The sequence below is a fragment of the Coregonus lavaretus genome (genome assembly GCF_964263955.1).
Source record: "Coregonus lavaretus genome assembly, chromosome: 20".
Lineage (NCBI taxonomy): Eukaryota > Metazoa > Chordata > Actinopteri > Salmoniformes > Salmonidae > Coregonus > Coregonus lavaretus.
In genome coordinates, this window is record NC_140007.1 from 8865568 (window position 1) to 8935849 (window position 70282).

Below are 70282 nucleotides of genomic sequence, written 5' to 3' on the forward strand. Positions count from 1 at the left end.
CTATCCCGCTCCGGCACTCGACGTTGCCGGTCTACTAACCATCGCACACCTGGCAACCATCATTGCGCACACCTGCTCCCCATCGTTATGCACACCTAGACAGCATCATCACCCTGATTACTCTCCCTTTATTTAGCCCTCAGTAGCCTCAGTCTTCAGGCAGTATTGGTTTTGTTTATGTTCAGTACACAACTTTTTATCTTAATTTTTCTTATTATTAAACTCACCTTCTTCACCTTCTTCTTGACTCCCTGCGTATAAATGACAGGAATTATATTTTCAAAGCTGAAATGTCTTGAGTCAATAATAATTCAACCCCTTTATTCTGGCAAGCCTAAATAAGTTCAGGCTTAAAAATGTGCCTAACAAGTCACATAATAAGTTGCATGGACTCACTCTATGTGCAATAATAGTGTTTAACATGATTTTTGAATGACTACCTCATATCTGTACCCCACACATACAATGATCTGTATGGTCCCTCAGTCGAGCAGTGAATTTCGAACACAGATTCAACCACAAAGACCAGGGAGGTTTTCCAATGCCTTTCACCCATGGTAGATGGGTAAAAAAAAGCAGACATTGAATATCCCTTTGAGCATGGTAAAGTTATTAATTACACTTTGGATGGTGTATCAATACACCCAGACACTGCAAAGATACAGGTGTCCTTCCTAACTCAGTTGCCTGAGAGGAAGCTCAGGGATTTCACCATGAAAACAATGGTGACGTAAAAACAGTTATGGCTGTGATAGAAGAAAACTGAGGATGGATCAACAACATTGTAGTTACTCCATATTACTAACCTAATTGACAGATTGAAAAGAAGGAAGCCTGTACAGAATAAAAATATTCCAAAACATGCATCTTGTTTGCATCAAGGCACTAAATTAATTCCGCAAAAACGTTCCTGAATACAAAAGTGTTGTATTTGGGGCAACACATTACTGAGTACCACTCCATATTTTCAAGCATAGTGGTGGCTGAATCACGTTATCTGTATGCTTGTAATTGTTAAGGACTGGGGAGTTTTTCAGGATGAAAAATAAATGGAATGTAGCTAAGCACAGGCAAAGCTTTGCTCAGTCTGCTTTCCACCAGACACAGGGAGATTAATTCACCATTCAGCAGGACAATAACCTAAAACACAAGGCCAAATCTACACTGGAGTTGCTTACCAAGAAGACAGTGAATATTCCTGAGTTACAGTTTTGACTTAAATCTGTTTGAAAATCTAAGGCAAGACTTTATAATGGTTGTCTATCAATGATCAACAACCAATTTGGCAGAGCTTGAAGAATTTTTAAAGAATAATGGGCAAATATTGTACAATTCAGGTATGCAAAGCTCTTAGAGACTTACCCAGAATGACACACAGCTGTAATCGCTGCCAAAGGTGATTCTAACATGTATTGACTCAGGGGTGTGAAAACGTATGTAAATTAGATATTTATGGTTTCATTTGCAAACATTTCTAAAAACATGTTTTCACTTTGTCCTTATGGGGTATTGTGTGTAGATGGTTGAGAAAGTCTATTTAATCAATTTTGAATTAAGGCGGTAACACAACAACTAGCATTTCACTGTTAGTCTCCACCTGCTGTTTACAAAGCATGTGACAAATAATTTGATTTTATTTGTGTGTGTGTGTGTGTCAGTGGAGGCTGGTGGGAGGAGCTATAGGAAGATGGGCTCATTGTAATGGCTGGAATGTGTGTGTGTGTGTGTGTGTGTGTGTGTGTGTGTATGTGTGTGTGTGTGTGTGTGTGTGTGTGTGTGTGTGTGTGTGTGTGTGTGTGTGTGTGTGTGTGTGTGTGTGTGTGTGTGTGTGTGTGTGTGTGTGTGTGTGTGTGTGTGTGGACGTGTTTAACTATTCTTGTGGGGACTTCTGGTCCCTTCTGTAACCCTAAACCTAACCCCTAAGCCTAAAATAGCCTTTTTTGAAGTGAGGACCGATTCACTTTTCTGAATTTTTGTTGGTTTAGTATATTTGTGAGGACTTCTGGTACTCACAAGTTTAGTAAAACGTACACACACACACACACACATACACCTTATGGAACAGCGGGGACTGTGAAGAGACACAAACACAGGCACAGACACATACATACACACACACGATAACATACGCACTATACACACACACGTACACATGGATTTTGTGTTATAGATATGTGGTAGTAAAGTAGTGGCCTGACGGCACACACTTAATGTGTTGTGAAATCTGTTGTGAATGTATTGTGATGTTTTTAATTGTATAACTGCCTTAATTTTGCTGGACCCCAGGAAGAGTAACTGCTGCCTTGGTAGCAGCTAATGGGGATCCATAATAAATACAAATACAAATACAAATACAAATACAAATACACATACACACACACACACACGGCAGGTAGGGCAGCAGGTAGCCTAGCTGTTAGAGCGTTGGGGCCAGTAACCGAAAGGTCACTAGCTTGAATCCTCGAGCAGACAAAGTGAAAAAACTGTCGATGTGCCCTTGAGCATGGCACTTGACCATAATTGATCCAGGGTCGCTGTTGATAATGGCTGGCCATGACCCTGCTCTCTTACGGTGTCTCAGGTGGAGTTGGGATATGCGTATAGCACAGTTGAACATGTGTGAAACAGGACAATTATAAGCACACACCAAATTCTTATTATACACATCTTTCTTCCTAAAACCAGGTTTCAGCTTACACCCAGCTACTGCAGGGTTTTTGAATTGTGCAGAAGTGTATGACATCACCCATTTCAGTCTGCCCTCCCGCCCATAAATACTGTAGCCGAAGCCAGGACACGTCTCTTCAGCTGTGTTTTCACCTCAGGTGGACTGTATCTGTACTGTATTTAGGGACAAGACCACACTCTGTGGCATTGGAGTACCAGATCAGCTCACACATCTGGATACAATATGGAGATTAGAACTACCTGTCTGCTCATGACACTGGTAAGGTTTGATGTTTGAGATCAATCTGCTGAATAGAGGGTCCATGGACTGATGGGCAGACACAGTGGCTTATCATGCTCAACCATTCATTTGGATACAGTTTGGAATGGGACTTTCTGTGTTCTTTCAGACCAGGATTTAAATAGCATATTTAAATCTAATTTATCATACTGATTAAGCAACCAGAGTTAAAGCATTTCTTGTTGAATATATAGTGCTTTAGATCTTTGGGTCTGGAAGGTGGGTAAAATCTGGAATCATCAAATTTTTTTGCAGTGTTTAGTACCTTAATAATTCATGTTATTTTCATCAAAACCTGAATTGCAATAACCAGTAGGTCAAGTCAATATACTGTATAAGGAAATGCACTTATATTGATGCTTCAAGGTATGTAATTATCTCATGACAATGTGTGAGGGAAGACCTAAACAACCAAGTAACAGGACCTCACAGGGTCTAATAACTAACACTAAGGCAACCAAAATACTTCATGCTATCATTTGCCTTCTCTCTCATGGTCAAAGTATAGTAAAGTGTACGTTGACACGTTTACATAATGAGAGAATCATGAGACCGGTCCCCTTTACAGGTGTGACCAGTAAGATGGCGATTAAGATTGTGGTGAGATGAGCTCAGCTAAGAGTCTTTATGTTCCCATGGCTTTCAGTCCCACAGACAGAGGGACTCACATTCAGCCCCATTCATTCTTATGTACACTTTAACCGTACATTATTGGGGCACTACTCACAATAGAGACAGGCTCACCTTTCAGGGGAATACCTTTTTTCTAACCAATGTATCTATTCTTGTCTGGTTTGCTCTGTAGTGTCTGGGGATTGTCAGTGTGTCCTGTGAAGAGTTACTGCATCGGCAGAAGAGAGTCTGGATCATAGACTCTTTTAAGATCGAGGAGGAGAGGCCCGGACCTTATCCTCATGTACTGGGGAATGTAAGTAAAGATCACAAACTCTTTTGTCGAGAGGGAAACACCTCCTTTTTCCATGTAATCACATATCACCCAAACACACCCACATGCCCGCACAAACATACATGGTCGGACAGGCGGGCGGACGGACAAGTGTGCACATGCACACAAACAAGGTCATGCACTGAATGGATGTTTTGTTTCAGATTAACGTAGAGAAGAAGTTCCGTGTGGGTTTCCATCTACATGGCCAAGGTGTTGATCTGGACCCCAAAGGAATACTGTCCGTCAATACAAACACCGGAGAGATCTTAGTTCATGGAAAACTAAACTACGAGGATCACAATAAACTTAAGGTGGGAGAGAATGGCACTCATTACCCATAAAATTAAATAAATAAAATTAAAAAAAACATTTAAAAAACATTTCAGGATACATGTGACAAATTTACAATTGGCCAAATATTTTATTTGAAAAAATTATAATTCTATACATTTTAAATACACTGAATTTTTTTTGTCTGAGACCAACCACCCGGACAGCTGATGAAACTGTGGGTTTGCACTACCGAATAATTTCTGCACAAACTGTCAGAAACTGTCTCAGGGAAGCTCATCTGAGTGCTCGTCGTCCTCACCAGGGTCTTGACCTGACTGCAATTCAGCGTCATAACCGACTTCAGTGGGCAAATGCTCGCCTTCAATGGCCACTGGCACACTGGAGAAGTGTGCTCTTCACGGATGAATCCCAGTTTCACCTGTACTGGGCAGATGGCAGACAGTGTGTGTATGGCGTCGTATGGGCAAGCGGTTTGCTGATGTCAACGTTGGGAACAGAGTGCCCCATGGTGGCGGTGGGGTTATGGTATGGGCAGGCATAAGCTACAGGCAATGAACACAATTGCATTTTACCAATGGCAATTTGAATGCACAGAGATACCGTGACGTGATCCTGAGGCCCATTGTTGTGCCATTCATCCGCCACCATCACCTCATGTTTCAGCATGATAATGCACGGCTCCATGTCTGTACACGATTCCTGAAAGCTGAAAATGTCCCAGTTGTTCCATGGCCTGCATACTCATCAGACATGTCACCCATTGAGCATGTTTGGGATGTTCTGAATCGACGTATACGACAGCGTGTTCCAGTTCCCACCAATATCTAGCAACTTCGCACAGCCATTGAAGAGGAGTGGGAAAACATTCAACAGGCCACAATCAACAGCCTGATCAACTCTATGCGAAGTTGATGTGTCACGCTGCATGAGGCAAATGGTGGTCACACCAGATACTGACTGGTTTTCTGATCCACGGCACTACTTTTTTTTTAAGGTACAGTGTCTGTGACCAACAGATGCATATCTGTAAGGGTTGGTGAGAGGTGTGACCCAGGTGTGGTGCAGGATAGACAGTAGGCAGTAGGCAGAGATGGTGAAACAAGGATCTTTACTGGTGGTCCCAAAACCAGGATACAAAATAACGGACTTGTCACAAAAAAATAAAGGAGGGGCAAATTGGTCTCCAAAAAGAGGCTGACAGCAAACATATGTAATACTAACTAAGACTGACAATAACAATGAAAGAGGGAGAACACTTCTCAAGTACCTGTACATACGTCTCGTGATCAGACACTGATTAGTACTGTTTGGCATCGAGAACTAGCAGAGAAAACAGAGCAAGGGAACACAGGGAAGTGAGGGCATAAATACACAGGTGAACAGGTAGACACAGGTGACACCAATAAGATAATGATTAGTCCAGACTGTGAGTGAGGAGGTGCCTAAGGTTGTCGGAGGATGACACCTAGTGGGTCGCTCCGGAACTGCGACCCCCTCCTGTAACACATATCTGTATTCCCAGAAATAGATTAGGGCCTAATGAATTTATTTCAATTGGCTGATTTCCTTATATGAACTGTAACTCAGTAAAATCTTTGAAATTGTTGCATGTTGCGTTTATATTTTTGTTCAGTGTACATTCCAACGTATATTACGGAATGTATTGGCCAGTTTTATTGCTTCTTTAATCAGCACAACAGTTTTCAGCTGTTCTAACATAATTGTAAAAAGGTTTTCTAATGATCAATTAGCCTTTTAAAATGATAAACTTGGATAAGCAAACACAACGTGCCATTGGAACACAGGACTGATGGTTGCTGATAATGGGCCTCTGTACGCCTATGTAGATATTCCATAAAAAATCAGCAGTTTCCAGCTACAATAGCCATTTACAACATTAACAATGTCTACACTAATCAATTTGATGTTATTTAAATGGACAAAATAATTGCGTTTCTTTCGTAAATAAGGACAATTCTAAATGACCCCAAACTTTTGAACGGTAGTGTATATATAAATGTATGTCAAATGTATATCACAATATATGTTAAATGCATTGGAACATTTATTTAATGTATTTCAAAATACATTCTTAGTGATATATTTTACATATATTCCAACATGCATTTAAATGTAGTTGTAAGAAATATATTTTTTTCTTCAAATGTGTAGCAATATATTTTTATTTCTTTTGCCAAATCATATTGTAACAAAATGGTGACTGTCTTCACAATTAAACTTTAGTAGGCTATTATAATTACAGACCACAACATAACACATTAACAGGCATGACAATCCGGACTCATGGGAGGTCAAAAGGCATGAAGACAAAGCCACGCCCCCCCAACCAGCCACACCTCCAAATCTTTTAATAGGTTACCGCCACTACAATATATTTGTTCAAAATGACTACGAAATTATTACAAACATGATACATTATCGGTCATGTAGTGACTCCATATCTTTCATGTGCATATGACAAATAAACAAACAAACTTGACGAGAGCATTGCAACCAACGTCCAACTGGCAGAACTTAACATGTACTGGGTCTTTCTACGAAATGAGTGCCCTTTGCGTCCCTTTAATATGTTACATAGAAATACTGCAACAATATAGAATTTTATGTTATGTTAAATGAAGTGCCCTTTAATATATACCACATGAAGAATTAAATAAATCATATTTTCAATACAAATAAAGACTTGCTAAAGTATAAAAATTCTGAATTTTGACATCCCTCTGCACACCCACTGTGACTTCTAGGAAGAATTTACCCCACTAACCTCCCAAAATACTAAAAGTTTTCACCATCATTGTAAAGCCCTAGTTACTGTGTTGCTTTGACAAAGTTATTTCTGAAGATTATTTCATGTGATTATTTTTATTTTTATTTTTATTTCACCTTTATTTAACCAGGTAAGCCAGTTGAGAACAAGTTCTCATTTACAACTACGACCTGGCCAAGATAAAGCAAAGCAGTGCGATAAAAACAACAACACAGAGTTACATATGGGGTAAAACAAAACAAAGTCAAACATACAACAGAAATAAGTATAAATACAGTGTGTGCAAATGTAGCAAGTTATGGAGGTAAGGCAATAAATAGGCTATAGTGCAAAATAATTACAATTAGTATTAACACTGGAATGATAGATGTGCAAGAGATGATGTGCAAATAGAGATACTGGGGTACAAATGAGCAAAATAAATAACAATATAGGGATGAGGTAGTTGGGCGGGCTAATTTCAGATGGGCTGTACAGGTGCAGTGATCGGTAAGGTGCTCTGACAACTGATGCTTAAAGTTAGTGAGGGAGATAAGTGTCTCCAGCTTCAGAGATTTTTGCAATTTGTTCCAGTCATTGGCAGCAGAGAACTGGAAGGAATGGCGGCCAAAGGAGGTGTTGGCTTTGGGGATGACCAGTGAGATATACCTGCTGGAGCGCATACTACGGGTGGGTGTTGCTATGGTGACCAATGAGCTAAGATAAGGCGGGGATTTGCCTAGCAGTGATTTATAGATGGCCTGGAGCCAGTGGGTTTGGCGACGAATATGTAGTGAGGACCAGCCAACAAGAGCGTACAGGTCACAGTGGTGGGTAGTATATGGGGCTTTGGAGACAAAACGGATGGCACTGTGATAGACTACATCCAATTTGCTGAGTAGAGTGTTGGAGGCTATTTTGTAAATGACATCGCCGAAGTCAAGGATCGGTAGGATAGTCAGTTTTACGAGGGCATGTTTGGCAGCATGAGTGAAGGAGGCTTTGTTGCGAAATAGGAAACCGATTCTAGATTTAACTTTGGATTGGAGATTCTTAATGTGAGTCTGGAAGGAGAGTTTACAGTCTAACCAGACACCTAGGTATTTGTAGTTGTCCACATACTCTAGGTCAGACCCGTCGAGAGTAGTGATTCTAGTCGGGTGGGCGGGTGCAAGCAGCGTTCGGTTGAAGAGCATGCATTTACTAGTGTTTAAGAGCAGTTGGAGGCTACTGAAGGAGTGTTGTATGGCATTGAAGCTCGTTTGGAGGTTTGTTAACACAGTGTCCAATGAAGGGCCAGATGTATACAAAATGGTGTCGTCTGCGTAGAGGTGAATCTGAGAGTCACCAGCAGCAAGAGCGACGTCATTGATATACACAGAGAAAAGAGTCGGCCCAAGAATTGAACCCTGTGGCACCCCCATAGAGACTGCCATAGGTCCAGACAACAGGCCCTCCGATTTGAAACATTGAACTCTATCAGAGAAGTAGTTGGTGAACCAGGCGAGGCAGTCATTTGAGAAACCAATGCTATTTAGTCTGCCAATAAGAATGCGGTGGTTGACAGAGTCGAAAGCCTTGGCCAGGTCAATGAAAACGGCTGCACAGTACTGTCTATTATCGATCGCGGTTATAATATCGTTTAGGACCTTGAGCGTGGCTGAAGTGCACCCATGACCAGCTCGGAAACCGGATTGCATACCGGAGAAGGTACGGTGGGATTCGAAATGGTCGGTGATCTGTTTGTTAACTTGGCTTTCAAAACTTTTGAAAGGCAGGGCAGGATGGATATGGGTCTGTAACAGTTTGGATCTAGAGTGTCACCCGCTTTGAAGAGGGGGATGACCGCGGCAGCTTTCCAATCTCTGGGGATCTCAGACGTTACGAAAGAGAGGTTGAACAGGCTAGTAATAGGGGTTGCGACAATTTTGGCGGCTAGTTTTAGAAAGAAAGGGTCCAGATTGTCTATCCCAGATGATTTGTAGGGGTCCAGATTTTGCAGCTCTTTCAGAACATCAGCTGTCTGGATTTGTGTGAAGGAGAAGCGGGGGGGGCATGGGCAAGTTGCAGCGGAGGGTGCAGAGCTGGTGGCCGGGGTAGTGGTAGCCAGGTGGAAAGCATGGCCAGCCGTATCAAAATGCTTGTTGAAATTCTCGATTATTGTAGATTTATCGGTGGTGATAGTGTTTCCTAGCCTCAGTGCAGTGGGCAGCTGGGAGGAAGTGCTCTTATTTTCCATGGACTTTACAGTGTCCCAAAACGTTTTGAAGTTAGTGCTACAGGATGCAAATTTCTGTTTGAAAAAGTTAGCCTTTGCTTTCCTAACTGCTTGTGTATATTGGTTCCTAACTTCCCTGAAAAGTTGCATATCGCGGGGGCTATTTGATGCTAATGCAGTACGCCACAGGATGTTTTTGTGCTGGTCAAGGGCAGTCAAGTCTGAGGAGAACCAGGGGCTATATCTGTTCTTAGTTCTGTATTTTTTGAATGGGGCATGTTTATTTAAGATTGAGAGGAAATTACTTTTAAAGAACAACCAGGCATCCTCTACTGACGGAATGAGATCTATATCCATCCAGGATACCTGGGCCAGGTCAATTAGGAAGGCCTGCTCGCTGAAGTGTTTTAGGGAGCGTTTGACAGTGATGAGGGGTGGTTGTTTGACCGCGGACCCATTACGGACGCAGGCAATAAGGCAGTGATCGCTGAGATCCTGGTTGAAGACAGCGGAGGTGTATTTAGAGGGTAAGTTAGTCAGGATGATATCTATGAGGGTACCCATGTTTACGGATTTAGGGTTGTACCTGGTAGGTTCTTTGATAATTTGTGTGAGATTGAGGGCATCTAGTTTAGATTGTAGGATGGCCGGGGTGTTAAGCATATCCCAATTTAGGTCACCAAGCAGTACGAACTCTGAGGATAGATGGGGGGCAATCAATTCACATATGGTGTCCAGGGCACAGCTGGGGGCTGAGGGGGGTCTGTAGCAAGCGGCAACAGTGAGAGATTTATTTCTGGAAAGGTGGATTTTTAGAAGTAGAAGCTCAAACTGTTTAGGCACAGATCTGGATAGTATGATAGAGCTCTGCAGGCTATCTCTACAGTAGATTGCAACTCCACCCCCTTTGGCAGTTCTATCTAGACGGAAAATGTTATAGTTGGGGATGGAAATTTCAGAATTTTTGGTGGCCTTCCTAAGCCAGGATTCCGACACTGCTAGAACATCAGGGTTGGCGGAGTGTGCTAATGCAGTGAATAACTCAAACTTAGGAAGGAGGCTTCTGATATTTACGTGCAGAAAACCAAAGCTTTTACGGTTACAGAAGTCAACAAATGATAGCTCCTGGGGAGTAGGAGTGATACTGGGGGCTGCAGGGCCTGGGTTAGCCTCTACATCACCAGAGGAACAGAGGAGGACTAGAATAAGGATACGACTAAAGGCTTTAAGAACTGGTCTTCTAGTGCATTGGGTACATAGAATAAAGGGGGCAGTTCTCCGGGCGTTGTAGAAAAGATTCAGGGCATTATGTACAGAAAAGGATATGGATGGATATGAGTACAGTGGAGGTAAACCTATGCGTTGGGTAACAATGAAAGAGATAGCATCACTGGAGGCACCGATTGAGCCGGTCTCGGCGTGTATGTGGGGTGGAACAAAGGAACTATTTGAGGCAGTTTGAAAGGGACTAGGGGTTCTACAGTGAAATTGTATAATAAGAACTAACCCAAACAGCAATAGGCAAGGCATATTGACAAGGGAGAGAGGCATAAAGCAATCACAGGTGTTATTAGAGAGAGCTAAGACAACAACTGGTAATAGCGATAAAGTTTGGGCTGAGGCTAAACAGAATAAACAGGGTACCGTGTAAAGGAACAGTCCAGCAGGCATCAGCTGTGCAGCTGAGTGATTTCGTCGGCAAACCAGTCATGTTGGATCGGCGGGGCTCAGTGTCAACACTAGGAGGTCCCGTCCAGTTGACAGAGAGGTAGATAGCCGGGAGATGGGCCTGAGGCTAGCTCAAGGCTAACTGGTGCTTGCTATAGGGCAATGGTAATTAGCCAACAACAGGTTGCAGCTAGCTAGCTGGTTGCGATGATCCGGCGCTAGGGTCCAGTGATTCCGGCAGAAAGTCCGATAAGCTCTGGGTCGATAGCACGCTGTGCAGACTGGCCGACGAATTGTCCAGGCTAGAGCTAGAGCTGGCTGGTGGATAGTGTAGGCCACGGACAATGGTGAAGACGCTAACGGTGACTAATAGCAAGTAGCCATTCAGTTGCAGCTACACTAGTTTCAGCTTAAGGTTCTTGATGAAAGTTATAAAGAAATAATAGAATCCTTTCCACGTTGGGTGAGGCGGGTTGCAGGAAAGTATATTTAGTTAAAGAATGAAAAGTAAAAATTGAGAAATATATACAAAATAGACCAAAAAAACAAGAAACGGGATATTTACACTAGGACAATGAATAAAACCGCGACCGCACTGCTACGCCATCTTGGAAGCATTAGTGATTAGTTTACATCTGTCCTTCATTTTAAGGTCAACCTGTTACGTGAACTGATCTATTATTTTAATATGGTGAAACTATTAGTTTTTAAATATGTATTTCAAAAGAGACATTGAACATCTAACAGTCAAACCATAGTGTAAAAGCAGGTGAGCTTTTTTTGTTTGGCCATTTTCTGGTGCTTTGTAGTGAAAAACTGACCGGGTCGAACATAACACGTCAAACCTCTAACCCATAGACAGGCTAAAAATACCAGTTGGAGGGCCGTTCAAGTAGATTTTTCCCACTTGGTTATGAACACACCACACCACAACACCGCTAACAATCCACTGTACAGCTGTATAATAAATTAGCTTTTATTGTTTAAAGAAATTAGGAAAGAGATTGGTGTGTTTTTTCACTATATATAGTCATGACATGGGGTTGTTCTTTCCCCACATAGACAAGAGGAACATCTACGTATGTGAGAATGCTGTTCATTGACTACAGCTCAGCATTCAAAATCTTAGTGCCATCCAAGCTCATCACTAAGCTAAGGACCCTGGGACTAAACACCTCCCTCTACAACTGTATCCTGGACTTCCTGACAGGCCACTCCCAGGTGGTGAGGGTAGGCAACAACACATCTGCCATGCTGAACCTCAACATGGGGGCCCCTCAGGGGTGCGTGCTTAGTCCCCTCCTGTACTCCCTGGTCACTGACGACTGCATGGCTGCACTCGACTCCAATAGTTTGCCGACGACACAAAGGTGGTAGGCCTGATCACCGACAACAATGAGAGCCTATAGGGAGGAGGTCAGAGACCTGGCAGTGTGGTACCAGGACAACAACGTCTCCCTCAACGTCTGTAAGACAAAGGAGCTGATCGTAGACTTCAGGGAACTGAGGGCCGAGCACGCCCCCATTCAAATCGACGGGGCTGTAGTGGAGCGGGTCCTCGATGTCCACATCACTAAGGATCTATCATGGTCCACACACGCCAACACAGTCGTGAAAAGGACACTACAATGCCTCTTCCCCCTCAGCAGGCTGAAAGATTTGGCTCGGGCCCTCAGATCCTCAAAAATTCTACAGCTGCTTCATTGAGAGCATCTTAACTGACTGCATCACTGCTTGGTATGGCAACTGCTTGGCATACGACTGCAAGGCGATACAGAGGGTAGTGTGTACAGCCCAGTAGATCACTGGGGCCGAGCTCACTGCCATCCAGGACCTCTGACACCGCCTGGTAGAGAGGTCCTGGATGGCAGGGAGCTCGGCCTTAAAAAGACTCCAGCCACCCACGTCATAGACTGTTTTCTCTGCTACCGCACAGCAAGTGGTACCAATGCACCAAGTCTGAAACCAACAGGACCCTGAACTGCTTCTACCCCCCAAGCCATAAGACTGCTAAATAGTTAGTTAAATATTTAATCAAATAGCTACCTGGACTATCAGCATTAACCCTTTTTACACTCACTTTTTTGACACATCACATACAATGCTGCTACTGTTTACAATCTGTCACTTTATTCCTGGTACTCCGTGAATATAACCAAGTTAAAGGCGTTGCATGGCCAATCCGACATCTGCATTGGCCATGCAGCATTTACGGTGATAAGGACTCTGCAGAAGTCAGGGCATTCATACTTCTTGCGCTTCGTGGAGCAGCGCAGCGCTGTTGTGATGGAAGTTGTCAAGGAAGTGAGTTTGTGTTCATACAGGACCTCCCGCCCCCACCTACCATCAACCAATCATGTCAATACGAAGCTATACGGAGCCCTCCGCATTGTTAAAACATTTGGGAGGTACACAGTGATGCGGTACGCAGCTAAACTTGGCCTATGCATGCCTCCGGAGGCTCCGCAGTTGCGTCACACCCTCCATACGGAACTTCAGACCACATTTTCGGATGAAACATAAATGGCCCTTATCGTTACTCATTGTGTATTTATCATTACTTTTATTATTCCATGTTTTACTTTTAGTTTTTATTAAATGTGTTGCTTGATTGTTTGATAGTTTGCTTGATTGGTTGATGTATTGATTGGTTGGTTGGTTGGTTGATTGATTGGTGAATTGATTCACATCTTCCTTATCACATGGGACTACAGCTGACATTTGAGGCCAGAGATGCAACCAATAATGTAGTGGACACCCGACTGGGAGTAGAGATTGAGATTCTAGACATCAATGACAACCCACCTGTTTTCGAGAACAACCTCCACATCATCAACCTGAATGAGTCTGCTTCACAAGGTAATATGCTTTATTTGTTTGTATCTTTCTTTATTTTATTCTTACTGTCTTGCTTTCTTACTTTTATTTATTGCAGATCAAGAAAAACCACACGGTGGGTTCACTCAGAATGTTTATGATGTGTTGTTAAAGTAACTGTCAAGTGTTTCCAAATTTCTATAATAGTTATAATAATTATTTATAATATGAGTGAAATAGTTTTCCTTCCAAAAATGTTTAATTAAGTATGTTAAAAAACAGCTGTTCTGTGTTGGAATGGTGTGGGCACACCCCAACAACAGAATGGTGTGGGCGTGTACCGGTCATTAAATATATTAATGTGAGTGATTGGCCAGCTAATCCTCCTCAGGAGGATGACATCATCCTCTATAAGGAAATAGCAAGCATTTTTGAAGCGGTCTGTTTTTAGATGGTTTTTTAAAAAGTGTTTCTTTCTACAATTTATGCTTTGGCCACAAATATAGTATAGAATGAGTCAACAACATTATTTGGGTATGAGTTAACAGAATATACACTTTTAAAAGTGAGATTTTCAATGGACAGTTACTTTAAAATCAACACAAATTGCAGACATTGACAACAGATTTTGCTGTGAAACACACAGAGTAAACATTTTGAGTGAACCTGCGGTGTGGTTGTCCTTTATCTATGATTGGTTGAATTGGGGCCTCTGAAACCATAACTCTCTGTTTCCTCTCAAATCAGGATATTTCCTGGCAACTGTTAATGCAAAAGATAAAGATAAAAAGAACACAAACAATGGCACCTTTGACCTGAAGATTGTCTCCATCACCCCTACACCCCCAGACGACCTGGAATTTTTCCTTCAGCAAACTGGTGAAACTAATGGCATCAAATTCAAAGGGTGTCTGGACCATGAGGTAAGAGGGGCCTCTACTATTGTCTATAATCTTTCTTTCATGAACTGTTAACTATATTGTGACTGTTTCAATCATCCACTTCAGAAATCAGAGAAATACACCATCCTGGTGGAGGCTAAAGACCGTGGAGAAGTGGTTCAGCTCTCCAGCACCTGTACAACCATCATCAATATAAATGATGGAAACAACCATCTGCCTGTCTTCACTGGGCAAACGGTGGGCAACATAATTCTATCCTCTTCTCTTTATCACAAGATGTGGTGGAGGTATTTGTTCAAATATACTAATGAATCTCCGGAACCACAACTATATCCCTCTTATAATGTCCATCCTCCTGGGATATTATGTTATTTCAGGGTGCAGGAAGCATCAAGGAGAGAGACAGCGGTGATGTACCAGTTCTTCGGCTCCAGGTTTCAGACCAAGATACCAAAGGTACTGAAGCCTGGAAGGCCAAATACACTATCCACGGAGACAAGGACCAGAACTTCAGAATCACCACTGACCCAGAGACCAACGAAGGAGTCTTGTTTGTTCAAAAGGTCTGTTACCTTTCAAATAAGTCAATGCTACCTAAATAAGATAATGTATGTCATGTGAGACTTTCTAATTTTCTGCCAATTACTTTCTAAAGTTGTTCTATTAATCATATTTTTGTTGTTGTTGCAATCAAATTAATAGCAGACCTGTAGTAGTAGCTGATGAACTGGGCTTGTAGATGTGGTTGCAATAATCATATCCCTGTATTCATTTGTTTGACTAAACACTAAATCATCCTTCCGTAACCCACGTTCTCCCTCTGTCTCCTGGTAGCCTCTGGACTACGAAGACGGCTCTCTGAGGAACCTGTCAGTCAGTGTAGAGAACGAGGCACCCTACTTCTCTTGTAAGGTCAAAGGTCGTTCTGCCACGGGCCTGTGGGATGTGGTCACCACAAGGGGGGTATCTTTGACAGGCCTCACGCCACCCCTGCTTCCCACCCGCCAGGTGACGGTCACGGTGGAGGATGTCAACGACCCGCCCATCTTCACCCCTGCCATCAAAAACGTGACGGTGGAGGAGAATGTGGAGGTGGGCTGGTACCTGGAAACGTTCACTGCCATCGATCTGGACAGGAAGCATGCCAACACCTTCACGTAAGACTGGGGATGCATTTAACCCGCCCTTCAGTGGGACTTCTGTTCTATAGCATCTCCTACAGTTTTGCAGCACCTCCTTTTGTTCATCATGCTAGACTGGGAATTTAGCCAGTTCTCCATGACAATGTTCTTACAGTTTATTACCAGTTTATAACTATAATTAATTTGACCTCAGCAAGAACCACAGATCATTCTTGATTTTTATAAAAATTAAACTTAAAGTGTCATACTTCGATCCTATGTTGTGATGATGAATACAACTTTGTTTGCTAGACCTGTAGCCGAAAATACAGCTTACAGGCCCAAACCATGTCTTGTAGGTACGTGAAAGGAAAGGACCCTTGTGACTGTGTGGCAATAGACCCAAAGACTGGCAAAATAACCACAACTAAGATCTTAGACCGAGAGTCACCTTACGTTAAGGACAATGTCTATCAAGTGACACTGTTTGCCATTGATGATGGTAAGAACTATAAAAAGTACTATTCCAATACAGTAAATTAAACCAATATCAGTGAAATAACAATGTATCTGCATATCATTCACAGTACCACCAGTATGTGTCAGTTGAGAGTTTCTCTGATTGACAGGCCAGCCTCCCATGACTGGAACTGCAACGCTCAACATCCACCTAAAGGACCAGAATGACAACCTTCCAGAGCTTGAGATGGCCACCATGGACATGTGTCTCTCAGATGAGCCCTCCGAGGTCAACATCACAGCCTACGACCTGGATGGAGACCCCTACAGCGGACCCTTCTACTTCCAGCTCCAAGGGAATGATGTCAAGGGCAAGTGGAGGATTGACCCTAACAATGGTGAGGCTTTCCTCCTCATAAATGTCTCGTACACACTATCTGGCCTCTCATTCCTAATACATTATTCCATATGGGCTCATTGACCCTCTACATACCCACTATTGTACCCACGTTCAAGTGCTCGGAACCTCAGAGTTAAAATCAATGTAAGTTATTTGCATAGAGCTTCCTATTGGTTGATTCTGATACTTCCCAAGTGGGAAACTCAGGATCATCTTTCTACAACGAGTTAGCAAGGTGGACATTTCAGAGTTTCCTAGTTCCGACTAGCACGTGAACGCGGCATAAGTCTCTCAATAGTATAGGCCTATACTTCATGCAGTCATCAACTAGCTAAACGAATGCTATTATCGCTCTTTCTCACTACACATCCCTCCAGGCTACACAGTGAACCTGGTGAAGGAGAACACAGTGTACGCAGGTCACCACGAGCTGCTGCTGAAGGTGTTTGACCTGCAGGGTCAGGGTGCCCTCCACAACCTGTCCGTCACTGTGTGTGACTGCTCAGGCGTGGCCAACTGCCGCATGCGCAGGGCCACTGGATCCAAGATTGGAGAGAGTGCTGTAGGGATTGTCATCGCTGCCATGCTGCTACTACTAGGTAGACCATAGTCTTTTGAGTCTTGTGTTTGGGTGAAAATACAAACTGGCCTACATCGCCACCTAGTGTTGATTTGGCATACTGGCTCCCACTAAATACTTACAGTAGAACTTCACAGAAGAGCACAGCACAGGTTAGTTTGAAGGAAGATTTGTATCTAATCAAAACGTGTGTGTGTCCCTCCTAGGTTTTCTACTGTTGGCCCTCCTGATGACCTGTAAGAGAGAACTGAAGCTGATCCCTATAGAAGTCTCTGGAGAACATCTGATCAAATCTAACATTGAGATTCCAGGAACTGATTGCAAGGTAACCACAGACAACATTACTATCACTACAATCACATGTTCTTCTCTGGACATTGCTTTTTTCCATCATACAATATGCTGTTTTTGATCCTAGGTGCCTATGGCTACCATAGTCCAAGTGGACAGTCAGATGGAAACAAAAGCTGCTTTTCAAACAGTCAAGACGATGTCGGTTAGGAAACATGCAATATTCAATCACCGTTATTCTTTTGGTTCATTCTGGGCATATTTGAAAACTGTTTATCCATGACAAGTATATATTTTCCCAGGCTGTACAAAAGTCAGCCAGTATGCGAGCACCGGTACGTTCAGGATATTCCCAGTATTCCTCCTCCTACCAAGAGCAACAACATGGACAGTTTCAACGAGGAACCTCTCTGCGCAAGGTAGGCTATAGAAATCAAATAAATCTACTACCTTTATCAATTTTTGACCTGTCAATTAAATTCTCAGTGGCAACATTTAACATTTTGTTTCAGAGTGCGCCCACAAAATTACGCTCCAATGGCTATTGTGGACAGGTATTTCAAAATCGAATATTTCAATTTAACTTATGCAAACAATTTTTTCTGAGACTTTCACTTGACAAATGTTGCATTGTGTTGGTTGTATGTGTGTGTATGTGTGTTCTGTGTAGTGATATTATGTTTCTGATCACTCAGGAGTCAATGGTGAGCAGATCAATGAAGACAAGAATAAGATACTCCTCATTGGAAGAAGATCATTATCTCAACAAATCCGGGCACTTGATGACTCTAATGAATCAGGTAACAATGTGCAGGAGTCACAAACAATCATGGCTGTAATCAATGAAAAAACATTCTAATTGTGATTTTTTGTATGTACTAGTTAAACTGTTTGATTCATTGTCGATTAACCTTATTGTGACTACCACTCTCCTCCATTCACTTCAATCTCTCCCTCCCACCCTCCTTCCATCCATCCCCCCACCTTCTCCAGAGGATGTACACCCTGCAGGTTCCAGGAGAGGAGCTAGGGGACTATGCCCCGCACCCCTATGCTGAAGAGGGGGACCTAGAGACAGACCTCCAGCTGGATGCTATCTCCATCCCTGAGACCCCCTTCGACCAGGACACGCTCCTCTACCTGGGTCCCAAGTTCAACACCCTGGCCTCCATCTGCAACACCCCAGACCTCAGCACATCCTAAGCCCATCTCGCCCTCACCCTCTGGGGCAAGAGGGTCTGCCAGGACTGGCTAGTTAGCATAGGCATAACAGGCTAGGTCACCGACCGCGTTCCTGGATTATAAACTGGACTGGATCACTCATTCTTCAAATGAGGTAGAACAGCAAACTTGCTCTTGCAAAATCTGGATAAGAACAAGCAGTGTCATTTTTTACAAAAACCATCAAACGCACACAGGACTATGAAGATCAATGATCAATCAATACAAAGACCAAGATGGAACTCAGTGCTGAAAGGAGAACAATGAAATCTACCAATGGACAACTGTGCTGTTGGGAGCCTGGTTGTACATATCAGGCTACAGTCTGATCTACAGTACACTGGCCAGTGGCCACTCTTGCAGCATTGACCAGCCACCACAAACCAACACAGGATTTCTGCACTGAGAACACACATAGAGAGAGACATGTAGTGGAAAATACTTGCATGTCACTGACTTGCTCTGTGCTTTTATGAATGTGATGGCTGCAGTGAAGTGCTATGACAGTGAACATACCACACCATTTCTTACCACTTTATTCTTCACAAAATAAATTGAGTCAGAATGGTCTAATATTGTTTCCTATGATGGTTATGATGATGATTATCAAACCAAATGTTATTTATCACATGCTTCATAAACAACAGGTGTAGACTAACTTACTTATGGGCCCTTCCCAACAATGCAGAGAAAAATATAAATAGTAGAAAAAATTAGAAAGAAAAAGCATAAAAACAATAACACAAGGAATAAATAGAACAATAATAACACAAGGAATAAATACACAAGTAACGACAACTTGGCCATATACACGGGTTATCAGTACAGAGTAGATGTGCAAGGGTACGAAGTAATTGAGGAAGATAAGTACATACAGGTAGGGATAAAGTGACTAGGAAACAGGATAGATAATAAACAGTAACTAACAGCTGCATATGTGGTGAGTCAAAAGAGATTAGCACAATAAAGTTAAATGCAGCTATTCCGGGTAGCTATAGATTAACTATTTAACTAACTATTTAGAAGTCTTATAGCTTGGGGGTAGAAGCTGTTCAGGGTCCTGTTGGTTCCAGACTTGATGCATCGGTAATGCTTGCAGTGCGGTAGCAGAGAGAACAGTCTATGACTTCGGTGGCTGGAGTCTTTGACAATTTTTAGGGTCTTCCTCTGACACCGCCTGGTATAGAGCTCATGGATGGCAGGGATCTCAGCCCCAGTGATGTACTGGTCCGTACGCACTACCCCCTGTAGCACCTTGTGGTCGGATGCCAAACAGTTGCCATACCAAGTGGTGATACACCCCGTCTAAATGGTGCAGCTGTATACATTTTTGAGGATCTGAGGGCCTATGCCATGCCAAATATTTTCAGTCTCCTGAGGGGGTAGAGGTGTTGTCGTGCCCTCTTCACGGCTATGTTGATGTGTGTGGACCATGATAGTTCCTTAGTGGTGTGGACACAGAGGAACTTGAAGCTGTCAACCTGTTCCAAAACAGCCCCATCGATGTACATGGGGGCATGCTCGGATTACCAGTGAAAGCTTGGGTTGAAAGTTTTGCGCTGAAGTCTGATTTACAGTTGAAGTTGGAAGTTTACATACAGTACACTTAGGTTGGAGTCATTAAAACTTGTTTTTCAACCACTATAGTTTTGGCAAGTCGGTTAGGACATCTACTTTGTGCATGACACAAGTAATTTTTCCAACAATTGTTTACAGACAGATTATTTCACTTATAATTCATTGTATCACAATTCCAGTGGATCAGAAGTTTACATATACTAAGTTGACTGTGCCTTTAAACAGCTTGTAAAATTCAAGAAATGGCTTTAGAAGCTTCTGATAGGCTAATTGACATTATTTGAGTCAATTGGAGGTGTACCTGTGGATGTATTTCAAGGCCTACCTTCAAACTCAGTGTCTCTTTGCTTGACATCATGGGAAAATCAAAAGAAATCAATCAAGACCTCCACAAGTCTGGTTCATCCTTGGGAGCAATTTCCAAACACCTGAAGGTACCCCGTTCATCTGTACAAACAATAGTACGCAAGTATAAACACCATGGGACCACGCAGCCGTCATACCGCTCAGGAAGGAGACGCGTTCTGTCTCCTAGAGATGAACATACTTTGGTGCGAAAAGTATCTATATCCACAGTAAAACGAGTCCTATATCGACATAACCTGAAAGGCCGCTCAGCAAGGAAGAAGCCACTGCTCCAAAACCGCCATAAAAAAGCAAGGACTACGGTTTGCAACTGCACATGGGGACAAAGATCGTACTTTTTGGAGAAATGTCCTCTGATGATACAAAAATAGAACTGTTTGGCCATAATGACCATCGTTATGTTTGGAAGAAAAAGGGGGTACCTTGTAAGCCGAAGAACACCATCCCAACCGTGAAGCACGGGGGTGGCAACATCATGCTGTGGGGGTGCTTTGCTGCAGGAGGGACTGGTGCACTTCACAAAATAGATTGCATCATGAGGAAGGAAAATTATGTGGATATATTGAAGCAACATCTCAAGACATCAGTCAGGAAGTTAAAGCTTGGTCGCAAATAGGTCTTCCAAATAGACAATGACCCCAAGCATACTTCCAAAGTTGTAGCAAAATGGCTTAAGGACAACAAAGTCAAGGTATTGGAGTGGCCATCACAAAGCCCTGACCTCAATCCTATAGAAAATGTGTGGGCAGAACTGAAAAAGCGTGTGTGAGCAAGGAGGCCTACAAACCTGACTCAGTTACACCAGCTCTGTCAGGAGGAATGGGCCAAAATTCACCCAACTTATTGTGGGAAGCTTGTGGAAGGCTACCTGAAACGTTTGACCCAAGTTAAACAATTTAAAGGCAATGCTACCAAATACTAATTGAGTGTATGTAAACTTCTGACCCACTGGGAATGTGATAAAAGAAATAAAAGCTGAAATAAATCCCTTTCTACTATTATTCGGACATTTCACATTCTTAAAATAAAGTGGTGATCTAACTGACCTAAGACAGGGATTTTTTACTAGGATTAAATGTCACGAATTGTGAAAGACTGAGTTTAAATGTATTTGGCTAAGGTGTATGTAAACTTCCGACTTCAACTGTATTCTTCCGACTTGCAAAAGTATTCATCCCCTTGGCATTTTTTCCTATTTTGTTGCATTACAACCTGTAATTTAAATTGATTTTTATTTGGATTTCATGTAATGGACATACACTGCTATGAAGCCCCTAAATAACATCTGGTGCAACCAATTACCTTCAGAAGTCACATAATTAGTTAAATAAAGTCCACCTGTGTGCAATCTAAGTGTCACATGATCTGTCACACGATCTCAGTATATATACACCTGTTCTGAAAGGCCCCAGAGTCTGCAACACCACTAAGCAAGGGGCACCACCAAGAAAGTGGCACCATGAAGACCAAGGAGCTCTCCAAACAGGTCAAGGACAAAGTTGTGGAGAAGTACAGATCAGGGTTGGGTTATAAAAAATATCAGAAACTTTGAACATCCCGCGGACCACCATTAAATCCATTATTTAAGTCTGGCGCAAACCCAACACCAAAAATCCCAGTGGCTAGATGTGCCAAGCTTATAGAGACATACCTCAAGAGACTTGCAGCTGTAATTGCTGCAAAAGGTGGCTCTACAAAGTATTGACTTTGGAGGGGTGAATAGTTATGCACGCTCAAGTTTTCTGTTTTTTTTGTCTTATTTCTTGTTTGTTTCACAAGAAAAAATATTTTGCATCTTCAAAGTGGTAGACATGTTGTGTAAATCAAATTATACAAACCCCCCCAAAATAAATTTTAATTCCAGGTTGTAAGGCAACAAAATAGGAAAAATGCCAAGGGGGTGAATACTTTTACAAGGCACTGTATTGGTGTTGGCTTTGAATGTATATTCTATATGTGTTTATTGGTATGTAAATAAAGGTAATTGTTTTACATTCATTTAGTTTTACTTATGTAATAATGCAGAGTTCTGTGGTATATTTTCATACATCTCAAGTCACAGTTTCAATGAAACTGTCACGCTCTGGCTCCGGGACTGTGTGGTTTGAGCCAGGGTGTATTCATTTGGTTGTGTTGGGTATAGGGTGTGTTCATTTGGTTGTGTTTTGGTTTTGGTTGTAGTGTCTTGTCTGTTCATGTGACTCCCAATCGGAGGTAACGAGTGTCAGCTGTCGGCTCGTTATCTCTGATTGGGAGCCATATTTAAACTGCCTGTGTTCACCTTGTGTTTGTGGGTTTTTGTTCCTTGTCAGTCTTTGTTACTGTGGACTTTACGATTCGTCTATTTTGTTTTGGTACTTTAATTAAATAAAGTCTATCATGTTCGCTCAACGCGCTGCGCTTTGGTCTCCCTCATTTGACGATCGTGACAGAAAAACCCACCACAAAAGGACCAAGCAGCGTGTCCAGGAGCAAGGAGACTGGACATGGGAGGAAGCGCCGGGTAAGGAGATCGAGAGGCTGGCGATGGCCCAGGTGGGCAAATCGTGGTCCTGGGAGGACATGATCGGGGGCAAGGGACCTTGGGGGAGGATCAAGGACCTGGCGAGAGAGGAGCAACGGCGTCAGCAGGGCCATCGTCGGAAGGACGAGAGGCAAACCCAAAAAGTTTTTTGGGGGGGGCACATGGCTTGGGCGGCTGGGCAGCAGGAGGCTGCCACAGGGAGACGTGGAGAGAAGGCTACCGGATTACGGGAGCCATTGGCGAGTAGAGGGAGGGAAGTAGTGGAGGCACGGCGTGAGAGACTGAGGTGTGTTACCAGTCCGGACCGGCCCGTTCCTGATCCCCGGTTAAGGCCAGTGGTGTGTGTTCCCAGTATGGACCGGCCTGTTCCTACTCCACGCACCAAGTCCACGGTGTGCGTCGCCAGCCCAGCCCGGCCTGTTCCTGCTCCACGCACGAGACCTACGGTGTGCGTCGCCAGCCCAGCCCGGCCTGTTCCTGCCACCCGCACCAAGCCTACGGTGTGCGTCGCCAGTCCGACCCGGCCTGTTCCTGCCACTCGCACCAAACCTACGGTGCGCGTCGCCAGCCCGGTCCGGCCTGTTCCTGCCACCCGCACTAAACCTACGGTGTGCGTCGCCAGCCCAGCCCGGCCTGTTCCTGCTCCACGCACAGAGCCTACGGTGTGCGTCGCCAGCCCAGCCCGGCCTGTTCCTGCTCCACGCACGAGACCTACGGTGTGCGTCGCCAGCCCAGCCCGGCCTGTTCCTGCCACCCGCACTAAACCTACGGTGTGCGTCGCCAGCCCAGCCCGGCCTGTTCCTGCTCCACGCACAGAGCCTACGGTGTGCGTCGCCAGCCCAGCCCGGCCTGTTCCTGCTCCACGCACGAGACCTACGGTGTGCGTCGCCAGCCCAGCCCGGCCTGTTCCTGCCACCCGCACCAAGCCTACGGTGTGCGTCGCCAGCCCGACCCGGCCTGTTCCTGCCACTCGCACCAAACCTACGGTGCGCGTCGCCAGCCCGGTCCGGCCTGTTCCTGCCACCCGCACCAAGTCTACGGTGCGCGTCGCCAGCCCGACCCGGCCTGTTCCTGCCACTCGCACCAAACCTACGGTGCGCGTCGCCAGCCCGGTCCGGCCTGTTCCTGTTCCACGCACAGAACCTACGGTGTGCGTCGCCAGCCCGAACCGGCCTGTTCCTGCCACTCGCACCAAGCCAAGGGTGCGAGTCGTCAGCCTGGTTCAGCTCGTCCCTGCTACTCGCACCAAGCCAAGGGTGCGAGCCGTCAGCCTGATCCAGCCCACTCCTGCTACTCGCACCAAGCCAGGGATGCGAGTCGTCAGCCTGGGGAGGCCCGTTCCGGCTCCACGCATCAAGCCTAGGGTGCGTTTCGTCGGCCCTGTCCGGCCCGTTCCTGCTCCCCGCACCAAGTCTGTGGTGCGTTTCGTCAGCCCTGTCCGGCCCGGTCCCGCTCTCCGCACCAGGTCAAGGGTGCGCTTCGTCAGCCCGGTCCGGCCCATTCCTGCTCCCCGCGCCAAGGCAGTGGTGCGCGTCGTCAGCCTGGTAAGGCCCGTTCGTCCTCCACGCACCAAGCCAGGGGCGCGTGTCGTCAGTCCGGCTCCGGCCAGCGGGGCTAGACAGGACCAGGGGTACTTTGGGGGGTTGGAGAGGAGGTGGGGATCAAGGCCGGAGCCAGAGCCACCGCCGAGGAGGTATGCCCGCCCAGCCCTCCCTTGTTTAGCCCGTATTGAGGCGCGGTCGCAGTCCGCGCCTTTAGGGGGGGGTACTGTCACGCTCTGGCTCCGGGACTGTGTGGTTTGAGCCAGGGTGTATTCATTTGGTTGTGTTGGGTATAGGGTGTGTTCATTTGGTTGTGTTTTGGTTTTGGTTGTAGTGTCTTGTCTGTTCATGTGACTCCCAATCGGAGGTAACGAGTGTCAGCTGTCGGCTCGTTATCTCTGATTGGGAGCCATATTTAAACTGCCTGTGTTCACCTTGTGTTTGTGGGTTTTTGTTCCTTGTCAGTCTTTGTTACTGTGGACTTTACGATTCGTCTATTTTGTTTTGGTACTTTAATTAAATAAAGTCTATCATGTTCGCTCAACGCGCTGCGCTTTGGTCTCCCTCATTTGACGATCGTGACAGAAACAAACATATTTTCCAAATATAAATTTACTGTGATTTAATGTTCAATTCCCAACCATCCCAACTATCAGCAGCATCAACATAGCAAAACATAGGTACAAGTGTTTGTGCGTGGAAATGTGTGCACGCGTTCATGCATGGGCGTGTGTGTTCTGGTTCACTTGGGAATGTAGCCAGCGTACAAGAGCCATTGGTAGGCAGAGAGAACACTGGGTGTGATCTCCTGTTCCACCTGGAAGCCTTTCTGTGGGTAGTCACGGATCCTCTCTAAAACTCCTGGAATACACAAACACAAAGTTTACACCTCACACATAGCATCATACTCATGTCTGTTATTCCTACACAGTGTTAAGTGAAATGGTTGGCAATGGGACAATACTGACTTTCAGAATATTTCATTCTGAATGCATTGATACACTCCGGCACTAGAAAGATGATAGGTGGGCTTACCATAGACATATTTATCTTACATGGTCTAAAGACAACACACAAGTCTTGAGATTATGGTACCTAGCATGTATGTGATGAGGTCTGTGGCAGTACCCACAGTGGGGTGGGGGTAGGCAGAGATTCCCATCTGTGGGGAGGTGACGATGGCATGCGTGTGTTCCCCCTGGTCAGGCCACTGGCGCAGGAAAGTGGCAAAAACCCTGCGTTCCATAAAAGGCTGCTGGACCAGGATCACCCTGCTGGCTGGGGTAGACATATGACAAACACAATCACTAATGGGTAGTTGACAAAAATACACATACAGTGCCTTGCAAAAGTATTCATCCCCATTGGTGTTTTTCCAATTTTGTTGCATTACAACCTGTAATTTAAATGGATTTTTATTTGGATTTCATGTAATGGACATACACAAAAAAATCCAAATTGGTGAAGTGGAATGAAAAAAATAACTTGTTTTAAAAATTCAAAAAAAATAATAACGGAAAAGTGGTGCGTGCATATGTATTCACACCCTTTGCTATGAAGCCCCTAAATAAGATCTGGTGCAACCAATTACCTTCATAAGTCACATAATTAGTTAAATAAAGTCCACCTGTGTGCAATCTAAGTGTCACATGATCTGTCACATGATCTCAGTATATATACACCTGTTCTGAAAGGCCCCAGAGTCTGCAACACCACTAAGCAAGGGGCACCACCAAGCAAGAAACTTTGAACATCCCACGGAGCACCATTAAATCCATTATTTAAAAAAAATAAGAATATGGCACCACAACAAACCTGCCAAGAGAGGGCCGCCCACCAAAACTCATGGAACAGGCAAGGAGGGCATTAATCAGCGAGGCAACAAAGACACCAAAGATAACCCTGAAGGAGCTGCAAAGCTCCACAGCGGAGTTGGAGTATCTGTCCATAGGACCACTTTAAGCCGTACACTCCACAGAGCTGGGCTTTACGGAAGAGTGGCTAGAAAAAAGCCATTGCTTAAAGAAAAAAAACATATGGAAGAAGGTACTCAAATGTAGCTTTTTGGCCATCAAGGAAAACGCTATGTCTAGCGCAAACCCAACACCTCTCATCACCCCGAGAACACCATCCCCACAGTGAAGCATGGTGGTGGCAGCATCTGTGGGGATGTTTTTCATCGGCAGGGACTGGGAAACTGGTCAGAATTGAAGGAATGATGGATGGCGCTAAATACAGGGACATTCTTGAGGGAAACCTGTTTCAGTCTTCCAGAGATTTGAGACTGGGACAGAGGTTCACCTTCCAGCAGGACAATGACCCTAAGCATACTGCTAAAGCAACACTCGAGAGGTTTAAGGGAAACATTTAAATGTCTTGGAATGGCCTAGTCAAAGGCCAGACCTCAATCCAATTGAGAATCTGTGGTATGACTTAAAGATTGCTGTACACCAGCAGAACCCATCCAACTTGAAGGAGCTAGAGCAGTTTTGGCTTGAAGAATGGGCAAAAATCCCAGTGGCTAGATGTGCCAAGCTTATAGAGACATACCCCAAGAGACTTGCAGCTGTAATTGCTGCAAAAGGTGACTCTACAAAGTATTGACTTCGGGTGGGTGAATAGTTATGCACGCTCAAGTTTTCTGTTTGTTTGTCTTATTTCTTGTTTGTTTCACAATCAATCAATCAATTTTATTTTATATAGCCCTTCTTACATCAGCTAATATCTCGAAGTGCTGTACAGAAACCCAGCCTAAAACCCCAAACAGCTAGTAATGCAGGTGTAGAAGCACGGTGGCTAGGAAAAACTCCCTAGAAAGGCAAAACCTAGGAAGAAACCTAGAGAGGAACCAGGCTATGAGGGGTGGCCAGTCCTCTTCTGGCTGTGCCGGGTGGAGATTATAACAGAACCATGCCAAGATGTTCAAAAATGTTCATAAGTGACAAGCATGGTCAAATAATAATCAGGAATAAATCTCAGTTGGCTTTTCATAGCCGATCATTAAGAGTTGAAAACAGCAGGTCTGGGACAGGTAGGGGTTCCATAACCGCAGGCAGAACAGTTGAAACTGGAATAGCAGCAAGGCCAGGCGGACTGGGGACAGCAAGGAGTCACCACGGCCGGTAGTCCCGACGTATGGTCCTAGGGCTCAGGTCTCTCAGTTGGCTTTTCATAGCCGATCATTAAGAGTTGAAAACAGCAGGTCTGGGACAGGTAGGGGTTTCGTAGCCGCAGGCAGAACAGTTGAAACTGGAATAGCAGCAAGGCCAGGCGGACTGGGGACAGCAAGGTGTCATCATGCCCGGTAGTCCTGACGTATGGTCCTAGGGCTCAGGTTCTCAGAGAGAAAGAGAGAACGAGAGAATTAGAGAGAGCATACTTAAATTCACACAGGACACTGGATAAGACAGGAGAAGTACTCCAGGTATAACCAACTAACCCCAGCCCCCCGACACATAAACTACTGCAGCATAAATACTGGAGGCTGAGACAGGAGCGGTCCGGAGACAATAAAAAATAAATTTTAATTCCAGGTTGTAAGGCAACAAAATAGGAAAAATGCCAAGGGGGGTGATTACTTTCGCATGCCACTGTAGGTCTTCTGTATATCCATAGGAACACAATTCTGGCTTGACCAAAATGTGGTCCAGTGATTCAGTTGTGCTCTCCTGCCCCATAGCTGTCGAATAATACCACAACAATAACAGACGCCTTTCATGTGAAAGGTTCCCCGTAGTAGGCATGTGTGTCTGTAATGAGGAGAGTCTCACCTGGGATGTTATTCTCCTTGAGGAGCCTGTAGGAGAAGCGGATGTTCTCTCCAGTGTTGGTGGCCTCTGTCTCCAGCAGTATGTTCCCCCTGGGCACTCCCATCCTCAGAGCCACATCCAAGAACACGTCAGCCTCTGGCCTCGTCCACACACCTGGAACACACGACACACACACTAGAGACATTGGATAGAAACATAGAAACACGGTATGCTTGTGTTTGTGCGTGTGTGTTTCCTTGCATGGGCAGAAAGAGGGACAGAGAAAGAGAGAAATAGCGAGAAAGATGCCCAGTGTCTTGCTGACCTGCAGTCTGGTTACCTAGGTAACCAGTGAAAAGCAGCCAAGGAGCCAATCCTTCCAGGAAGAGATCAGCTGACCTCTCCGCCACACGCACATCATGGCAACCCAGGCCTATTATGACATCACTCTGAGAGAACATACATAATTATGACATAGTTTCAACAGAAGAGACAGCATTGATTATTACAAAAACCTGAGAGAAAATCTATGAGTATGACATGATATGATAATCATCCTGAGAGGATAGATCATTATGATGTTATTTTGGGTAAAGCCAGACGAGCTAATCATGACTTCCCAAAAGAGTGTAGCATTACACTACTTAAAATTCAGATTGAAGCCCATTTAAAATGTATCCTGTCAAAATGTATCTTATGTGTATGTACAGTCAGATATGAAGGCTTGCCTTTTCCAGAGATTGGTGCAGACAAAGGTAGTCCCACAGAACTCTGGCCCACTTCTCACTCTCATTGTCCATTCCTCTCACATGCTGGCCTGTGGGAGAGAACACACACACTTCAAAAGCAGAACCAAATAAAATAACCAACACAACAATTATGCTACTGAATGAATCAATAACAATACTTAAACGATACTTATTCACAGGTCAACAATGTCATCATTAAATACACGTGTGGAGAGAGGAGGCACTCCACTTCACCTCAGGCGAGCACAAACAGAGCTGTAGTGGAGGTCCGCTCCGTTGACACAGCAGCAGTAGACAATAACAGAGCCCTGAGGGAAGGTGACGTGGGCCATCCGTTAAAGACTGCAGTAGCAGTGGCCAGGCTCAACATGCTGCACTACACCAGTGTTCAACTCGTTTATACCCATAAGATCATTTAGAAGCAGTTACCGTTGACTTTCTATTTCTCGTTTGTCCCAAGGGTAAAAGCTTGGCACACCCCAGCGTCTCTCTCTCCCAAAGGTCTCTCTTTTCTCCACCTTCTTTCAATGTTTGATTAATGAATTAAGCAATGTTCATCCTTTACCCAGGATGCACTGCCAGTGTTCTGGCATATTCCACACTCTGGCATCATTGTGAATGGCTATTCTAAATTCTATCCAGTTACTGTCTCAGTGTAACTCTCATTGGCTAATGTACATTTCACTCTTATTTATCCGACTGGCTGATTAGGCCTCCTGTCTCTTATTCGATTGGTTGGTGAGTCTCCTGTACATTTTGTGTTCCTGTAGCTGCTGTCAGCCCCCTCCCTTACTGTATAATTGGCCTTGTCCATTTTTATTTGACTCTGATTGGCTGGTCTCTGAGTGTAGGCTGATGATATTGTTTCTATGTGAAGTAAAAAGAAGCAGACACCTGATCTGAAAGGTCCCAGTGAAAGAAAAAACGTATTCAATTGGCCTCTACAACTGTACTGTTAACACCAAGCTTTTTCCTGCTAACCTGCTTGCACACACACTCTGGTTTAGATTGGGTGTTTTGTTTTTGTTCAGACTGGACCCAACCCCTTCCACAATACATTAACTACATTTAATTCCTCTTTCATTCATTCTCCTTTACATACGTTACAAATATGAGACAAGTGGGTAGGTATTCCCAGACATTAGCTCCACCTAGTTTCTCAGCCTGGTCTCATAGACTAGAAGTAACATAGCAAATGTAAATCCAGGACACTCAAATTAGTATGATATGTTATGTTTGGTTACATAAGACAGATGGCTAGTTAATGCAAAAAACTAAAGTAGGGTGGTTCGTCGGGCGTATAATGCAAAAGTCAGGTTATGAGTTCGAATCTCATCTCAGACAACTTTAGCATTTTACCAACTTTTCAACTAATTACTATTTTTTTTATACTTTGCAACTACTTAGCATGTTAGCTAACCCTTCCCCTAACCTTAACCCTTTAACCTAACTCCTAAACTTAACCCTAACCTTAACCCCAGCCTCTCTAACATTAGCCACCTAGCTAGAATTCGTAACATGCCATACCTTTTGCAAATTTGTAACAGATGGTACATTTTGCAAATTCGTAACATATAATATCAATTGTAATTCATAACATATAATACGAAATATAATATGAAATGGGTCATGGACATCCATAAATTAATACATACCATATGAAACGTAACATACTGTATCATACTTAATGTAGTGTCTCGGAATTAAGCACATAATACTACGAAATGCTTTAAGACCAGATTGAGTTTCTGTCATATTGCTATCACCTGCCCAGTCCTATCCGATCAGTGGAGGGGAGTAAATGAGGACAGAGGGAAGGAAACAGTTTTGTGGAATGAAACGCAGCCATGGTGTACCAGCCCTGACTGCTCATCGAACTGCCTGAGCTGACCCTGCTCACTCCCCACTGAAAGTCCAGTCAGCAGCAGCAAACAACCACCACTGTGTGTGACACATGGTGTGATCTCGGGCACAGAGGTCAAAGGTCAGCCTAAACACACTGTTGTTTTTTGACCAAGAAATACATAGAAAAATCCTTTAGCGAGGGTGACGTGTCACTGAGAATTCCAGAGATTCCTGCTCTGAACATTTTGTTAAAATAGAAGTTGATAGCTGTGACCAAATGACCTTACTCTTAACCCTTACCTTAACCGTTTTAAATGTAATCTTCAATGGGGACACGTCAGAGTTGGACGTCCCAAGGATTCCACTTAAGACTTGTCCAATGTTTAAGGTGTACCAGTACCTGCATTTTTCATACGAGTGTTTCTCGAGACATCCTAAAGGTTAAATGTGTAATGTTGATATTATAAGGGAAAACACTGAACAAGTAAATATGACATCACAATAACTACCTGATGTCATCAGCACTGACCCCTGTACAGTTGTGATAATTAATGATAAGTATGAGTATAGTGCATTGTGTAAATAAAACAATGCAGAATCAAGTTTAATTAAACACATTTATTAAATCATAAATAAATACCATAGTTATATAAATATTTATTTAGTCCTATAATTTGAACAAACTACATTTGGTAGGTGCTAAACAGTGAGGAAAAGGAAAAGGCATGGAAGTCTTTCACTCCTTTTCCCCGGCTGACCTACCACCTGGTGGGCTTGTCCTCCCCACTGCCCTGTCCCTGGGTCTGCAGGTAGACATCATACAGCTCCCTGAGGTGGATGATCAGCTCCTCTGTGTTCTGGCCTGTGAGGGCTGACACAGGGATCACCCTCTGGGCCACGTGGCCCCTGAGGGCCTCTATGTTCCCCCGTGCCCCAGGCAGGTCCATTTTGTTGGCCACAATAGCGTGGGGCCGGTGGGAGAGTCCGGGTTCGTACTGGTCCAGCTCGAAACGCAGGTGCTGGAGCTGGGTCCAGGGTTCTGGGGAGGACAGGTCCAGGACGAAGAGCAGGAAGCGACAGCGCTCAATGTGGCGCAGGAAGGAGATCCCCAGGCCTCGGTTCAGATGTGCCCCACGGATGATACCAGGGATGTCAGCCACTAGACACAGGGAACGGGAGGGATGGTAAACTGCATGATCAACCCAACATAATATACAACAGTAAGATAAACTCCATTACCTGCCACTTGCTCATGGTCCCTGTACTTAACAATGCCCACGTGGGGGTTGAGGGTGGTGAAGGGGTAGGCAGCCACAGCAGGCCTGGCATTGGAGATGGCCCTTAGAAGAGAAGACTTCCCTGCATTAGGAAACCCAACCTGAAGTGGAAGAACACACACTAACATGTAAATCTAAGAAAATGTTACACATTTTTGCGGGATCAAGTGTATCCCATGTATATGTCTACAATATTATTGTGACCAGCCCACATTATCATAAGATAGGCCTGGTCAGTGGAGAGAGAGGTCCACTCCTGTGTCTCACCAGTCCGGCGTGGGCCATGGTACGCAGCTCCAGCTGGAGGACCCTCTCCTGGCCTCTCTCTCCCGGGGTGGCCGTCATGGGGGCACGGTTCTCATTGGACAGGAAGAAGCGGTTCCCCTTTCCCCCCGCCCCTCCAAACACAGCCACGTACTCCTGGCCGTGCTGGGAGAGGTCTGCCACCGTCTTCCCATGCTCCTTCACCACCGTGCCCACTGGCACCTGCACGGTCCCAAAACACCACACACAACATTCAGTTTGGCCTTCACTTTATTTTAAAGTCAGCATTTTGGTATCTGGTATTTACTTAGTAATTACATCGCTAAATTAAAGTAATTACAAATCTATGTACATACAAGAGCCCCTAATTCAAAGCAACACCCCGGGCCGTAGCCATGGGCACTAACTCACAGCGATGTAGGTTGTGCTGGCGTTGCGTCCGTAGCAGTTCTTACTGCCTCCTGAGTCGCCATCGTCTCCTTTGTAAACGGGGGTGACCTGCGCCAGGGACTTCACTTGCCGTTCGACTGGAAGCACGCAAATAACAGATAGACGGGAATAGGACTTGATGTATGCATACGAAACCTTTCTCCAATGTCCTGGTTAAAATATCCCTACCAATTCAAAATGTTCTTCAGCCTGATCAAATCAAATCACATTTTATTTGACACATGCACCGAATACAACAGGTGTAGACCTTACAGTGAAATGCTTACTTACAAGCCCTTAACCAACAATGCAATTTTAAGAAAGAATAACCCCCCCCAAAAAAAAAAAAAAAAAAAAACATTTAATACAAAAATAATAACAAATATTTAAAGAGCAGCAGTAAAATAACAATAGCAGGGCTATATACAGGGGGTACCGGTACCGAGTCAATGTGTGGGAGCACCGGTTAGTCGAGGTAATTGAGGTAATAGGTACATGTAGGTAGAGAGAGTAGCAGCAGCGTAAAAGAGAGGGGGGGGCAATGCAAATAGTCTGGGTAGCCATTTAATTAGATGTTCAAGAGTCGTATGGCTTAGGGGTAGAAGCTGTTAAGAAGCCTCTAGAACCTAAACTTGGCGCTCCGGTACTGCTTACCGTGCGGTAGCAGAGAGAACAGTCTATGACTAGGGTGGCTGGAGTCCTTGACAATTTTTAGAGCCTTCCTCTGACACAGCCTGGTATAGAGGTCCTGGATGGCAGGAAGCTTGGCCCCAGTGTGGTACTGGGCCGTACGCACTACCCTCTGTAGTGCCTTGCGGTCGTAGGCCCAGCAGTTGCCATAACAGGCGGGGATGCAACCAGTCAGGATGCTCTCAATGGTGCAGCTGTAGAACCTTTAGAGGATCTGAGGACCCATGACAAATATTTGTTCAGTCTCCTTAAGGGGAATAGGTTTTGTTGTGCCCTCTTCACAACTGTCTTGGTGTGCTTGGACCATGTTAGTTTGTTGGTGATGTGGACACCAAGGAGCTTGAAGCTCTCAACCTGCTCCACTACAGCCCGTCGATGAGAATGGGGGCGTGCTCAGTCCTCTTCTTTTTCCTGTAGTCCACAATCATCTCCTTTGTCTTGATCATGTTGAGGGAGAGGTTGTTGTCCTGGCACCACACGGCCACGTCTCTGACCTCCTCCCTATAGGCTGTCTCGTCGTTGTCGGTGATCAGGCATACCACTGTTGTGTCGTCGGCAAACTTAATGATTGTGTTGGAGTCGTGCCTGGCCATGCAATCATGAGTGAACAGGGAGTACAGGAGGGAACTGAGCACGCACCCCTGAGGGGCCCCCGTGTTGAGGATCAGCGTGGCGGATGTGTTGTTACCTACCCTTATCTCCCGGGGGCGGCCCGTTAGGAAGTCCAGGATCCAGTTGCAGAGGGAGGTGTTTAGTCCCAGGGTCCTTAGCTTAGTGATGAGCTTTGAGGGCACTATGGGGTTGAACGCTGAGCTGTAGTCAATGAATATGTTGTTGTTTCAAATTCTAGGCCAATTGTGGATTTTGGCATGATCACAACGTTTATCTGAATAGGTAAATGAAAGCTTCTCAGAAGACCAATACTTTTTAACCAGATTATCAACAATGTATAACCAGGTCTGTTTGGGAATAGTGCAACATCGTTGAGAGAGTGACAGTGTTTCTCACCCACCTTTGATGATTATGTTCCCCCCGTCTCCTCCATTCCCTCCGTCCGGTCCACCCCACTCTTTCCGGGGCTCACTATGGAAGGTGCAGGCCCCTTTCCCACCTGCTCCAGCCAGTAGCTTCACATTGCGGTGGTCCACAAAGTGGCGAGTCTAAGCAACAGAGCGAGAGCCAGAAAGTGAAGCAGAACTAACATTCACCCTCTTGAAAACTTAACTTAGCTAATATGATTGTCACATCTTATTGTCTAATCAATATTTGCTTATCCTTATTTGAGTCAGTGTTCATTTTGTCAACAAAAATAGTGACTAAAATATTAATCACACACATATTTTTCAGTGGCAATTGACAAGACTATAACTGACTAAATAGACCCAGAAAATAATATATTTCAGTTGACTAAAACGAGACAAGATGAAATTATCTGTGACTAAAATCTGACTACTAAATGGACTAGACAATCGTTTTTGGAGAGAATGAGAGCTTTTGAGTGATAAGCACAATTAATATTAGCAGCACAGAAGCACAGCGCAGTTCTGTTCGGCAGTGTGAAGAACCCGCCACACACAGCTTAGCCTACATCAGCTGGTGAGCTGCGGGGGAGCAGGCGATGAGTGTGGGTGGGCAGACAGGCTCTGCTCCGCCTCCGATTATACACATCGTGCAGGCAACTCTCCTGCTTCCCCGTACCTAACCAGTCACCACCAGCCTTCTAGTTAGATACCCTTTGCATAGTTAAGAAACGTACGCTGCTTTATGAAATTAAACACAATAGCAGCATTACGTTTAATAGTAAAACAACAGTCTAGCTATGTTTTTTTCTCCCAGCCAGGTTCTGTAGCCAACGTACTAGCCAAGTCTCCCTCTTTTCCTCAGAGAAAACGGCTAGATTCTAGCCATTACCGTTCAAGGGATATGACCCATAATACCAGCACTCTCTTTTTTTTCTTTCTATGGTGCATTGGCGCGCCGCATTTTACATAAAGCATATCACGGGCCCTTCTAAAACTAGGCTATTTGCCGTCCGGACCGTTAACCATTTGTTTAGGCTACACCTTGTTCAATCTTGTTACCTCATTAGCTAGCTGTTGCTAAAAACCTGGGGCACGTTCAGCAGGATGCAACGTTATGGAACGTTCAGATAGAAATATGCTATGTAGAACAAACATGCCCCTCTGACGTGTTGAATAAGGAATAACGTTGGCTCTATTCATGGGATTTCTATCTGCAACCTGGACTCGAGCACGGGGACTTCAGCCATGGGGACTCGACCATTGGTGACTCAGACTTTGACTCGAGCACAGGGGACTTGACACTTGATTCGGACTTGAGGTTTAGTGAGTTGACTACATCACTGGGTGAAACAGTCATTAGCTCCCGTTGATTGATGATTGTGCTACTCTCTCTGTGTTTGTGTGTGTCTATTTTGCATGTAATGTGCAATATCAGGCTGAATTAGTAATTTACATGACCAGATAATTCTTATATATGTTTGTCATATTTCTGCTGTTGGGAAGAGAATGGGATGTTATGCAGAATATGTTGGTAGGACAAGGGTATGTATATTTGTGCACATGAAGTCAGTGATTTATGTTTACTATAGGTTAATGCGGCAATACAAATGTGATGACTAAAATGTGACTAAAATGAAAGGGCATTTAGTTTACTAAAATGGCCCATTGTTTGTCATTGACATTAACTAGACTAAATCAATATTCAAACTACAAATGCGACTAAGACTTAATGATATTTTAGTCAAAATGACTAAGACTAGACTAAATCAACAAAAAAATTAGTGCAAAAACTAAAACTGGTTGAATGCATGATGGAACAAGTAAGCCTTGTCCAGAATTCCCCAAAGTGCACAAAGACTAGAGGATAGGCATTGTAAGTTAAGTAGCTACAGTGCATTCGGAAAGTATTCAGACCCATTGACTTTTCTACATTTGGTTAGGTTACAGCATTATTCTAAAATTGATTAAATTGTTTTTCCCTCATCAATCTACACACAATACCCCAACATGACAAAGCAAAAACAGGTTTAGAAATTTTTGCAAATGTATTACAAATAAAACACTGAAAAGTATTCCCACAGCATGATGCTGCCACCACCATGCTTCACCATAGGGATGGTGCCAGGTTTCCTCCAGACGTGACGCTTGGCATTCAGGCCAAAGAGTTCAATCTTAGTTTCATCTGACAAGAGAATCTGTAAAGTCCATGGAGAATAAGAGCACCTCCTCCCAGCTGCCCACTGCACTGAGGCTAGGAAACACTGTCACTACCGATAAATCTACAATAATCAAGAATTTCAACAAGCATTTTGCTACAGCTGGCCATGCTTTCCACCTGGCTACCACTACCCCAGCCACCAGCTCTGCACCCTCCGCTGCAACTTGCCCATGCCCCCCCCGTTTCTCCTTCACACAAACAGACAGCTGATGTTCTGAAAGAGCTGCAAAATATGGACCCCTACAAATCATCTGGGCTAGACAATCTGGACCCTTCCTTTCTAAAATTAGCCGCCGAAATTGTTGCAACCCCTATTACTAGCCTGTTCAACCTCTCTTTCGTAACGTCTAAGATCCCCAGAGATTGGAAAGCTGCCACGGTCATCCCCCTCTTCAAAGGGTGTGACACTCTAGATCCAAACTGTTACAGACCTATATCAATCCTGCCCTGCCTTTCGAAAGTTTTTGAAAGCCAAGTTAACAAACAGATCACCGACCATTTCGAATCACACCGTACCTTCTCCGCTATGCAATCCGGTTTCCGAGCTGGTCATGGGTGCACCTCAGCCACCCTCAAGGTCCTAAACGATATTATAACCGCGATCGATAATAGACAGTACTGTGCAGCTCTCTTCATCGACCTGGCCAAGGCTTTCGACTCTGTCAACTACCGCATTCTTATTGGCAGACTAAATAGCCTTGGTTTCTCAAATGACTGCCTTGCCTGGTTGACCAACTATTTCTCAGATAGAGTTCAATGTGTCAAATCGGAGGGCCTGTTGTCTGGACCTATGGCAGTCTCTATGGGGGTGCCACAGGGTTCAATTCTTGGGCCGACTCTTTTCTCTGTGTATATCAATGTTGTCACTCTTGCTGTGGTGATTCTCAGATCCACCTCTACGCAGACGACACCATTTTGTATACATCTGGCCGTTCATTGGACACTGTGTTAACAAACCTCCAAACGAGCTTCAATGCCATACAACACTCCTTCCGTAGCCTCCACCTTCTCTTAAACACAAGTAAAACTAAATGCATGCTCTTCAATCGAATGCTGCTGGCACCCGCCCACCCGACTAGAATCACTATTCTCGACGGGTCTGACCTAGAGTATGTGGACAACTACAAATACCTAGGTGTCTGGTTAGACTGTAAACTCTCCTTCCAGACTCACATTAAGCATCTCCAATCCAAAGTTAAATCTAAATCGGCTTCTTATTTCGCAACAAAGCCTCCTTCACTCATGCTGCCAAACATGCCCTCGTAAAACTGACTATCCTACCGATCCTTTGGTGATGTCATTTACAAAATAGCCTCCAACACTCTACTCAGCAAATTGGATGTAGTCTATCACAGTGCCATTCGTTTTGTCACCAAAGCCCCATATACTACCCACCACTGTGACCTGTACGCTCTTGTTGGCTGGTCCTCACTACATATTCGTTGCCAAACCCACTGGCTCCAAGCCATCTATAAATCACTGCTAGGCAAATCCCCACCTTATCTTAGCTCATTGGTCACCATAGCAACACCCACCCGTAGTATGCGCTCCAGCAGGTATATCTCACTGGTCATCCCCAAAGCCAACACCTCCTTTGGCCGCCATTCCTTCCAGTTCTCTGCTGCCAATGACTGGAACAAACTGCAAAAATCTCTGAAGCTGGAGACTTATCTCCCTCACTAAACTTTAAGCATCAGTTGTCAGAGCACCTTACCGATCACTGCACCTGTACACAGCCCATCTGAAATTAGCCCACCCAACTACCTCATCCCCATATTGTTATTTATTTTGCTCATTTGCACCCCAGTATCTCTATTTGCACATCATCTCTTGCACATCTATCTTCCAGTGTTAATACTAATTATTTTACACTACGGCCTATTTATTGCCTTACCTCCATAACTTGCTACATTTGCACACACTGTATATATATATTTTCTGTCGCATTTTTGACTTTATGTTTTGTTTTACCCCATATGTAACTCTGTGTTGTTGTTTTTATCGCACTGCTTTGCTTTATCTTGGCCAGGTCGCAGTTGTAAATGAGAACTTGTTCTCAACTGGCTTACCTGGTTAAATAAAGGTTAAATAAAAAAATAAAATAAAAAAATCGTCTGAGAGTCCTTTAAGTGCCTTTTGGCAAACTCCAAGTGGGCTGTCGTGCCTTTTACTGAGGAGTGGCTTCTGTCTGGCCACTCTACCATAAAGGCCTGATTGGTGGAGTGCTGCAGAGATGACTGTCAGTCTGGAAGGTTCTCCCATCTCCACAGAAGAACTCTGGAGCTCTGTCAGAGTGACCATCGGGTTCTTGGTCACCTCCCTGACCAAGGCCCTTCTTCCCCGAGTGCTCATTTTGGCCGAGTGGCCAGCTCTAGGAAGAGTCTTGGTGATTCCAAACTTCTTCCATTTCAGAATGATGGAGGCCACTGTGTTCTTGGGGACCTTCAATGCTGCAGAAATGTTTTGGTACCCTTCCCCAGATCTGTGCCTCGGCACAATCCTTTCTCGGAGCTCTACGGACAATTCCTTCGACCTCATGGCTTGGTTTTTGCTCCGACATGCACTGTCAACTGTTGGACCTTATATAATCATGTCCAATCAATTGGATTTACCACAGGTGGACTCAAATCAAGTTGTAGAAGCATCTCAAGGATTATCAATGGAAACAGGATGCACCTGAGCTCAATTTCTCGTCTCATAGCAAAGGGTCTGAATACTTATGTAAAGTATCTGTTTTTTATTTGTTATACATTTACAAAATGTCTAAAAACCTGTTTTATTTCATCCATTTTAGAATAAGGCTATAACGTAATAAAATGTGGAAAAAGTCAAAGGGTCTGAATACTTAACGAATGCACATTGCTTGGCAATATAAACAACCATGTTCTGCCGAGGACAGGGGATAGCTAATCTAGCTAGTTAGCTTCATCACACTAATACATACCAATTTTTTTTCTGACAGTTCTTTCTTTTGGGAATTTCCTCTAGGTTTGGCGCACAGTGCAGAGGACGTGGTGACATTCCTGATTCCAGTTGTTTTCCTCTGTGCTGCCAAGTGGCTTCTGAGCCCTATCAACCAGCTGCAATTCACCTCGTTCCTAAAGCAAACGTGTGCAAATATTCGGCTTATCTCTTGGACAAACCATCCTCGGCTCTGAACCTTTGTCAATATAGTTAACATTGCAAAATAATCAATGTCATGTCAAAGGGAGACAGTCAGAAGTGTCGCCCTGACCTCGTTAACTAGCTAACAGTAACGTTAGCAGGATGTGTTAGTTAGCTAGCTAGCTAGCTCTGTGACTGTGGCAATGAGCTAACGTTAGCTAGCCAAGTCACTTTCAACAAGCCTACTAATTTAATCGGCAATAAAAAAAACTATGTCCATCTATCTATCTCTAGATATTTCACAAAACCTCGCAATCTACAACGCTACCAAAAATTAAGCTTTTAGATCAAGCTAACTGTTTGGAACGACAACTTCACTTCAGCAGCATGTTGTGAGCGCTAGCTACGGTAGCTACCGAAGGTCAAAAAGCACATGAAGTCAAAGCATGGGTCGTGTAATGGAACTTTGCTTCATACAAGACAGATACAAAACAAGGTGAAAGTCAATTTATTTTACATATTAAACAGTAACAAAAAACGAATATGAAGAAGCAATTAAACATTCATATTTGGTTATGCACAAACAAACCATTTATTCTGTCACACACACGCGCAAGGTATTGCATTATAAGCAAAACACTACAGTAAATATCCAATTCACAGGAAATGAATGCAATGATATATTATTCAGTCTAAAGAAGCCTATGATTGTCACTGTAGAGTTGACATACAGTCATTGAGCTGTTTGACAGCCAGGTACCTCAGGTATCCTGCTGTTTATTCCCACTGCCTTGGCAACATACAAGTGTAATGAGTTGTGCTGTCCCCTTTTCAGCATTTTATAGTTAAGTTCCAGTCTGACATTACTAGGATTATTACAGGGGATATACATATACCTATATGGTGGCCTATACCACAAACCAAACCATGATTTTCATTAAATGATCAAATCTTTTGATGTAAATAAAAACAACCACATATTGTACATTGTCATAGAAATTATAAGGCAAGTGTGTTTGTGGGACAAACCGATTTGACACTTGTCTTCTATAACACTCCTAAGGACTTACCAACCAACACTTGATCTATGATCACTTCGAATAAAGTAAATTGAGTAAGACAAATGGTAAACTTTTTTTGTTTCTGTAAACATACACCAAACATGTATGCCATATGCACTCACACACATAGGCTACGACTACATCACATTGGTTAGAACGTAATACTTAACAAAATATCCCTAAAAATGGGTTAAGACAGTTGAAGCAAACCCCAAACACAATTGGCAAAAATAATACTTTGGATTATGTAATCAACTAGACACAAGGCTAAGACTTTTCATTTTTGTACCCTAATAGGCTATAGACTCAATAGTGTGTGGTAGCACACAGAAAGTCATTAATGTCCATTATCAAGCCTACTGATAATCTTATCCTCTGCTCCAGTGACTGACTGTATTGCACGTATTGAAAAAGTGTTGTGCCGATTGCTAAAAACATTCTAAAATCCTCTCCCTGTGTGTTACTTTACTTTAGCTGTTTGGAAATCATTTCTTAGAAACAACTACTATACGTAAAAGTGCATTACAGAGAATGAGACAGAAAAATAAAAACTTAAACATATGATAATTAAATAAAACAAATTGTATTTTGATAAATAAATATACTGAACAAAAATATAAACGCCACATGTAAAGTGTTGGCCCCATGTTTCATGAGCTGAAATTAAAGATCCCATAAATGTTCCATACGCACAAAAAGCTTATTTCTGTCAAATGTTGTGCACAAATTTGTTACATCCCTGTTAGTGAGCATTTCTCCTTTGCCAAGATAATCCATCCACCTAGCAGGTGTGGCATATCAAGAAGCTGATTAAACAGCATGATTATTACACAGGTGCACCTTGTGCTGGGGACAATAAAATGCCACTCTAAAATGTGCCATTTTGTCACATAACACAATGCCACAGATGTCTCAAGTTTTGAGGGAGCGTGCAATTGGCATGCTGACTGCAGGAATGTCCACCAGAACTATTTGCAGAGAATTTAATGTTCATTTCTCTACCATAAACTGCCTCCAACATCATTTTAGAGAATTTGGCAGTACGTCCAACAGGTCTCTCAACGGAAGACCACATATAACTATGCCAGCCCAGGACCTCCACATCTGGCTTCTTCGCCTGCGGGATCGTCCGATACCAACAACATGGACAGCTGATGAAACTGTGGGTTTGCACAACCAAATAATTTCTGCACAAACTGTCAGAAACTGTCTCAGGGACAGTTCGGCGTCATAACCGACTTCGGTGGGCAAATGCTCACCTTTCAATGGCCATTGGCATGCTGTAGAAGTGTGCTCTTCACGGATGAATCCCGGTTTCAACTGTACCGGGCTAATGGCAGACAGTGTGTATGGCGTCGTGTGGGCAAGGTGTTTGCTGATGGCAGCGTTGTGAACAGAGTGCCCCATGGTGGCGGTGGGGTTATGGTATGGGCAGGCATAAGCTATGAACAATGAACACAATTGATCCACGCCCCTACCTTTTTAAAAAAGGTGTCTGTGACCAACAGATGCATATCTCTATTCCCAGTCATGTGAAATCCGTAGATTAGGGCCTAATGAATTCATTTAAATTGACTGATTTCCTTATATGAACTGTAACTCAGTAAAATCTTTTAAATTGTTGAATGTTGCATTTATATTTTTGTTCTGTGTAAATATAGCATGGAAAAAGTCCCAACATATAAAACGTTACAAATAATTTTGATTAATAAAAAAAAAGGCTTAGTTAAAAGATATCAAACAAAATTAAAGAATTAACAAAAGGGATTGATCAAGGAAATGGATTGTATATATTAGTTGTAATATTATGATGGTTGTTGATAGTTGCACACTCTTGTCAATCTACCAGCTATTGTGTCTATAACCTTACTCAAACATTGGTTCTTCATACACAGACAGAGTGGTAACACTGAACAGTCGGTAACACCACACACCGACCTACACAACTTCACAGTTTCAAACACAACCTGAACACTTCAGGTTGAACTATACTGACAAGTCCCATTTTCACCTTAATCAAGTTATTCTTTACACTGAATAAAAGATGCTGAACGTATTATATTAGCTCAATCTTAAGTAAATGTTACCAAACGTTATTTTCGTGACCTGGGCACATTATAAATTACAATCTTAAAGACAGAGGACAGCACTTGTATTGTGCACCCTGTGAAAGACAAAGACAGAAAAGGAGGATGAGAGAGTGATAGAGAGGAGAGAGACCAAGAAAGGAAGACATTTAGAGGCAAGGTTAGAATTAAACATATGAGTCTTTTCAACACTTATGAGGGTGCCCCCGTTAATTTAATAATGCTTTTGGGGGTGCCCCGATTTGTTACCAGATACCCCCATAATTCAAATCCTCTTCGAGGGTGAGGAGAAGGAGAAAAAGCAGAGATGAGAGGTGCTTCATACAGGATCTCCTGAACCAGTTCACCTCTACTCAGTTAGAAAATAATGAACCAGCAGAACATGGATCTGACTTAGTCTAGCCTGCTAATCTGTGTCTCAGCAAACTGAAAGGATTCAGAGATAAATCTAACTCATTTACTCAGAGACTGGTTTACACACGACTGTTGGGGGGTATTCACAGAACTGTTCCCTTGCCTAACTTGTCCACCACTTTTCCCAGGAGGTGGTGCCTTACTGCTGGTAGTTTCCGTATTGACCCTAAGAGAAAGGGAGGTAGAAGATAAACATCTTTAGTCATTTCAGGTCAACATGAGATGGGGAATACTTTTGTTCATGAATACTTTCTCATGATTCAAAGCAACCCATGGGCATCGCCACTGTGGTAATTTGCGGTGTGAGTTGCCCAATTTACCCAATGTTTTGTTGGACAGCATGGTCCTCCTCAAAACGTGGGGTTGGGGTTAGCTGTAGCTGTACCTGTTGGTAGGCGTAGGGCCTCTGTGTCTGTGCCCCAGAGGCAGCCTGGGAGGAGCGGTAGGAGCTGTACTGCTGGCCCTGATCCTGCTGGTACTGGGGGTACTGGGACGATGCACCTTGACCTGGACCTGGAGACCAAATCAGTCAATCAACAAAGTCTTGAATCACACTGACGGATGTCACAGTGAAACAATCATCATCTTTCAAAAGAAATGTACTGATTTAATGTTCAATTCCCAACCATCCCAACTATCAGCATTTAATGAGCAACATCAATATGTCCATAGCAAAACATAGGCATGTGTGTGTCTGTCTGTGTGTCTGTCAACGTACAGTGCCTTGCAAAAGTATTCATCCCCTTGGCGTTTTTCCTATTTTTTTGCATTACAACCTGTAATTTAAATGGATTTTTATTTGCATTTCATGTAATGGACATACACAAAATAGTGGAATGAAAAAATAACTTGTTTCAAAAAATTACAAAAAATAAATAACGGATAAGTGGTACGTGCATATGTATTCACACCCTTTGCTATGAAGCCCCTAAATAAGATCTGGTGCAACCAATTACCTTCAGAAGTCACATAATTAGTTAAATAAAGTCCACCTGTGTGCAATCTAAGTGCCACATGATCTGTCACATGACCTCAGTATATACAGTGGGGAAAAAAAGTATTTAGTCAGCCACCAATTGTGCAAGTTCTCCCACTTAAAAAGACGAGAGAGGCCTGTAATGTTCATCATAGTTACACGTCAACTATGACAGACAAACTGAGAAAAGAAAATCCAGAAAATCACATTGTAGGATTTTTAATGAATTTATTTGCAAATTATGGTGGAAAATAAGTATTTGGTCACCTACAAACAAGCAAGATTTCTGGCTCTCACAGACCTGTAACTTCTTCTTTCAGAGGCTCCTCTGTCCTCCACTCGTTACCTGTATTAATGGCACCTGTTTGAACTTGTTATCAGTATAAAAGACACCTGTCCACAACCTCAAACAGTCACACTCCAAACTCCACTATGGCCAAGACCAAAGAGCTGTCAAAGGACACCAGAAACAAAATTGTAGACCTGCACCAGGCTGGGAAGACTGAATCTGCAATAGGTAAGCAGCTTGGTTTGAAGAAATCAACTGTGGGAGCAATTATTAGGAAATGGAAGACATACAAGACCACTGATAATCTCCCTCGATCTGGGGCTCCACGCAAGATCTCACCCCGTGGGGTCAAAATGATCACAAGAACGGTGAGCAAAAATCCCAGAACCACACGGGGGAACCTAGTGAATGACCTGCAGAGAGCTGGGACCAAAGTAACAAAGCCTACCATCAGTAACACACTACGCCGCCAGGGACTCAAATCCTGCAGTGCCAGACGTGTCCCCCTGCTTAAGCCAGTACATGTCCAGGCCCGTCTGAAGTTTGCTAGAGTGCATTTGGATGATCCAGAAGAGGATTGGGAGAATGTCATATGGTCAGATGAAACCAAAATATAACTTTTTGGTAAAAACTCAACTCGTCGTGTTTGGAGGACAAAGAATGCTGAGTTGCATCCAAAGAACACCATACCTACTCTGAAGCATGGGGGTGGAAACATCATGCTTTGGGGCTGTTTTTCTGCAAAGGGACCAGGACGACTGATCCGTGTAAAGGAAAGAATGAATGGGGCCATGTATCATGAGATTTTGAGTGAAAACCTCCTTCCATCAGCAAGGGCATTGAAGATGAAACGTGGCTGGGTCTTTCAGCATGACAATGATCCCAAACACACCGCCCAGGCAATGAAGGAGTGGCTTCGTAAGAAGCATTTCAAGGTCCTGGAGTGGCTTAGCCAGTCTCCAGATCTCAACCCCATAGAAAATCTTTGGAGGGAGCTGAAAGTTTGTGTTGCCCAGCGACAGTCCCAAAACATCACTGCTCTAGAGGAGATCTGCATGGAGGAATGGGCCAAAATACCAGCAACAGTGTGTGAAAACCTTGTGAAGACTTACAGAAAACGTTTGACCTGTGTCATTGCCAACAAAGGGTATACAACAAAGTATTGAGAAACGTTTGTTATTGACCAAATACTTATTTTCCACCATAGTTTGCAAATAAATTCATAAAAAATCCTACAATGTGATTTTCTGGATTTTTTTTCTCTCATTTTTTCTGTCATAGTTGACGTGTACCTATGATGAAAATTACAGGCCTCTCTCATCTTTTTAAGTGGGAGAACTTGCACAATTGGTGGCTGACTAAATACTATTTTCCCCCACTGTATACACCTGTTCTGAAAGGCCCCAGAGTCTACAACACCACTAAGCAAGGGGCACCACCAAGCAAGCGGCACCATGAAGACCAAGGAGCTCTCCAAACAGGTCAGGGACAAAGTTGTGGAGAAGTACAGATCAGGGTTTGGTTATAAAAAAAATATCAGAAACTTTGAACATCCCACGGAGCACCATTAAATCCATTATTTAAAAATGGATAGAATATGGCACCACAACAAACCTGCCAAGAGAGGGCCGCCCACCAAAACTCATGGACCAGGCAAGGAGGGCATTAATCAGAGGCAACAAAGAGACCAAACATAACCCTGAAGGAGCTGCAAAGCTTCACATTGGAGATTGGAGTATCTGTCCATAGGACCACTTTAAGCTGTACACTCCACAGAACTGGGCTTTACGGAGGAATGGCCAGAAAAAAGCCATTGCTTTTAATAAGCAAGCACGTTTGGTGTTCGCCAAAAGGCATGTGGGAGACTCCCCAAACATATGGAAGAAGGTACTCTGGTCAGATGAGACTAAAATTGAGCTTTTTGACCATCAAGAAAAATGCAATGTCTGGTGCAAACCCAACACCTCTCATCACCCTGAGAACACCATCCCCACAGTGAAGCATGGTGGTGGCAGCATCATGCTGTGGGGATATTTCTCATCGGCAGGGACTGGGAAACTGGTCAGAATTGAAGGAATGATGGATGGCGCTAAATAGAGGGAAATTCTTGAGGGAAACCTGTTTCAGTCTTCCAGAGATTTGAGACTGGGACGGAGGTTCACCTTCCAGCAGGACAATGACCCTAAGCATACTGCTAAAGCAACACTCGAGTGGTTTAAGGGGAAACATTTAAATGTCTTGGAATGGCCTAGTCAAAGCCCAGACCTCAATCCAATTGAGAATCTGTGGTATGACTTAAAGATTGCTGTACACCAGCGGAACCCATCCAACTTGAAGGAGCTGGAGCAGTGTTGCCTTGAAGAATGGGCAAAAATCCCAGTGGCTAGATGTGCCAAGCTTATAAAGACATACCCCAAGAGACTTGCAGCTGTAATTGCTGCAAAAGGTGGCTCTACAAAGTATTGACTTTGGGGCGGTGAATAGTTATGCACGCTCAAGTTCTGTTTTCTTGTCTTATTTCTTGTTTGTTTCACAATCAAAAATATTTTGCATCTTCAAAGTGGTAGGCATGTTGTGTAAATCAAAATGATACAAACTCCCTAAAATTCCATTTTAATTCCAGGTTGTAAGGCACCAAAATAGGAAAAATACCAAGGGGGGTGAATCATTTCGTAAGCCACTGTATGTCTGTGCGTTCATGCAAGCATGTGTGTGTGTGTGCGCCTATGTGTGTGTTCCTTACCATAGCCCTGTGGCTGTCCACTGTAGCCCTGCTGTGAGGGGTACTGTTGTTGGCTGAAGGGCTGCTGCTGGCCTGACCCCTGCTGGTACTGAGGCTGCTGCTGACTGTACTGGGAGTTGCCTGGGGGTCGGGAGTAGTAATTTAACCACATCAAGGCTTAACTTCATACTGTAATCTCTCGTGGACAGATGCATGTAACATAAATAGTAATCGAGCATCTGACGCAATTACGCAAGATTTTAGTTCTGGGTGTCCGAGATTAGGCCTACTGTGGCACATAGCTAGCAGCTACAATACTATCACAAGTTACACAACCTTTATGCTTATTAGGCATGAGTCTGTGTGTTTTGGGAACATACCTCCTTCGTAGTAGTGTTGTGAGGACTCGTCAAAGGACCTCTCATAGCCCTGTTCACCGTAGGACGACTGTTGGTAGGAGTACTCGCCATGACCTGGAGGGGGCAGGAATGAGCACATGACAAAACCAATCTACCAAAAACAATGTGGCTCCTCACACAGTTACAGTAGAGAGCTTGGTCCTCTCACAGTTTGTAAAAAGCTTACATACATAGGTGTGCACCCATAAGATGGCAAGAGCACAAACAGACATTTGCAGACACAAAGCACACAAAAACACCCTAGAATCAGTTGGAGCTCTGCCCTGAACGATTTTCAAAAATGGGAAATCTCACATTTCGGCACACCAAAGGGGAACACTATTGACAGAGACACACCGGGAGGAAACAGTTCTAAGACCAACCTCAGCACTTTGCCATAACAATCATAATCCATCCACAAAAATCCACCGTACAAAAGACTCCAATTGAACTCCCACATAAAGGGAAAGGAAAGACAAGAAGCCAGAGGATTGGAATATGGAGTTCAGCACTGCAGTATAACTTGAAGACAGGGCAGTGGGATAACACTGAGACGGTATGGCATGTATGGGTGTGTGTGTGTTTTGGAGGGGTTGTGTGTGTGAGGGTCAAGGCTCTAAATGATTACCATCAGGGTAATACTGCTGGTTTATGGGCTCGCTGGAGCTCTGAGTGTGTCCGTACTGCTCTCCGTAGAAATCGTCTTGTCCCATGTACTGCGGTGCAGATCCTGCAAGACAGTCGACACCAGGATTGGTTAATCAGCTGGTCGGACCAATGGGCCTCTGTGTTGGTGACTAAAGTGGGCTGGGCCAGGGCGCTTTGGCAGTTGGAGGGGAGTGTGTGTGTGTGTGTGTGTGTGTGTGTGTGTGTGTGTGTGTATGTGTGTGTGTGTGTGTGTGTGTGTGTGTGTGTAAGATAGAGAGAGAGAGAGAGAGAAGTGGTGTCTCATGGGTGCTAATTACGTAATGAGAAGCTTTTTTGTAGTTGAATGACTCAAGTTCAAGAGGTCCTATTAGTAGAGTAGATTGAAGTCTCTTGTGGAAACCTACGTAATCGGTATTTCAGTTACTTTGTTCTATTCTACTATTCTACTACTACTACTACTATTCCATTTACATTACATTTACATTTACATTTTAGTCATTTAGCAGACGCTCTTATCCAGAGCGACTTACAGGAGCAATTAGGGTTAAGTGCCTTGCTTAAGGGCACATCGACAGATTTTTCACCTAGGAGGCTCGGGGATTAGAACCAGCGACCTTTCGGTTACTGGCACAACGCTCTTACCCACTACGCTACCTGCCGCCCTATTCCCTACTGTATCTGAAATGGGAATTGGTAATGTTTGTCATGGGAAGAAAATTCATCATTTTGGCTTCCATTTGAGTCCAATCAATCTAATTTCAGAATGTTCAGCCCTATCCAAACCATGATCTGAAAAAATATAGAATCCTATGAGAATTAAATGAAATATGACTTTCTGAAAGGACCAATGACAAAGTGGTTTTAGAAATCCCAGTGGGCCAATCATATGGGAGACGCTGTGGTGGTGGTGTGCAGAAACTCCAGATGCCATTCCTTCACAAACAATCGAATCAGAAACCAAATATATGTATTTCCGTTGCCAGAAGTATTGCTAGAAATATCGCTGTATCTGCAAGACAGCAACTCACAGTCTCGCTAAATATAAATATTCTACAACATATTGATCTTATAACGTAATGCAAAAAGGACCATTATCACAGCAGTCAACGGCTAGTGAACAAATAATCTTCCATGGCAAAAAAAATAAACGATTCAATTTCCCATTGAGAAATATCCATTGTCAGTGATGAACTATACACTGGAACAATAGACTCCTTGTAGACAATATCTAGTGATTGTACCTGGACAAGCTGGGATAAGACCAAGCCACAACATACAACCCAGGGCAAGTGACCTCTGTTGCCCTGGAGACATTTTCTCAGACATCCTACAGACGAGCTACTGATTAGTCTCTGTGAGGTACGTGCCTAGCCCACGTCCCACACCAAACACAAGGGGACGTTGAGGGACTAGTTTTAGGCACATGCTGACACAGCATGGGTAAAGTGATTTACAGTGACTGGGACTCCATGTGACAACAGCCATAAATCTTCAGTCTGCCTCTTAAAGTCACAGGCAGGCCATTACTATGGGTCAGATCATCTGGGCTACACACCTGCGATACCATGGTAACGTATGCGCATCCGTGACAGATTATATCCACCATAAATATCATAGTCTGATTTTTAGGCTCACACCTCCTAAACACCTGCTAACCATTAACATCTCCACGTTTCAGCCAACATCCATGTCGTCTGCATCCGCTGTGGCTATATCTTCAGGAGTTCCTCTAGTAATCATCTCCACCTAAAACCTAGTCACCTTCTTCACCCAGAACCATATAGCAATTTTCTCCACATTTAGACCACAGTGAGCCCCATGCATCCCTGCAGACGTAGCATTCATCTGCAGCCCATAACCAAACCGCAGCAGCCTGGAGAAAGACAGAGAAAGCCACGGTCACCTACCTTGCTGTGTGGGTCGGAAGGTCCCCATGGGCCTCTGGCTCATCATGCTGTTGCCTTGTCCACTCTGCCCCAACATGCCCATAGCAGCCTGCTGGCCCTGGTACTGCTGCTGTCCGCCCCCAGTCTGGGATGACGGGTAATGAGGTGTGGCCGACTGCTGGTGCATCATGGAGACTAAAAGGGGGTGTGGGGGAAGGGGCGTTATGGGGAGGGATCTTATACATTAACACACACACAATGTCAACATCTTCATCATTGTCATCAATAGGCAGAATCAAAAGAGAAAAATTAAGCCAAAAGGGAGGGGCCATGACAGTCAGAGAGTAGCCAGGAAGGGAGGGGGTCTGTTTCAAAACTCAAAGAATCTGGGAGAGAGAGAGGCTTTAAAATGCTCTGGAGTAAATGGAAAAGAAGCCAGAGAGGGGTCAGTGCATAAAACAGAGATAAATACACATGGACAACCAGGGAGACGTGGGTGGGCTGCAGGGCTGCATGTCAGGGTTAGATGTCAGGAGAGGAGAGCCTGAAGCAGGGAGGTGACTGGGGCTAGACTAGCGACGATACTAGACTCCAGAGGGAGGATGGGGCTGCCTACCAGTCTGATGAACTGAATGTGTTTGGTTCTTCTTGTCGTTCATACAGGAAAATGCAGACATTCACAGGTTTTGGAGTGTGAAGTTCAAGTGTATAAAGACTAGAGAAGTTTTTCTAACAGAGAGGGCAGAGGGGAGGTTATTGAGAATGATGTTGAAAAGCTGTGGAGGTGGAATACCTTCAGGGGTTCCTTGGATCAGTGAATCATCCACCGGTGTCCTGCCTCCTGTCTAAATCAATACAATCCTCATTTTCTAGAATCCTCGGAGAGCAGAACTCCCTCCCTATCTCTCCCTCCCTCTCTTGGCCCTACTGATACAGGGAAAATTACAGTACACCCTCAATCCCAACCTCCACACTACACTCTCAGATACACATGTATCACTCTAAGAAAGGGTTCGCAAACTGGCGGTTTTATTTGGCCCCCCAAGTTTTCTGAGCAAAAATAATGAATTATACACTGAACAAAAATATAAATGCAACAATTTCAAAGATTTTAACTGAGTTACAGTTCATATAAGGAAATCGGTCAATTGAAATAAATTAATTAGGCCCTAATCTATGGATTTCATGACTGGGAATACAGATATGCATCTGTTGATCACAGATACCTAGTAGGGGCATGGATCAGGAAACCAGTCAGTATCTGGTGTGACCACCATTTGCCTCATGCAGCGCGACACATCTCCTTCGCATAGAGTTGATCAGGCTGTTGATTGTGGCCTGTGGAATATTGTCCCACTCCTCTTCAATGGCTGTGCGAAGTTGCTTGATATTGGCGGTAACTGGAACACGCTGTCATACACGTTGATCCAGAGCATCCCAAACATGCTCAATGGGTGACATGTCTGGTGAGTATGCAGACCATGGAAGAACTGGGAAATGTTCAGCTTCCAGGAATTGTGTACAGATCCTTGGGGCCGTGCATGCTGAACCATGAGGTGATGGCGGCGGATGAATGGCACGACATTGGGCCCCAGGATCTCGTCACGGTATATCTGTGATAAAATGCAATTGTGTTCTTTGTCCGTAGCTTATGCCTGCCCATACCATAACCCAACCGCCACCATGGGGCACTCTATTCACAACATTGACATCAGTAAACTGTTCGCCCACACAACGCCATACACGCTGCCATCTGCCCAGTACAGTTGAAACCGGGATTCATCCGTGAAGAGCACACTTCTCCAGCATGCCAGTGGCCATCGAAGGTGAGGATTTGCCCACTGAAGTCGGTTACGACGCTGAACTGCAGTCAGGTCCCTGGTGTAGATGACGAGCACACAGAACTGCTTCCCTGAGACGGTTTCTGACAGTTTGTAAATAAATTATTTGGTTGTGCAAACTCGCAGTTTAATCAGCTGTCCGGGTGGCTTGTCTCAGACCATCCCGCAGGTGAAGAAGCATGATGTGGAGGTCCTGGGCTGGCGTGGTTACACGTGGTCTGCGGTTGTTAGGCCGGTTGGACGTACTGCCAAATTCTCTAAAACAACATTGGACGCAGCTTATGGTAGAGAAATTAACATTCAATTATCATGCAACAGCTCTGATGGACATTCCTGCAGTCAGCATGCCAATTGCACACTCTCTCAAAACTTGAGACATCTGTGGCATTGTATTGTGTGACAAAACGGCACATTTTAGAGTGGCCTTTTATTGTCCCCAGAACAAGGTGCACCTGTGTAATGATCATGATGTTTAATCAGCTTCTTGATATGCCACACCTGTCAAGTAGATGGATTATCTTGGCAAAGGAGAAATGCTCACTAACAGGGATGTAAACAAATTTGTGCACAACATTTTAGAGAACTTCTGGGATATTTTATTTCAGCTCATGAAACATGGGACCAACACTTCACATGTTGCATTTATATTTTTGTTCAGTATCCAGTATATCGTTGTTTTTTTATTATTGTTTTTTGGGGGGACAAAAAAAGACTGTAAAAACACCAGGAAATCAGCTCCAAGTGATTTTAATTTTGGAAATTTGTTCCCAAGTATTCCCACGCATAATAGCGAGACACGTGATCATATACAAATATAAGTACGGTTTAAAATTATTATGTTTTAGTCAAAATATTATATCTGTTTGGCCTTCTTGCGGTCATGTTCCGGCCCCACGACCATCCGCTCAAGAAGAAAAATTGGCCCACGGCTGAATCAAGTTGATGATCCCTGCTCTATGATTTCATCCTCTATTGTTCAACCTCTTTGCTTCCCTTCCTCCCTGATCACCCCCCCTTCCCTTCCAGAGCTCTGACATTTACTCAAGTGGGGGCTGGCCTCTCACCCTCCCTGCTCACTTCCTGCCAATCACAATACGCTATGAGTGGACTCAACATTCGTTACCAATGCACTTAGCAACAAGACTCGCTGGAGAAAACAAAATAGAATAGCGGAATTAGCAATTAGGTATTCCCAAAGGAATAGTGTTTCCAATAACGATTTCATTTAATTGGCTTTGATGGTGTATTGCTATGCCGCTTATCCCTTGTCGCTGGTTCCTCTGCACCTGGCTGGCTCACCTGTGTTGGACTGCATGTTGAGGTTGCTGCGGGAGGAGGTAGAAGAGGAAGAGGAGGAACCGTAGCCTGGGCCAGGGCCCTGGATCATGCTGCCCTGGGAGGAGGGGGGCATGGGGTGGCTGTAGCCGGAGGCTGAGCCATGGGTGGTGGCTGGCAGGCTGAGGGACGTGGATGAGGTCCCAGCCGACTGTGTCTGACCCGCCTGCTGCTGCATGGGAGCGTGGCTGGGGCCTGACGACACACAGAGCAGTCAGAGCAGCCAGCCACTCAGGCACACGCAGCGCCAGCATGGTCACAGGCGCCACGGAAACGCAACACATTCAGTTCATCGCTACACCACAGGAGGCTTGTGTAGGACTAGAATGAAGTTTTGAATCAAGGGTGTGTATATTATGAGGAGAGACTACGAGAGAAGAATTAGTGGAGAGACAAATGGACAAAGACCTGTATGGATACAAAGAGGTGTATCTCAATAGTCTAACGTGGCTTTCTTTCCTCGTCTCCATTACTTAATGTGCAGTTAGCATCCACTTACAGTATCCTGTCTTAAGTGATCAGTGCAGAAGAGGAAGCCACTTTAAAATATTGAGATGCACCCATAGAATGATGTCTGGACAGAGCAGAGGACGAGATCAAATATGCTGCCATAGGAGAGGTAGACAGACAGACGACATACATACATGCAGCAGACAGTCAGTTGGGCAGAGAGGCAAGCAGTTAGATAGTACACACGTACAGGTACAGTGGATATTGTGTGTGTGTGTGTGTGTGTGCGTGCGTGCGTGCGTGCGTGCGTGTGGAGATGGAGGTCTCACCATTGCTCATCTGACTCTGCATCATAGAGGTAGGGGGCAGGCCAGGGGCCATGGTGTCGTTGAGGTTACTCTGGGAGTGTAGAGGCCCGCTGCCTCCGCTCTGCCCTATTCCTCCAGGACCCATACTCCCCATGTTAGGGGTAGGAGGCTGGGAGAACAGGAGGAGAGGAGAGACGTGAATTTACAGCTCTGGGAATTGTATTACAGGAAAGAACAGCTATTGAGGCCGGGTAAGGAAGAGAGAGAGAGAGTGAAGAAGACCAACATGGGGCTCTATTGTGTTGCGTAATTCCACACAGACTTACTGCAGGTAACAGTGACTGCATGTTCTGATTAGAATCTGCTATCGTGGCCAGATAGACTAGGTTTCTGTGAAGGATCTGCTGATACCTGTCAAAGCACAGAAAGACAGGTTAATCACTAATCACAAGTCGATCATCAAGACTTGGAGCCTTCAACATAATGACTTTCATTAAACTGTGATATACTATATTCATGCTTAAAACACATCTTCATACAAGTACACATCTGCTATAGTAACCTACATAACATGCATCTGTGACAACACTATGAGGACAGGTGTGACTCCTACTGTGTGCATTCTGCTGTTTTTCCTTTGCTTTGGTAATCCATTATGCATTGTATCAGATGGTGATTTTCATCCAACATCTTGGGGAGATAAAAAAAATAATCATGTTAGGCAAGCAGCTTATTATAACAGTGTTATGACACTATAATAAAGTGTCCTGAATTCTCGGGACTTGCAACCCCCCCCCCCCCCCCCCCCTTCCTACATTCCAACTCTCTGAACAAAATTATCTGGGTCAGCTGTTTTTCTTGGAGTATATTTAACGTTGCCAGAAAGAGCCTAGGGCAGAAGAGACTGTTTAAGTCGGACAGAGCCATGGTTTTTCCTTTTTTCCTGCAACTCTAAAAGCCTCCATTATCTTCAACCAATCACAACATTCTGACATCAGTGACAAAAAGCGAGTGTGAACAAGAAAGGGGAACCTGTCCTCTATAGGATACTACGATCCAAAGAAGGCTCTCTAACCGTGTAAAAAACAAATATATATATATATATATATATATATATATATATATATATATATATATATATATATATATATATATATATATTATATGCCCTCAACAATTTGACAAGCACCAATAAGAGTCTTCCCCGTTCCTTCGAGAATAAACAAAGGTCCAATGATGTTGCACGTAGGCTCAGACTGTCCGGTGATCCACACACCTTCCATCATCTCCGCCACTGTCAGACTATCCATTCATCGAGTGTACCTGCCTCTTATCACTGGCTGTCTAAATAATTCTCACTAGTCTACTCACATCTTTGGCTATTTTTGGTAACAATAGCCTATCATATGGAGTGTATTTTGTAAAGGATAAAATGTTGCTTCAAGAAGAAGAAAAAAATCACTCAAATAACAGTTAACAAAAAATCTCATGAAGTGCATGCACCAGAATAAGCAAACATTCAGTCAGACTCGGGACAAACTTGATTTTTTTTTATCGGATGCTATAGGCTATTATTAGACAACATGTGTTGTTCTAACGCATAACGTAGTAGCCGTTATGTAGGCTTCCATGAAAAGCCACACTGTGCAGCGTAGAGGACAACAGTAACATCGCAATAAAAAGTAGCCTTTGATGAATGTCAATCTGTTTTCATTAGCGTCCTATGATCACCTCGCTTTGTTTGGCTCGCTCTACTGTACCAGTTATGTGCTGATGTTGACTACTTTCCCACCATTGGCACTGACTGACTCTGTGCACGCTCTCAAATCGACCAGAATAAAATATTTCCTATTAGACAACGTAATGGAGAAAGACATACCTTTTGTATCGTTTGTTGTGTCACCTCCCCTTTGCTCCTTGGGCGCGCCGATGAAAATGCCACCGACATTGTGATATAAGGAAATGGTAAGAAACGCTCCTTTTATTATAATATTTAGCCTATTATCTTGCGTACAGTATGACATAGTTAGGTTTTCCATTTTCAGAAAATAGTAGGGGTGTGTGAACCCCTGGATTACTCCAAAATGAAAATAAATTATCAGTAAACCACTATTCCCCTGGATATAAATTGATACTCTTCATTTGGTTCTGTTGTAAAATCGAGAGTTGATCAGAATTCCATCATGTCTATGAAAAGATCGTCTTTGTCGAGACTCTCACTCAGTAATTTGTTGGTATAACCCATGCAGTCAGCTATAGGCTACAGTAGAATTTCTCACAGGAGTAGGGGTGTTCTTTGATTCACGACAGCCAATGCGCTCGCTCTCCAACGTAAACCGACGATGGCCGCAATAAATCAAGGCTGTTGCACACAAAAGTCCGGATGAGGCGCTGTGTTCAACTTCAATTTGCTGTTTCATTCAGTCTGATTACTTTCACTTTTGTTAAAGAGCGTCGGCAAGTCGAGGACACAAATAAATCAGCTTTTCTGTACAGGTGAAGTGCTTGGAAGATGAGCTACGATCGTGCCATCACAGTGTTCTCACCTGATGGCCACTTATTCCAGGTGGATTATGCACAGGAGGCGGTCAAAAAAGGTTCAACGGCTGTAAGTAAGCCTATCATTTATATCAATGTTGATTGAGGTCAAAACAATGGGTCAAGCACTGTGCCGATGCTAAATATAACCTATCAGGACGGGCGCAACTATATCACTTGGGCCTAATTCATTTACAGGTTGGAGTACGAGGAAAAAACGTTGTTGTTCTAGGAGTGGAGAAGAAAACTGTGGCCAAGCTCCAAGATGACAGAACAGTGCGCAAAATCTGCGCCTTGGACGATAAAGTCTTCATGGCCTTTGCAGGTAATTTAGGACATGACCAATAAGGCAATAAGACCAACATAGGACCAATAAGGCACAGTACACACCCAAGCCACAGATGGTATGAAGTGGTTGATTGCAAGTATGTAATTAGCTTACCATTTGAATGGTATAATTTATGTCATCAACATTTGTTGATGTAGGCCTACTTTGAATGATACATTACATTTTACTGCTGAAATCGAGCAATTTGATTGTTTGTTCACCTTGTTGGGTGAGGTGTTTAATTGGTGTAACATACTTTATCTCCTTATCCCATGGCCTGCAGGGTTGACAGCAGATGCCAGGATAGTTGTTAACAGGGCTAGGGTGGAGTGTCAGAGTCACAGGCTTACAGTGGAAGACCCTGTGACTGTGGAGTACATCACACGCTTCATCTCCAGCATCAAACAGGTACCACACACACACACACACACAAACTACAGTACAATACACGTGCAGATATATCATTTCTACATATTCCCACTTTCAGCGCTACACGCAAAGCAATGGGCGAAGGCCCTTTGGCATCTCCTCCCTTCTTGTGGGGTTTGATTTCGATGGAACACCCCATCTGTACCAAACTGACCCTTCAGGAACATATCATGCCTGGAAGGTAGGGGTGTAATTCTGACCCATACATCTGAATCATTAAAAGGTGCTTTGACATGTTTGTCATCACCCCAATGAATTACCTAATGTACCTCAAGTTGGAATGTGATCAAATATGAGCATAATATGAAAACCTAAATGTGGTTGTGTACATAGGCAAATGCCATTGGAAGATCTGCCAAGACTGTACGTGAGTTTCTAGAGAAGAACTATAAAGAGGAGGATATGGAGTCCGATACAGACACCATTAAACTGGCCGTCAGAGCGCTACTTGAGGTGAGGCTTATGCCGGTCTAGATCCAACCTTTTGATTGGCAGCAACGATATTGCATGAGCACCTGCTATTAATGGTTGAAATCTCAGATATTCTTGTCACAAGGTTTGCTCCATGTGTTCACAGGTTGTCCAGTCAGGGGGAAAGAACATTGAGCTGGCCATTATGAAGCGGGATGAATCAATGAAGGTTTGAAATCATGACACCTCCGCAAATCCGTCAGAGGATCTCACCTGTGTAATGATGCAACTTAAATGCTCCCCTAACGACCTCTTTTCTACTGTAAATAGATTCTGGTCCAAGAGGAAATTGAGGAATATGTCACGGCTATTGAAAAGGAAAAGGAGGAAGCAGAGAAACAAAAGAAGAAAACATGAATACTCTTTTTGATTGAAGTCATAACCAAACATGCCTTCATCCATCTTAAATATTGCATCAGGAATCTCATTGTTTACATTAATTATCTCATTGTTTCTCTATCCAATGCTGGAGGGACTCCTAAGGAGTGCATATTTTTGTTCTAGCCCAGCACTACCACACCTGATTCGACTAATCACCAGGCTCTTGTTTGGCTGAATCAGGTAGGATATGGTAGTGCTGGGATAGACTGTTCTGGGTGCCGAGACTAGCATTGGGCTAAAACAAAACTACTCCCACCCTGGGAGTCCCAATGAAATGGATTGAGAAACACTGCTGCCCTAATCGACCATATGCAAACGTAAGACTTTACCTTATTCTTGCAATGAATAAATATCTGTATTTAAACTACAACTTTCAGTTACTATAATTTGACAGAGAAAATTAACAAGAACAAGTGAATCAGCAATTTTCCATGTTTATTACATTTGTAACAATTTAACATCACTTAATTTGCTAAGAATGATAGAAAACAAACCAATACATAGGGATTCATTAGTTCTGGCAGACATTTGGTCTGAAATTAAGTTATTTATAATGATATGAATAAGTAATATTTACAATACCTGGAACACAAAAATGACCTGAAGGTATTTTCCCCTCAACAGTTTCATCTTGAAAAGCACAGGCAAATTCAAATTCAAAACAACATTGTCAAAAGCCAAAATGTACCATGGGCTCAAAGAAAATATAAAGAAAAAGCAATGCAAAAGCACTTCTCATATACTTATTCAGTTATGGGGCACCCAAGAGTCAAAATAAATTATCAATGTTTCTTCAATACAAACACCTCATGAAAAATAATGGAATGCAAAATGTAATATACAGAAACACGAGTGTGCAAAGCTGTCATCAAGGCAAACGGTGGCTACTTTGAAGAATCTCAAATATAAAATATATTATTAACACATTTTTGGTTACTACATGATTCCATATGTTACATATGTGTTATTTCATAGTTTTGATGTCTTCACTATTATTTTACAATGTAGAAAAGAGTCCCAAAAAAATAAATAATAATAATAACTTGAATGAGTAGGTGTGTCCAAACTTTTGACTGGTACTGTATCTCCCCTGACGTGGGCATGTTTTCAATACAGACTCCTTTAGTCGTACTGTATTCCATATAAGGCATCCTGACCTTATGAAAGTTGCCCAGTATACCCTTAATCTTGTAATAAATCAAATCTAGTGATACAAAACTTGACATTGTGGGAGGATAACCAACCTTCCAATGAATGGCAATGCATTTCTTAGCCGCTTTAAATGCTTGGTTACACAGTTCCTTCAGATAAGTCTCCAGTATCAACATTTCCAAGCAAACAAAAACAGGGAGAAGGGAGAATCTGTACACATGCTGAGATAAAATAACATACTCTTTGCCAGAATTCAGCCAGCCTTCACAAGACCATAACATATGCAAATAAAGTGATGTATCTGCAAAAATTAACCTCAGCTCCGTCACAGACTGGTCTTCCCTGGCTGCCTGACCCTGCTGAGACCACTGTCGCCACCATCTGATTCAGGCATGACAAAGAATTACCTTGGTGTACATTTATACATTATATTATCCAGGAATAGAATCAATGGTTCAATAATTGAAATGACCATTATTCCCAGATCCCAGTCTGTAGCTTTAAGCTTAAGCTGCTGTCCTGTAGCTACTGTAGGTCTACCCATTAATTAAAGATGGAACTTTGTATCATTCACTGATATTGTTAATGTACTGCAAAATTCACCTGAGCTCCGTAGACTGGTCTTCCCTGGCTGTCTGACCCTACTGGGACCCCTATCACCATCTGATCCTGCTAAGACATGATGAGCAGTGTTGTGTACTAAAGTGTTGCATTCCCGCGGGATGCCTGCAGGACCTGCGGGTCCCAACAGAGATCTGTCACTATTCCGTCGTGGATGTGGTGGAGGAGTCAAGAAGAGAAGAGACACATGGAACGAGGGGTTAATGATTTTTATACTCAATTGGCAGTTGTAACCTGTAACACACCTCGTTCAATCTTCTCAGGACTTTGAAGGGCCCCACAAACCGCCGACCCAGCTTCCGGCAGGGCAGGCGGAGGGGCAGGTTTCGAGTCGAGAGCCAGACTCGATCTCCCGGTGCGTACACCGGTCCCTCACTGCGGTGGCGATCGGCGCTCGCCTTTTGTTGACGGATGGCACGCTGCAGATGGACATGGGCAGCGTCCCACGTCTCTTCCGAGCGCCGAATCCACTCGTCCACCGCAGGGGCCTCGATCTGGCTCTCGTGCCACGGTGCCAGGACCGGCTGATAACCTAAAACACACTGGAAAGGTGTTAAGTTGGTGGAGGAGTGGCGGAGAGAGTTCTGGGCCATCTCTGCCCAGGGGATGAACCTCGACCACTCCTCCGGCCGGTCCCGGCAATAGGACCTCAAAAACCTACCCACATCCTGGTTGACACGTTCCACCTGCCCATTACTCTCTGGGTGGTACCCCGAGGTAAGGCTTACCGAGACCCCCAACCGTTCCATGAACGCTCCCCAAACTCTGGAAGTGAACTGGGGACCTCGGTCAGACACAATATCCTCGGGGACCCCATAGTGCCGGAACACATGGGTAAAGAGGGCCTCAGCGGTTTGTAGGGCAGTAGGGAGACCCGGCATGGGAAGGAGACGACAGGCCTTGGAAAACCGATCCACAACGACCAATATGGTGGTATTCCCCTGGGAGGGGGGTAGGTCAGTTACGAAATCCACCGATAGGTGGGACCATGGTCGTTGTGGAACGGGCAGGGGATGTAGCTTACCCCTGGGCAAATGTCTAGGCGCCTTACACTGGGCACACACCGAGCAGGAGGAGACATAAACCCTCACATCCCTAGCTAACGTTGGAAACCTCACAGGAATACTCATGTGACCAACAGAGAGCTCTGGGTGAGTGGGGCGCCTACTCACCTGAAATGACTCCCCAGTGCGTGGCCTGTTGTCACCTCTCCCAGGAGACCCTCCCCAGCACCTGGCCGCAGTGTGTCCTCCACGACCGCAGGTGGTGCAGGGGATGGCCCCCCTCGGGTTCCCTCTCCTCCTCTCTCTAGCGCCGGCACCCCCTAGCTCCATAGGAATCGGATCGGGGGTGCTGGAGGGTGGACTGGACGACCCCCACTCGGGACGTCCGCGGGTAGCCAGCAGGGTATCCAGACGGATGGAAATGTCCACCAACTGGTCAAACGACAGGTTGGTGTCCCTGCAGGCCAGCTCCCTACGAACGTCCTCTCGTAGACTACACCGGTACTGGTCGATGAGGGCCCTCTCATTCCACCCCGCATCCGCCGCTAGTGTCCGGAACTCCAGTGCGAACTCCTGTGCGCTCCTCTTCCCCTGTCGGAGGTGGAATAGACGCTCTCCCGCCGCTTTCCCCTCAGGGGGATGATCGAAGACAGCCCTGAAGCGGCGGGAGAACTCCGCGTAGGTGATGGTAGCGGCGTCTACTCCCCTCCATTCGGCGTTGGCCCACTCCAACGCCTTGCCGGAGAGACAGGAGATGAGGGCGGAGACGCTCTCGTATCCCGAGGGCGCCGGGTGTATGGTGGCAAGGTAAAGTTCTACCTGCAGGAGGAATCCCTGACACCCGGCTGCAGAACCGTCATATGCCCTCGGGAGTGAGAGCCGAATGCCACTGGGTTCCGGTACTGAGAGAGGAGGACTGGCCGTTGGGGATGCGATGTTGTAAGGGTCCTTGGCCACCTCAGAGTTCACCAATCGGCACAGAGCGTTGGACACCTCGTCCATGGCGGTCCCGAGTTGCCGGATCATGGCGTCCTGGAAGTTGATCCAGTCCAGCAGGGTTTCGGGTGCCGCCGCTGTTCCTGCTGACTCCATGATGGTGTGTTGTTCTGTCACTATTCCGTCGTGGATGTGGTGGAGGAGTCAAGCGCAGGAAACAGAGGTTTAGTCCAACAAGACTTTTAATAGTCCCAATAACAAGAGAACAAACCCCGACCTCGAAAACACGAAGTGGCGAGGGAAAATTACGCACACGCGTAAAACACTAAACATGGAAAAATGACACGGAAAACAAACACGTATCATCGACACGGTGGCAACAGAATAACAACACACAAATACCCTAGATCACAACACGGAACTTATAAGACACGTAATCAACTCCCAAACAGACACAGGTGTGACAGACAGACAAAAGCAATCAAACACAGAAACATAGAGCGGTGGCAGCTAGTACTCCGGGGACGGCGAACGCCGAAGCCTGCCCGAACCAGGAGGAGGAGCAGCCTCGGCCGAAACCGTGACAAGATCATTGCAGTGCTTTTCTATTTTATACATTTCTGTGTTCTATGTTGTGTTTTTCTAATAACCGTTTTCTGTGTTCATGCAAGTGACTGATTGAATGAACCCTCACTATCAGTATCTGCAATTTGGCAGTACGCCCAGACCCTTGTTTTGATATCTCAGTTTCAAGTTCTCAGCTTAGCGAAGAAGTCTCGTGAGGTATTGGTCTGTCACATGCATGACCCAGTATTGGTCGGTCACATGAATGAAGCAAACGTTAATGATGAATTAATTATGAATAAGCTAAATCATGCAAATATGACTTGTCTGCAGTATATAAGAGAACTAACGGGACTGCCCCGTTTGAGCTTCTGACAGACATTCACTATGGTGCATTAAGTTTGTTGGAACCTCTCCAGCACGCTGACAACAAACAATGATTCATTTAAGATTTACTTCGGGTGTGATAGGTGATTTGAAGGAGTCAGGCGCAGGAGGGTAAATCACAGAATACAGAGTTCATTCCATAGTACAGCGTTACGCTGGATAGCGTCAAACAGTCCAGTGCGCAAAACAGGCGCACTGGAACAAAACGCACACTGGGAAAATATACCCCGGCAATACAAAATACACGTAGCTCAACCGAGCTACTCTCTCCTCACATTAAACAATCACCCACAAGGACAAGGGGGGTAGAGGGAACACTTATACATGGACTAATGAGGGGAATATGAACCAGGTGTCTGTAGTAAACAAGACAAAACAAATGGAATGATGAGATATGGAGCGGCAGTGGCTAGAAGGCCGGTGACGACGAACGCTGAAGCCTGCCCGAATAAGGAGAGGAGGCAGCTTCGGAGGAAGTCGTGACATCAGGTGTCCCTGTGTAAGAATTTCCACTACAATTTGGCGTCAATGAACAGGATGATTGGTTCTGCCTGCAGAGCTTTCCAGTGGGGGTCTGCGAGGAAAACTGGTGGCGCATTTTATGAAGCGTGAAGGAAATTCCTGTCTGACCAAAAGACGACGAGACCCGCCCAGACCAGACCCATACTGTGAGCTACCCAGGAGGAGACACATCATCCGCAAACAATTGAGGGACAGCAACTGATTTCAGTAAGTCAATTTAAATGAATCCATATAAATCAAAAATAAATGATACAAAATAAAATCAAGGCGAGCAACGCATAAAAAGTTACCCATAGTCTTATAGAGAGAAGACTATTCATTAGTTTTATGAGAAAACTAGACTGAGGGCGTAACGGTACCATGGAAAGCCCCACTGACAGCTGTCTGTAGGCATTTATAAGAAATGTCTACATGGTCTGCAGCCACTACAAAATAACACAAGGTATTTTTGAATACAGGGTGTTATTTATATGTATAGGAAGTAGCGGCAAGAGAACCGTTGAAGATCCATATGTTGCATAGCAAGTAACGACAAGAGAATCGTTGAAGATGCACATGGGGTAATGAGGAGATTACCGAGTGTGTTTGGGAATAGTACTAAGTGAATGTGGATGTGAAAGTTGTGTGATTGTGAGATTTGACATATTAAGCTGATTGAAATTTGGCTGATTGAAATTTGGATAATAAATGGATTTAAATTATTACTATTAAGACATTTTGATAATAAGTCATTGAAATTTGAAGATTAAGCTGATTGAAATTTGGATAATAGGAAATTGAAATTTAGCTATAACATACTGAGTGAATGAGAGCTGTCAGGGGACTAGCTTCAGTGTGAATGTGAGCTGAGTTTTCCAGTTCTGTGTGAGATAGTTTTTCCATCTATAACGTTATCTATGTGTTCCGTCCACCACCATCCATCATAGTCTGGGCTACTAATAATAGCATGTGGTGTTATTGAACACGGTGTTGTTTTATATGTATAGGAAGTAGCAGTCTATAGGCATTTCTGAATTGTCTATGTGTTCTGGGACCACTGTCTCTGGGAGACTAGAACCGTTGAAGATACATATGGTGCATAGATGCACATGGAGTGGTGTGGGTGTGTGATGAGGTGATGTCGAAGGAGTCAGGTGCAGGAGGGTAAAGCAAGAACACCGACCGCTCCCCTGGCCGGTCCTGGCAGTAGGACCGCAGGAACCTACCCACATCCTGATTCACCCGTTCCACCTGCCCATTAGTCTCAGGCTGACCGAGACCCCTAAACGTTCCGTGGGGAGACCGGGCAGAGGAAGGAGGAGGCAGGCTTTTGAAAAGCGGTCCACAATGACCAGGATGGTGGTGTTACCCTGAGAGAGGGGAAGATCAGTGAGAAAGTCAATACACATGTGGGACCATGGCCTATGTGGAACTGGTAAGGGCTGTAACTTACCCACTGGGGGGTGCCTAGGTGCCTTACTCTGGGCGCGCACCGAGCAGGAGGAGACATACACTCTCATGTCCTTAGCCAAGGTAGGCCACCAGTACTTTCCGGTCAGGCAGCGCACTGTACGACCGATACCTGGGTGACCAGAGGAGGGGGACGTGTGTGCCCAATAGATCAGACGGTCACGGATAAGAGACGGCACGTACTGCAGCCCAGTTGGACACTGAGGTGGAGATGGCTCTGTGCGTAACGCCCGCTCTATGTCCGCGTCCATCGCCCATACTATTGGCGCCACAATACAGGAGGCCGGGAGTATGGGGGTGTTGTCTATGGGCCTCTCCTCTGTGTCGTACAGCCGTGACAGTGCGTCTGCCTTCACGATCTTCGTACCCGGGATGTATGATAGTGTAAAATCAAAGCGGGTGAAGAATAGGGCCCACCTGGCCTGGCGAGGGTTCAGCCTCCTCGCTGCCCGGATGTACTCCAGGTTACGGTGGTCCGTCCAGACGAGGAAAGGGTGTTTCGCCACCTCGAGCCAGTGCCTCCACACGGTCAGGGCTCGGACAACCGCCAACAGCTCCCGATCACCAACGTCGTAGTTCTGCTCTGCCGGGCTGAGCTTCTTGGAGAAGAAGGCACAGGGACGGAGCTTGGGTGGCATGCCCAAGCGTTGAGATAGGACAACGCCTATCCCTACTTCGGATGCATCCACCTCCACTACGAACGGTAGTGATGGATCGGGATGGGCCAGTACCGGGGCTGAGGTGAACAGAACCCTCAGGTTGCTGAAGGCCCTGTCAGCCTCAGCAGAGCAGCGGAGCCGGGACGGCCCACCCTTCAACAGAGATGTGATGGGAGCTGCGACCTTGCCAAAGCCCCGGATAAACCTCTGATAGTAGTTGGCAAAGCCAATAAAGCGCTGCACCTCCTTAACCGTGGTTGGAGTCGGCCAATTACGCATGGCTGAAATGCGATCTCACTCCATCTCCACACCTGAGGTGGTAATGCGGTATACGAGGAAGGAGACGGACTGTTGGAAAAACAGACACTTTTCTGCCTTGGCATAAAGATTATGTTCCAACAGTTGGGCCAGCACTTTGCGAACCAGGGATACATGCTCGGCACGCGTAGCGGAATACACCAGAATGTCATTGATGTAGACCACTACACCGCGACCAACCATGTCCCGAAACACCTCATTCACAAAGGACTGGAAGACTGATGGAGCATTCATCAAACCGTACGGCATCACCAGATATTCGTAATGCCCTGTGGTTGTGCTGAATGCTGTTTTCCACTCGTCCCCCTCTCGGACACGCACCAGGTTGTACGCACTCCGGAGGTCTAATTTTGTGAAGAAGTGCACCTGTCACGATCGTTACAGGATGAAGCGGACCAAGGCGCAGCGTGATAAACGTACATCTGTTATTGAAGTGTACACAACACGAACAAAAACAACAAAACGATACGTGAAGTCCTAGGTTAATAACACAAACCTTAACGGAACAAGATCCCACAATAAACATGTGCCAACAGGCTGCCTAAGTATGGTCCCCAATCAGAGACAACGAGCTACAGCTGTCTCTGATTGGGAACCACCCTGGCCAACATAGAAACTAAACAATCTAGAACACAACATAGAAAACTATAACATAGAAAAATCCACACCCTGGCTCAACATATAAGAGTCCCCAGAGCCAGGGCGTGACAGCACCACATGCATAGACTTGATCACAGATGGAATGAGGGGTAGAGGATAACTATAACGTAGTGTCCCCTTGTTCAGTGCTCGGTAATCAATGCAAGGGTGCAGACATCCGTCTTTCTTCTTCACAAAAAAGAAACTTGAGGAGGCGGGCGAAGTGGAGGGACGTATGAACCCCTGGCGCAGGGACTCGGAGACGTATGTCTCCATCGCCTCCATTTCAAATCAAATCAAATCAAATCAAATTTTATTGGTCACATGCGCCGAATACAACAGGTGCAGACATTACAGTGAAATGCTTACTTACAGCCCTTAACCAACAGTGCATTTATTTTAAACAGAAAAAGTAAGAATAAAACAACAAAAAAGTGTTGAGAAAAAAAGAGCAGAAGTAAAAATAAAGTGACAGTAGGGAGGCTATATATACAATAGAATAAAGTGACAGTAGGGAGGCTATATATACAGGGGGGTACCGTTGCATAGTCAATGTGCGGGGGCACCGGCTAGTTGAGGTAGTTGAGGTAATATGTACATGTGGGTAGAGTTAAAGTGACTATGCATAAATACTTAACAGAGTAGCAGCAGCGTAAAAAGTATGGGGTGGGGGGGCAGTGCAAATAGTCCGGGTAGCCATGATTAGCTGTTCAGGAGTCTTATGGCTTGGGGGTAGAAGCTGTTGAGAAGTCTTTTGGACCTAGACTTGGCACTCCGGTACCGCTTGCCGTGCGGTAGCAGAGAGAACAGTCTATGACTAGGGTGACTGGAGTCTTTGACAATTTTGAGGGCCTTCCTCTGACACCGCCTGGTATAGAGGTCCTGGATGGCAGGGAGCTTTGCCCCTGTGATGTACTGGGCCGTACGCACTACCCTCTGTAGTGCCTTGCGGTCAGAGGCCAAGCAGTTGCCATACCAGGCGGTGATGCAACCAGTCAGGATGCTCTCGATGGTGCAGCTGTAGAATTTTTTGAGGATCTGAGGACCCATGCCAAATCTTTTTAGTCTCCTGAGGGGGAATAGGCTTTGTCGTGCCCTCTTCACGACTGTCTTGGTGTGTTTGGACCATGATAGTTCGTTGGTGATGTGGACACCAAGGAACTTGAAGCTCTCAACCTGTTCCACTACAGCCCCGTCGATGAGAATGGGGGCGTGCTCAGTCCTCTTTTTTTTCCTGTAGTCCACAATCATCTCCTTTGTCTTGGTCACGTTGAGGGAGAGGTTGTTGTCCTGGCACCACACGGCCAGATCTCTGACCTCCTCCCTATAGGCTGTCTCATCGTTGTCGGTGATCAGGCCTACCACTGTTGTGTCGTCGGCAAACTTAATGATGGTGTTGGAGTCGTGCCTGGCCATGCAGTCATGGGTGAACAGAGAGTACAGGAGGGGACTGAGCACGCACCCCTGAGGGGCCCCCGTGTTGAGGATCAGTGTGGCAGATGTGTTGTTACCTACCCTTACCACCTGGGGGCGGCCCGTCAGGAAGTCCAGGATCCAGTTGCAGAGGGAGGTGTTTAGTCCCAGGATCCTTAGCTTAGTGATGAGCTTTGAGGGCACTATGGTGTTGAATGCTGAGCTGTAGTCAATGAATAGCATTCTCACGTAGGTGTTCCTCTTGTCCAGGTGGGAAAGGGCAGTGTGGAGTGCGATAGAGATTGCATCATCTGTGGATCTGTTGGGGCGGTATGCAAATTGGAGTGGGTCTAGGGTTTCTGGGATTATGCTGTTGATGTGAGCCATGACCAGTCTTTCAAAGCACTTCATGGCTACAGACGTCAGTGCCACGGGTCGGTAGTCATTTAGGCAGGTTATCTTAGAGTTCTTGGGCACGGGGACTATGGTGGTCTGCTTGAAACATGTTGGTATTACAGACTCAGTCAGGGACATGTTGAAAATGTCAGTGAAGACACTTGCCAGTTGGTCAGCACATGCTCGGAGTACACGTCCTGGTAATCCGTCTGGCCCTGCGGCCTTGTGAATGTTGACCTGCTTAAAAGTCTTACTCACATCGGCTACGGAGAGCGTGATCACATAGTCGTCCGGAACAGCTGGTGCTCTCATGCATGCTTCAGTGTTGCTTGCCTCGAAGCGAGCATAGAAGTGGTTTAGCTCGTCTGGTAGGCTTGTGTCACTGGGCAGCTCGCGGCTGTGCTTCCCTTTGTAGTCTGTAATAGTTTTCAAGCCCTGCCACATCCGACGAGCGTCAGAGCCAGTGTAGTATGATTCAATCTTAGACCTGTATTGACTCTTTGCCTGTTTGATGGTTCGTCGGAGGTCATAGCGGGATTTCTTATAAGCGTCCGGGTTAGAGTCCCGTTCCTTGAAAGCGGCAGCTCTACCCTTTAGCTCAGTGCGGATGTTTCCTGTAATCCATGGCTTCTGGTTGGGGTATGTACGTACGGTCACTGTGGGGACGACATCATCGATGCACTTATTGATGAAGCCAGTGACTGATGTGGTGTACTCCTCAATGCTGTCTGAAGAATCCCGGAACATGTTCCAGTCTGTGCTAGCAAAACAGTCCTGTAGCTTAGCATCTGCGTCATCTGACCACTTTTTTATTAGCCGAATCACTGGTGCTTCCTGCTTCAGTTTTTGCTTATAAGCAGGAATCAGGAGGATAGAGTTATGGTCAGATTTGCCAAATGGAGGGCGAGGGAGAGCTTTGTATGCGTCTCTGTGTGTGGAGTAAAGGTGGTCTAGAGTTTTTTCCCCTCTGGTTGCACATTTAACATGCTGGTAGAAATTAGGTAGAACGGATTTAAGTTTCCCTGCATTAAAGTCCCCTGCTACTAGGAGCGCTGCATCTGGATGAGCGTTTTCCTGTTGATTAATGGCCTTGTACAACTCATTCAGTGCAATCTTAATGCCAGCATTGGTTTGTGGTGGTAAATAGACAGCTATGAAAAATATAGATGAAAACTCTCTTGGTAAATAGTGTGGTCTGCAGCTTATCATAAGATACTCTACCTCAGGCGAGCAAAACCTTGAGACTTCCTTAGTATTTGATTTGGTGCACCAGCTGTTGTTTACAAATATACAGAGACCGCCACCCCTCGTCTTACCCGAGTCTGCCGTTCTGTCCTGCCGATGTAGCGTATAGCCTGCTAGCTGAATGTTATCATTGTCGTCGTTCAGCCACGACTCCGTGAAACATAAGATATTACAGTTTTTAATGTCCCGTTGGTAGGATAACCGTAATCTTAAATCGTCCATTTTATTCTCCAAAGCTTGAACGTTGACTAATAGGATTGATGGGAGAGGCAGTTTACTCGTTCGCCGTCGGATCCTTACAAGGCACCCCGACCTACGTCCACGATATCTCCGTCTCTTCCTCACGCGAATGACGGGGATCTGGGCCTTGTCGGGAGTCTGTAGAATATCCTTCGCGAACGCC

General features: G+C 44.7%; 5 protein-coding genes across 10 annotated transcripts; 2 read left to right on the forward strand and 3 right to left on the reverse strand.

The window, feature by feature from the left end:
- The first annotated feature begins 2800 nt into the window (after window positions 1–2800).
- On the forward strand, window positions 2801–19226 carry cdh26.2 (cadherin 26, tandem duplicate 2). Its single transcript, XM_084184793.1, has 17 exons — window positions 2801–2947; window positions 3774–3896; window positions 4079–4228; window positions 13579–13723; window positions 14429–14604; window positions 14689–14820; window positions 14961–15146; window positions 15418–15740; window positions 16064–16206; window positions 16334–16561; window positions 16941–17162; window positions 17350–17468; window positions 17562–17639; window positions 17737–17853; window positions 17947–17988; window positions 18130–18234; window positions 18428–19226. Exons 1-17 carry the CDS (start codon window positions 2912–2914, stop codon window positions 18635–18637), a joined length of 2535 nt encoding a protein of 844 aa, XP_084040919.1. The 5' UTR covers window positions 2801–2911; the 3' UTR covers window positions 18638–19226.
- Window positions 19227–25300: 6074 nt separating this feature from the next.
- LOC311147953 (uncharacterized protein SCO4629-like) lies at window positions 25301–29676 on the reverse strand. Of its 2 annotated transcripts, XM_084184805.1 has the most exons (7): window positions 29592–29669; window positions 29397–29470; window positions 29142–29230; window positions 28739–28862; window positions 28435–28587; window positions 25760–25942; window positions 25301–25525 (listed from the first exon to the last, which is right to left on the reverse strand). In XM_084184805.1, exons 3-7 carry the CDS (start codon window positions 29211–29213, stop codon window positions 25407–25409), a joined length of 651 nt encoding a protein of 216 aa, XP_084040931.1. In that variant the 5' UTR covers window positions 29214–29230; window positions 29397–29470; window positions 29592–29669; the 3' UTR covers window positions 25301–25406. The 2 variants fall into 2 exon arrangements, with proteins under 2 accessions (XP_084040931.1, XP_084040932.1); XM_084184806.1 differs by lacking the exon at window positions 29397–29470 and having other exon boundaries at window positions 29592–29676.
- Window positions 29677–31616: 1940 nt separating this feature from the next.
- Window positions 31617–40457, reverse strand: LOC311147951 (mitochondrial ribosome-associated GTPase 2-like). Its single transcript, XM_084184802.1, has 6 exons — window positions 39852–40457; window positions 34680–34827; window positions 32960–33075; window positions 32552–32770; window positions 32247–32385; window positions 31617–32166 (listed from the first exon to the last, which is right to left on the reverse strand). Exons 1-6 carry the CDS (start codon window positions 40086–40088, stop codon window positions 31766–31768), a joined length of 1260 nt encoding a protein of 419 aa, XP_084040928.1. The 5' UTR covers window positions 40089–40457; the 3' UTR covers window positions 31617–31765.
- Window positions 40458–40504: 47 nt separating this feature from the next.
- On the reverse strand, window positions 40505–56470 carry LOC311147948 (calcium-responsive transactivator-like). 4 transcript variants are annotated; one of them, XM_084184797.1, is made up of 10 exons: window positions 56307–56470; window positions 54994–55117; window positions 54754–54838; window positions 54449–54596; window positions 53634–53864; window positions 50515–50688; window positions 47942–48034; window positions 47583–47702; window positions 43895–44087; window positions 40505–43740 (listed from the first exon to the last, which is right to left on the reverse strand). In XM_084184797.1, exons 2-10 carry the CDS (start codon window positions 55086–55088, stop codon window positions 43614–43616), a joined length of 1266 nt encoding a protein of 421 aa, XP_084040923.1. In that variant the 5' UTR covers window positions 55089–55117; window positions 56307–56470; the 3' UTR covers window positions 40505–43613. The 4 variants fall into 4 exon arrangements, with proteins under 4 accessions (XP_084040923.1, XP_084040924.1, XP_084040922.1 ...); XM_084184798.1 differs by having other exon boundaries at window positions 43960–44087; window positions 55041–55117; window positions 56307–56391; XM_084184796.1 differs by having other exon boundaries at window positions 55041–55117; window positions 56307–56391.
- A 248-nt stretch (window positions 56471–56718) lies between these two features.
- Window positions 56719–59593, forward strand: LOC311147952 (proteasome subunit alpha type-7-like). Of its 2 annotated transcripts, XM_084184803.1 has the most exons (7): window positions 56719–57035; window positions 57164–57290; window positions 57577–57701; window positions 57781–57903; window positions 58056–58175; window positions 58300–58362; window positions 58464–59593. In XM_084184803.1, the coding sequence occupies exons 1-7, from the start codon at window positions 56940–56942 to the stop codon at window positions 58548–58550; spliced, it is 741 nt and encodes a 246-aa protein (XP_084040929.1). In that variant the 5' UTR covers window positions 56719–56939; the 3' UTR covers window positions 58551–59593. The 2 variants fall into 2 exon arrangements, with proteins under 2 accessions (XP_084040929.1, XP_084040930.1); XM_084184804.1 differs by lacking the exon at window positions 57781–57903 and having other exon boundaries at window positions 56728–57035.
- Window positions 59594–70282: the final 10689 nt, after the last annotated feature.

Bases quoted from the DNA above. Each gene is read 5' to 3' on its own strand.
- LOC311147952 (XM_084184803.1), top strand. From the start codon at position 56,940: ATGAGCTACGATCGTGCCATCACAGTGTTCTCACCTGATGGCCACTTA. The intron at 58,176-58,299 runs GTGAGGCTTATG...ATGTGTTCACAG, and splicing joins CCGTCAGAGCGCTACTTGAG to GTTGTCCAGTCAGGGGGAAA. The intron at 58,363-58,463 runs GTTTGAAATCAT...TACTGTAAATAG, and splicing joins AGCGGGATGAATCAATGAAG to ATTCTGGTCCAAGAGGAAAT.
- cdh26.2 (XM_084184793.1), top strand. From the start codon at position 2,912: ATGGAGATTAGAACTACCTGTCTGCTCATGACACTG. The intron at 16,207-16,333 runs GTAAGAACTATA...TCTGATTGACAG, and splicing joins ACTGTTTGCCATTGATGATG to GCCAGCCTCCCATGACTGGA. The intron at 16,562-16,940 runs GTGAGGCTTTCC...ACATCCCTCCAG, and splicing joins GAGGATTGACCCTAACAATG to GCTACACAGTGAACCTGGTG.
- LOC311147953 (XM_084184806.1), bottom strand. From the start codon at position 29,213: ATGGACAATGAGAGTGAGAAGTGGGCCAGAGTTCTGTGGGACTACCTT. The intron at 28,863-29,141 runs GCAAGCCTTCAT...ATGTTCTCTCAG, and splicing joins TGCACCAATCTCTGGAAAAG to AGTGATGTCATAATAGGCCT. The intron at 25,526-25,759 runs GTACCATAATCT...TGTGTATTCCAG, and splicing joins CCTCATCACATACATGCTAG to GAGTTTTAGAGAGGATCCGT.
- LOC311147951 (XM_084184802.1), bottom strand. From the start codon at position 40,088: ATGTTAACTATATTGACAAAGGTTCAGAGCCGAGGATGGTTTGTCCAA. The intron at 33,076-34,679 runs GTGGGTGAGAAA...GCGTGCTTCCAG, and splicing joins GGGGAACATAATCATCAAAG to TCGAACGGCAAGTGAAGTCC. The intron at 32,386-32,551 runs GTGAGACACAGG...CTTCCACTTCAG, and splicing joins CCATGGCCCACGCCGGACTG to GTTGGGTTTCCTAATGCAGG.
- LOC311147948 (XM_084184796.1), bottom strand. From the start codon at position 56,375: ATGTCGGTGGCATTTTCATCGGCGCGCCCAAGGAGCAAAGGGGAGGTG. The intron at 54,839-55,040 runs GTAGGAGTCACA...GTGCTTTGACAG, and splicing joins AAAACAGCAGAATGCACACA to GTATCAGCAGATCCTTCACA. The intron at 54,597-54,753 runs GTAAGTCTGTGT...CTGTTCTCCCAG, and splicing joins TGCAGTCACTGTTACCTGCA to CCTCCTACCCCTAACATGGG.